Source organism: Neltuma alba, unplaced genomic scaffold, assembly GCF_004799145.2.
Source record: "Neltuma alba isolate B1F8T4 unplaced genomic scaffold, ASM479914v2 tig00006602_pilon, whole genome shotgun sequence".
NCBI classification, from domain to species: Eukaryota; Viridiplantae; Streptophyta; class Magnoliopsida; order Fabales; family Fabaceae; genus Neltuma; species Neltuma alba.
The window spans coordinates 1-56,591 of NW_021634509.1; the positions used below are offsets into that span (position 1 = coordinate 1).

General features: G+C 32.5%; 6 protein-coding genes and 1 pseudogene across 6 annotated transcripts; 1 reads left to right on the forward strand and 6 right to left on the reverse strand.

Annotated features, from left to right (window-relative positions):
• The first annotated feature begins 9,819 nt into the window (after positions 1 to 9,819).
• LOC114750648 (late embryogenesis abundant protein 2-like) lies at positions 9,820 to 10,497 on the forward strand. Its single transcript, XM_028939246.1, has 2 exons — positions 9,820 to 9,929; positions 10,075 to 10,497. Exons 1-2 carry the CDS (start codon positions 9,876 to 9,878, stop codon positions 10,393 to 10,395), a joined length of 375 nt encoding a protein of 124 aa, XP_028795079.1. The 5' UTR covers positions 9,820 to 9,875; the 3' UTR covers positions 10,396 to 10,497.
• Positions 10,498 to 11,409: 912 nt separating this feature from the next.
• LOC114750650 (acyl-protein thioesterase 2) lies at positions 11,410 to 14,739 on the reverse strand. Its single transcript, XM_028939247.1, has 9 exons — positions 14,421 to 14,739; positions 14,108 to 14,222; positions 13,084 to 13,120; positions 12,872 to 12,941; positions 12,652 to 12,756; positions 12,298 to 12,448; positions 12,135 to 12,217; positions 11,922 to 12,015; positions 11,410 to 11,831 (listed from the first exon to the last, which is right to left on the reverse strand). The coding sequence occupies exons 1-9, from the start codon at positions 14,449 to 14,451 to the stop codon at positions 11,747 to 11,749; spliced, it is 771 nt and encodes a 256-aa protein (XP_028795080.1). The 5' UTR covers positions 14,452 to 14,739; the 3' UTR covers positions 11,410 to 11,746.
• A 9,682-nt stretch (positions 14,740 to 24,421) lies between these two features.
• On the reverse strand, positions 24,422 to 28,934 carry LOC114750654 (cytochrome c oxidase subunit 5b-1, mitochondrial-like). The gene is made up of 6 exons (XM_028939250.1): positions 28,627 to 28,934; positions 28,450 to 28,535; positions 28,175 to 28,225; positions 26,413 to 26,479; positions 26,239 to 26,318; positions 24,422 to 24,887 (listed from the first exon to the last, which is right to left on the reverse strand). Exons 1-6 carry the CDS (start codon positions 28,781 to 28,783, stop codon positions 24,819 to 24,821), a joined length of 510 nt encoding a protein of 169 aa, XP_028795083.1. The 5' UTR covers positions 28,784 to 28,934; the 3' UTR covers positions 24,422 to 24,818.
• A 1,797-nt stretch (positions 28,935 to 30,731) lies between these two features.
• LOC114750651 (uncharacterized) lies at positions 30,732 to 32,834 on the reverse strand. Its single transcript, XM_028939248.1, has 3 exons — positions 32,715 to 32,834; positions 32,077 to 32,589; positions 30,732 to 31,365 (listed from the first exon to the last, which is right to left on the reverse strand). Exons 1-3 carry the CDS (start codon positions 32,782 to 32,784, stop codon positions 30,836 to 30,838), a joined length of 1,113 nt encoding a protein of 370 aa, XP_028795081.1. The 5' UTR covers positions 32,785 to 32,834; the 3' UTR covers positions 30,732 to 30,835.
• Positions 32,835 to 38,983: 6,149 nt separating this feature from the next.
• Positions 38,984 to 40,430, reverse strand: LOC114750652 (uncharacterized). Its single transcript, XM_028939249.1, has 3 exons — positions 40,361 to 40,430; positions 39,704 to 40,216; positions 38,984 to 39,538 (listed from the first exon to the last, which is right to left on the reverse strand). Exons 1-3 carry the CDS (start codon positions 40,428 to 40,430, stop codon positions 39,009 to 39,011), a joined length of 1,113 nt encoding a protein of 370 aa, XP_028795082.1. The 3' UTR covers positions 38,984 to 39,008.
• Positions 40,431 to 44,829: 4,399 nt separating this feature from the next.
• Positions 44,830 to 45,970, reverse strand: LOC114750653 (uncharacterized; annotated as a pseudogene).
• Positions 45,971 to 48,723: 2,753 nt separating this feature from the next.
• On the reverse strand, positions 48,724 to 50,034 carry LOC114750655 (uncharacterized). The gene is made up of 2 exons (XM_028939251.1): positions 49,530 to 50,034; positions 48,724 to 49,353 (listed from the first exon to the last, which is right to left on the reverse strand). Exons 1-2 carry the CDS (start codon positions 49,993 to 49,995, stop codon positions 48,824 to 48,826), a joined length of 996 nt encoding a protein of 331 aa, XP_028795084.1. The 5' UTR covers positions 49,996 to 50,034; the 3' UTR covers positions 48,724 to 48,823.
• Between the last annotated feature and the right edge of the window lie 6,557 nt (positions 50,035 to 56,591).

The following is a 56,591-nucleotide window of genomic DNA, read 5'->3' on the forward strand; positions in this document are numbered from 1 at the left end:
AATCCCACATATAATGAGCATTACTATAGGAGTTTGAATATTAAATTCAAGTGAACAACCGAATACATGCCAAGTGCAGAGAATCCCAGCACCCCCAACTAGAAATACCCAAACCCCACCAAAAAGCATCAAGAAATTGATGCATAGATCAATGCCCATTGAGCACAAAATGATTACCGATAAAAGAAAATAGTGGAAATTGAAATATGAATGACCTCTATATCGCCAGGGAGAAGACCCATGATCTCTTCAGTCTCAGTAGACAATGCATGATTGACACAAGTAAACCAAACGTCTTCCGACATTTCACGCCAGTCAGAGACATTTTCGATACCTCTCCTTTCCTTCCTCCCAAGAAGCGACACGAAGACTGAACCTTGGTAACGTCGGAGAAACCCCAGAGTCCGTCAACAGGCAATTACAGCTCTCTTTCCGGGCGATGATGCTTCTATTCTATTTTCCAGCTATTCTTTGTTGGGGCGGAGGGCGGGTGGAATCGAGAAAAATTACCCGTTTGGTACTCATGCAATGGTCCAGCACTGTAACAGTACAACCTCTCACTTGCTTAGGGGAAAAAAATAGTTAAAATGATAATTGGTAATAAATAGTCAACTTTTTTTCTTCAACAAAAAATTAGTTAAATTAATTATTTATTATAAATATAAATAGATTTTTTAAAATACTCTTTTTAATCATGAAATATCAATTGATGGAAATATTTTTAACATAAAAACTCTTGACATATTTGAGAAAATAAACTACAAATTTGAAAGATAAAATACATCAAGATCTTATATTTATTATCAAATAAAATTCTCAACTAGCTCTTGTATTAAAAATAAAAATATATTAACTAAAAAAAGTAAGAAATATATATTAAGTATGTCCTTATTTGTAAAGAGGTTAATAAAAGAAACAAATCAACAATAAATGAGAAAGAGTGTGGTAAAATAGAGAGATAAATAACTAAGAATAAAAAATTTAAAAAACACACACATCAAATATGAAAACAAACTTAAATTAAAACTTATAAATAAAATTAATTAGGATATTTAATATATTCAAATCTCAATAAGATGTTTAAATCTCATTAACTGAATATATCGGATCCTATAATGTTAAATCCAAACCTTTTTTAAATGAATCAGGTATCACAAGATTTCAAAAATATAACTAGAAAACGCATGAGCTATGAATTATGAATAATTTTGTCATAACAATGCACACAAAATTTGAGCATAGATATTTTGACAATAAATTAATGAAATAGTTTTTTAAAACATAAAAAAAGACATATAAGAGTAACCTGAAAGTACCAACAAAATTAACAAAAAAGAACAACAAAAAAATTTTTACCTTATAAAGTAATACATTTGAAGATGTAAAGAAACATTTAATCACCAATAAGCTTCACATGATGTTTTGAAATATTTCTCTGTAGACACATTAGTCGTCTTGTTTGTTGGGTTTTTGTCCGAATCAAGAATTAAAATCTGATGCCATCCATAGACTTAACCCTTGACAGTGCAATATATAATTGACTGTGTGTGAAGACAGGTCTATGTAGGTATAAGCTAACATTAGTCATTGATTGTCCCTGACTTTTGTTAATCGTCATAGCAAATGATAATATGATAGGAAACCGCCTTCTTGTCATTGTGAATGGTAGTCTAGATTCTGATGGATTCATATCCATTGATGGATCAAAACTTCTTGACCTGTGCTTGTACCATTAAGAGCTATTGCTTTAATAAAGTGTTTACCAAGAAATGTGATCTTTAGTCTTGTGCCATTACAGAGTCCTACAACTTGATCTGTGTTTCTCACCAGCATTATGGGAACTCCAACTTGACTGAAAGTCTATGTGGAGGCAAGCCAGAGCATTTTATTGTGTTCAAGAATTCGTAGTATACAACTCTTGAAATGATGCACAACCTTGATCAGCTGTACTCATAGAATCAGAGCTAAAATATTCAATAGGCTCGCCAAGCAGTAAGGAGCACATATAGTCATTAATTTGGTCAACCAATTCAACTGTCGGTGTCAAAATAGCCCTATTAGTGAGATACTTGGAATCAGCTAATGATGTAAGAAATCAGGATATGTGGCTTCAACAATCGACTACAGAGGATCATGACAGTCCATAGTTAAAAAAGCATCAGGGACTTCTATCTTTGCCATTCCATCATGAGGTAAGCCAATGCAACCATCACCAATATCCAAAAGCCAATCTGAAAATAATTTCAATTTTGAATTATCTGTGGATGAACTCGAAGATAATCGCATATTCTTGGTAAGTTGGAATAACTTGCAATGACTCCATAGATAAGAAGAGTTGGTGCTTGAGTTGACAACATCTGCACGACTACCTTTTGGGATGACAGCAATATTTGTCTAAAATCTCCTTCCATGACAATACATTTGCCTGCAAAGGACGATTACACTTCATTATATCTCTGAATGTCCTATCAACAGCTTCTGCACAAAAACGTTTCACCACTGGGGCTTCATCCCAAATAATCAATTTTTCTATTTGAGTCTCTAATTGAATTTTCATTTAATTATGATGCAACACATTTAATTTAATATGTTCAAATACCATATGACTGAATATTTTTGGATCCCATAATGGATATTGAAATCATCTTTTGATTATGTATGGAATCAATTTTATGCGGAATCCAAAATGAATGATCTTTAACCCTATATTGATTAATTATTTTAGTAATGTTAATTTTAGGAATGTTAATGGAAGGAAATCCTAACAAAACTATATTAATTAATGAAATTGTGCAGAAGATCATGTGAAAATCATAAGACAATTTGCAAGGTTTCCTTGATTTTTTCTGTCATTAATTAACGTATACCATTTGAAATGGGGATGCAAATTCTTGATTTTCTTTGTCATTCAATTAACCTATACAATTTCAAATGGAGATGCGAATTTTAATTAAAAAAATTCCTCTGTTTGAACCTCCAATTGAATTCTCATTTAATTATAATGCACCGCATTTAGTTTAATTTAATTTAATAATTTAATATGTACAAATCCCATATAACTGAATATTTTTGGATACCATAATAGACATTGAATTGAAATCATCTTTTAATTCTATATGTAATAAATTTTACGTTTTTAGATGCCCTAATTCGGTGAGTGAAGAATCCAGAATATGTTGCTTAGTTTTTGTAGTAATGTAAATGGAAGAAAATCTCAACAAAACTGTATTAATTAATAAAAGTGTACGCTATTAATTAATAAAAGTGTACGCTGACATTTTAATATTTAGGGACCATGATTCAAATCAACATAAATCCATATATCAGATAGAAAGTAAATAATATCACAAGATTCTTTTGTTGAGTATTAAAAAAATAATTGAATTTAAATCTAATTGATTTTATGGAAAGGATATTAAATAAAAAATGTAAAATAAGAAGCTATCAAAGTGCACCATATCATCAATGTCAATATAAAACAAAAGAAGTGGTGATTCTACATATTTATTGGGTTTTAAATTTTAAAAATGTTTTTTAAAGTATTTAAATGTAATTTAAATTTTAAATTTTTACATATGTCATTATAATTTATAACCATAATTTTGTCAAAAACATGATATGTCCATAAAATATAGTAGGTTAAAACTAATAATTTAATATAAAATAGTTAAATATGCCTTTATTAAAAAACTACATTGAGCCAAACTATTTTGAGTTTGCCCAGTTAGTTGATTCGTAATGATATGTTGATCATTCGTGCAAATAATACACAACATGATATATAATACACAAAGAAGTTAAGATGACAATGAAGGTTTGAGTATATTTTGAAAAACAGCACCTTACACTACAACTATGACAGTCATAAAAAGCAGTTCACGTCCAACCTAGCAAAATAAGTAAAATAACAAAAAATAATAGAAACAATGATCTTCATAGGGAATTCCTAAATGATAACCGCTTATTTTTCTTTCTTGATCTTCTTAACTGGTTTTCTGGTGCTAAAGCTTGGTGTTGATAGTTCTGATATGCCAATGATCTTGATGCAGATGACTCCAATGGTGAACTCTATGAAATATAATCAAAGAACATTAAGGTTAACAGACTAAAAATTTTAATGTCACTATATACAATGAGATAGGATAATATCATGTGTAAATCAGACAGAGTTGGTATGTTGCTTACCTTCTCATGGGTATTTGCGCCAGAATATGTGAACTTTTCAAGGATATCTTTCTCTGTAGAGAAAAGGGAGACACTCATACTACTCATAGGGTATTTCAAGTTGTGTTCCTTGACTTTAAGCATAACAATGATTTCCATTCCAACAACTTGATTTAAATCTTTCAGGAAAGAATGAGGTGCTCCTTTCTGAAATTACAAGACATTTTGAAACAAATATAACAACAAACAACGGCCTAAAAGAAGTATATCCTATTATATATATAACTGCAAACCTTGACTACTGCCTTCCTAAGATCAACTGCTGAACAATGTATGAGTTCGGATGCATGACGGTTGAAGAATAGTATGGAACACTTTGCAGTAGAATCAAAAACTGTGTAATGAAGCTTGAATCTTTTCAAAACAAAGGTTCAACTGTTAACATGAAGTGTTATGAAAGCCCATAGTTAAAGAATGTTGACATTAGTTAAAACTTACTTGGGTTTGGTCATTAGCACTTCCCTATGACAAGAATTACATTTCAACTTATGACCCTCCTATGCTGGTTTTTTATCGCATGGACATCCATCATAGTACCAACCATGAGATGTCTCAACTTTTTGGATGGTTACTTTGGTAACAACTTCTGATGCCTACTAAATTACATATGGAAATAAAGTTAGTAATTTAAACATTCAAACATTTAAAAAGTAATTACCACAACAAAAAGTTGATGAAATGAAAATACTGGCCTCCGTTAATCTGGAAATTTCACCCAATGGAATTCTAGTAGGGAAAGTTAAGAGACGGTCACTAGTAATCTCGAGCAATATAGTAGAGGAGATCTGTGAGAAAGCCTAACTTGCTCCAGGCATAACATTGAGGCTGTGAAGGGAAGTTGAGATTTAAGTTTGGGAACACAATGATACACACACACACACTTACAATACAAATGCTTGATTAATATAAAACAACGATAAGTTTTTACCTGTCAGTGAAACTCCTGACCTCTGAAAAATCTAGATTGAAATAAACTCTTGTGACATAAAAGGCATTAGATATGTGTCCATAACCTTGAACCAAAATTGAAATTGAAGCGTAAGTCTCATAAAAAAAAACATGAATCAGTGAGATACTGCTAACAATATACAAATACTTTTTTTTCTTTGCAATCTTAGCAAACCGTATGACAACTATGGTGGGGACTTCTAAATCATCTGTCCTGGCATCAAATGCTTTTTTTGCGACCTTCCCAAAAAGAGATACATTTACCCAGATTTCACTGCAAATAAACGAGAATAAGATAAAAATATGTCAAATTGACGTCCAATCATCTATTTTTATCCTTACTTGTTGGAGGTCCTAGATGAGAAAAAAAGTATGTTACTTTTGATCAGCAATGGTGAGAGCTAATTTCTTTGTTATTCCAGAATCATTTTTATGATCAACCAAGTTCCCAAATGCTTGTAGAAATCCAATAATATCTGCGTGAACTTGTTGAATCGGTAAGAAGAAGCTAAAATAGATATAATGTCACTCAAAACATAAACATGCATTAGATACAATCAACAAAAACAATATAGGAAAGGAATGCTAACCAACTAATTCATTGTTTTTGGCATTGTTGTTGGCAATGTCCTTGATTGGAACAAAGTTAAATGCATACAGGGGGATTGTCAAATCATGCTCTTAAAAAAATGTCATTGCATGGAACATAATTTTGCAAGGATGGTCATAAGTTTTGTAATTGTCGTTATCATTGTTCACAACTTCGAAGTTCTCAAATTGATAAACCCCACCCTCTACAAAATCTTTGACATATCTTTGTATATGTCCTTTATGAGCAACCGAAGCTTCAATCCTATCATCACTCTAGTTGCATAGAATACAATGAAATGAGTTCATTGCAGATATTTTTTTTCAATGAACAAAACAATATTATTACTTACAAACATCGGACAAAATCATACTAACTTTCTAGACATCAAAGGGTGGGGACTTCTTAGCTACTCTCCACTTCCTTAGCACTCTAACAATAATGCACCACGTTTCTTTGCTACAATCTACATCCTTGATCAGATCATGAGGGAAGTTCACCATTTGCTTTGACATCGAATTATGAAGCTGTGTGAGAGTGGGTTAATTAAGAGAAATGTAGACAAATAACGTGAAAAGAATGAGTTAATTATGGGGAGCGTTGTAAATAACGTGAAAAGAATGAGTTAATTATGGGGAGCATTGTAAATAACGTGAAAGAAATGGTGGGGAGCATTGCTCTTTTTATCATGTTATAGTCTTCACAATGGAAATTAATTAGTCAAAAAGATGATGTAATTAATATCGTGCACGCCAAAGGAATCAATGGGTTAATTAGAGAAATTTTTATTTGAAAATCATATGAGAATCAATTTACTTCATTACCTTGATTTTAATTTAAAATTTTCCTTAATGTTCTCTAATCCATATGATTTGAATGGAAATGGGGATTCTAATTTCTCTATTTGATTGTCCAATTGAATTCTCATTTAATTATAATTATAATTATAATGCACCTTATTTAATTTAATATGTACAAATCTCATATAATTAAATATTTTTGGATGGACGTTGAAATCATCATTTAATTTAAGTCAATCATTAGGACGGGTGCCATCATTCCTTATTGAATTAATTTATAATCAAACTGTCCTTATTATTGACAAAATATAATTTTTTTGAAGGAACGTGTTATTTTTCAAATGTTATTTTGAATGTTATTATTACAACTAATATAATTTTCAAAATCCATTTTCAATCTAATATAATTAATATATGCCATAAAAGATATTATTGTATTAATATCCCAATCAATAAATTTGGAAATCCATTTGAAACATAATCATTTTATTAACTTGAATTTGATTGGTTAATTCTCTAATAATAATTTCTCATTAATACATTTAAATAACACGTTCTTTCAAAATAATATATTTTGAATTGTAATATGATTTTATTAATAATACACCAAGCAAAATACATTGATTGTGAAATTCGATCCGACCTGACTGAATATCTGGGTATTACAAGATTTCTAGTATATAGTTGATAGTTGATAGTTGATGATTGATGATTGATAGTTAATAGTTGATAATAGTTGATGATTGATGATATTAAATTTGTTACAAAATTTAAATAATTTTTCATACTATTCTTATTAAATATACTAAAATCTAACATTATACGAATTTTTGTCCTCTTTGACTATCCTTATTAAATATGAACCTGTATGATAAAAAAATATTTAACAGTTCTCAAAACTACCAAACCAAATACCCTATATAAGAAGAACCAATAGCACACTTTTTAGAATGTGATTTATAATAGGAACAAGATGGATTATATTGCATTCAATTGTTGCCATAAAACTGTGAAATGGCTCTTTTACAACTAGCTTGAAAAAGAATCTCCCTTTCCTCATTGTTTATTGTTTTAATTACCATGATAGGATGATCAATACACAAAGCACTGTTAGCAGCACCATGAGCAACAACACAAGACCTCCTCCACAACCATCTTCTTGTTTCCATCCAAGTCTTTCCGTCTGGCCCTAAAGCCCCGGAATTTAAGTCCTCACATTTGATCCTGTATATGTTACTACTTCTCTCAATTTTGTCCTGTTTGATCTTATTTACTAGCTACCTAATTATATTAGACTTAATTAAACCTTAACCCAAATTCATTCTCAAGTTATATGTCCCAATTCCAAGCTATAGGAACGATAATTTGGATGTTATAGTTTGTGGAGGGCGCAAGTGGAGACTTGGGCCATGGAAGGATATCTACATATTATTATGGAGATTTGAGTCTTAGAAGACAAATAAAAGTTTGAAGAGGCCGAAGCTAGTCATGCTCCGATTGACACAGTATGGGAAGAAGGAAGATGATGAAGAAGAAGGAAGCATCAAATTTATGTGAGGAAGGAAGAGGCGTCGTAGAGAGAAAGAGAGAGTGATTTTAGGGCCAATGGAGATTCATAGGGAGATGATATTTTGTGGTCATTAGTGAAGGGTTGACAGTTACTGTCTTTGTGGGTTATTATGGCATTTTTAACTGACAAACACATCCAAATATGCTACTTCTAGCTCTTAATCTAAAAGCTACATGAGGATTAAAATTGATCATAAATATAATATCTCAATATATTTTGTTTTTTAAATATTTGATTTTTCTCAAAAAAAATATTCCTATTGATAGTATAGGTTCTTATTAAGAATATAATTCCAATTTACGTGATTAAACAGGATAGTTTAGGTCATTTCAATCTTCTAGCCATTGGCAAATACACTCTCTGATGATCCTATTAAGTTTAACGAGGCATCTACCAAAGAGAAAACAATAGAGAATCATTTGGACAGAGAAAGAGAGAAGAAGGATAGATCAAATGGTATAAAACTCTCCTAAAAGGGGATAGAGCGACCAAATAAAAAAAAAAAAAACACCCAATGAAATCATCGAACAATGTCTTTTCATTAGCAATATACTCCCTCCGTTCCTTATTATAAGAGACAAATAACCGAAGTACGTTGATCAAAAAAACAGTTAAAATTAGTTAAGAACAATTAATGTGTAAAAAGTATAACTTTTTTCCAAAAATGCCCTCATTAATAAGGAGAGAGAGCATGAGAGAGAATAATTAAATTATTAAAAGAAAGAGAAGTGGGAGGGAGAGAGTGTGAGTTGAAGATAATAAATATGGGTAAAATAGTAAATCAACACAAAAAGTAGAGACAACTTGTAAGTGTCTCTTATATATAGGAACATGCCATAAGCATCAAATGTCTCTTATAATAAGGAACGGAGGGAGTATCATCAAAGATTAATACAGCGAGGTCTTGCAGTTCAGGGAATCGAGAAGAAGTTGTTGTTGTTGCCAATAAATTTTGCCCCGATTATTTTTTCTGAGCCATATATAATATTGCTCCAGTCATAAATATAATACGCCTCCGGTTTTTAATATAGGACTCAATTATTGAGTTAGTTTTGGTTCTAAATATAAGATCTATTTTTCAGATTTATCAAGTTTCTCTAAATTATCCCTATAAATACTTCTTCAACTATAATTAAGTAGAAAAAGAAGATGGGGTATTAAGAAAGATGATTATGATATTTTAGAAAAAAACATGTCACATTTCTTCTATTTAACTAACTTACCTAACTCCCTTAATTTAATCAAATTAGTTAAATGAATCTTATATTAAAGACTGGAAGAGTATCTATTTTGTAACGTAAATTACACTACAAAATGGGTCTTATATTTAGAATTAAAGGGAGAATATGCAATTGAGCTAAACCAATTAGGTTGCTCCGACTGAAACTTGGGGGAATAATAATGCGCACACAATGAGATTGCTGGATCACAAAGTTTTCATTCATTAGTGTCCGCCATTGAACGTGTCTATATATGCAGAAGGCTCCTTCCTCAATCAAATCCTTTCGAAGTCCTAAGTCGGATATCACTTCCCCTGATCCTGACACGTGTCCTCAAACGTGTCATGAAGCTGCACACGTGTCTGTCACACATCAACCATGAAATACTATAAATACACCCCGCAACACACCTTAACCCTCCCCACAGACACAGCCAATCCTTCTTGATCTTGATCACTCAGGACAGAGACTTCCCAACCTCAGACAGACACAAAGGTATTCCAACCTCTCAAGCGCACACAAAAATGTCGTCCCATGAACAGAGCTTCAGAGCTGGTGAAACCAAAGGCCGAACTCAGGTAATGAATCCATCTACCTCTGCTTCTCTAATTAAGTTTTGGGGAAAAGTTATAAAATTTTGAAGACAAAAATTAGCTTCACTGGTTTTTATGTTTAAGATCACAGCAAGACAGCAAGACTCACTTGTGTGTGTTGGTGGCACAGGAAAAGGCAAACCAGGCGATGGGCACCATTGGGGAGAAAGCCCAGGAGGTGAAGGAGAAGGCCCAGAACGCGGCCCAAGGTGTTAGGGAGAGGGCCCGAGAGAAGGGTGGGGCAACAAATGACAGGGCATGGGAGATGGGCCAGTCCACGAGGGAGTCGGCCCAGTCAGGAAAGGACAATAGCGAAGGGTTCATGCAGCAGGCAGGGGAGAGGGTGAAGGGCATGGCACAGAGTGCCACTGACTCTGTGAAGAATACATTCGGTATGGCCCGCCATGATGAAGATGACGACTACCCTCCCCACCCTCCCACAACTTACTAGAAGACTCTCTTCTTCTTAATGTTGTGAATGTGAAGTCATTTCCTCATATGTAATGTCGTGATGTTTTCTCAAATTTCAGTCTCAACTATGTTGTGATGTCGTGTCTCATGATCAGTGTGTAGTGTCAGTTTGTGTTTCCTTGGGCATTATTTTGTCCTCAATAATATCAGAGATGTGATAATATATATAGACTTGCGTGCAGAAGGATAAACAAACAAGCAAAAAATGACAAGACCAAGTGACAGTGAAACTGATTTTCTACTTTATTCATAGTGCAGAACGTGTCAGATTTGCAGGACTGATATGGTGGGTGTATAAGCCAGATCAACGTTACTTTTCTATTCTCTCAATCAAACAATCCAAACATACCAAAAATCCTAAACTCAGATAAACAAATTTACCAAAAGTCCACGGATACAATTCTGCAGAGAAGGGAAAAAAAATTCTGCAGAGAAGGGGAAATTGCCTTGGCAGAAATCCTGCGAAGTTGTTTTAACTTCTAATTTAAGCAATGATAACATAGAATGCTAAGCCTAGCGAATTCTTCAATGTGTGTGATCCAATCTAGTCATAATAGTCTGAATTGCAAACTGAAGTTCTCGTGGTAACGCTATTTTAGAGAGTGTTTAGCATTCTCAAAACCGTGGTTTTAGAAGTACTTTTCCGCAAAACGAGATAACCTCTTCCAAATATTTATTTCGTAAAAACACTTTTGAAATCATGGTTTAACTAAGATGGAAAAGTGCTCTAATCTTTAACTAAGATCTGGGAGGATAATTTAGTTAATTGGGCTAAACTCAAGGCCACTTTAACTCTATGCTCACCAGATAGAGACAAAAATAAAAGGTCCGCATTAACATAGCATGTATTACAACGTGTTTATTAATTTTACAGTGTCCTGATAATCAATACATATTATGCTATACCTCATCATGTATTGTCAATGCCAAAGAATTCCCAAAGCCAATATATAAATTTAGTTAAAGACTGAAAAAAGTAAGTAAAAGAAGGACAGTTTGATAAGCCAGAAACTTTATTTACTCCCACCATTCAGAGTAAACCTCATAGATAAGCAGGCCAAGCCTCTGTATTGTTACAATAATCAAAACTTAAAAGGCAAAAAAAAAAAAAAGAACGCTCTAATAGTACAACTAGCTGAGTCTCTAGGGGTAATTCAATAAAATATGATATAATAGAGTAATACGCCAAAAAGCACATTCAGAAAATTAAATCTCCTATACCCTATTTACCCATGAACCCTTCACTGACGAATCTACCTACTCGCTTATCATGTGCCTCTGTCTCTCCTCCTTTTCTTCCTCCATACCCCCATTGATACTGATCATCCCATTTATGGGGTTCCATCAAGCCCAAGCCTTGAGCTAAGCAAATTACAGACCTCATCCATCTCTCTGGGAACTGTGTAATGACCAATACTGCACAGAAGCCAAACCAAAAGGTGAGACCATGGTTTTTAATTGATCAGTTTAAATTCTGATGACTCCTGCTAAAAGAAAACAAGTTACCCATCATAGCACTTGAATGTAATGTACTGAAATCCGGCTGAAATTAGGGTTTGAGCTGATTTCTCTCCATGTTTGTACAGGACTACGTCGTCATCTACAAAAGTTAATTCAAGTCAGGCTTAGTGAATTAACAATTTTACTGCTGCTGTAATAAACATGACTCTGATGGAAAACAAAGGGTGACTTCTGCACAATAGTCATGCAGATACATACTGTTTCCATGGCACAGCAAAATGGGTAATGAAGCAGCTCGCCTTCTGGCTTCATGTGACACTTCAATCCTGTTCCTTAGGCTCCTACATAATAACTCACCGTTTAGAAAATGATGGTTGCAAAAATGAACCCAAAAGAGCATACAATTTAAATGCTATCATACCTTGATCCTGGAAGCCAGCCGCTTAGTCCAACAACTGCTCTGATGTTAACAGGATATGGGATGCCATTTGAATACCTACCCATAGCAAAACAAGTAGCAGAATATATGGCTGTTGCTGCACCCATGCTGAAGCCTCCAATCCCAACTTTCACTGACACAAAAAACTGATGTCAATACTGAAGCTAGAAGAGGAAGACTGAAAGGTTATATAACTTAATCTGTATAGTTTGATCATTTTTTTTCCCACTCCTATTTCTTTACCCAGAAATATGGTCATAGATAAAGTAATATATATTTGAAAATGTAAAACTATTGAAGTAGGTGATACTGATAAGTAATGATCCCAGAAAGTACCATCAGCTGGCTCCGTTGACAACAAGTTGGCAATATGTGCAGCTGAGGCATCTAATCCTTCCCAATCATCTGGACTTTCCTCTGAGAGTTCTCCAACATCAAACCCTGATTGATTAATATTAAATTTACAGATTTGATCATTTCACCATTGGTAAAGTACTAGTTACATAGTTCTGATTTAATCAACATGAGCAGGGAGATAAGAAGGGTTTGGTGTTACATGCAGTGCAAGGAAAACCCCCAAGTACTGCCACAGGACGTGTTGGAGCGGTAGGGCAAATCCATTTTACCTGCATAATATCAGATCATAAGGAAGAAAATATGATAGCATCTCAGATTTATCAAAAGTATTATTTGGCAGGAGATGAGAATACGTGTGGAGAACAGCACGTTAGATAAGCTCAAACTAGGATAAGGCATAGGAGTTCTTACATTTGGGAGTCGAAGGGATTCCACGAGTTGAGATGAGCTGCAAAGAAACAAAGCAGAAAATCAGAACCTCTGGGTAGTTGCAAAACTTGAGTCGTCTAATAAGGCACCCAACAAAATCATCATTATTCGCAGCAGGAGAAGAGGCAATTTTAGCTCTTCTGGATGTCTCATATGGCATGCTAAAAGAATATATTTCTAAAGAAGACAGCCAGCGTCGAACCACAAGTTTGCTAGTTAAAGTTGTCCAGCATAACTAAACCATGCATTAAAATGTTCAAATTCAAGCTGTTATTTTTTATCACAGTAGATTAAGAGAATAATTCTGGAATGTAATAGGGTGCTGAGGTTCTTCGGTAAAAAGTCATGCCCAGTTGCTCAATGGGGTGGGGAAGCATATGAGCATGTGGTCCCCAACTGAGAACTTAGCATATACTCTCAGAAGTCGAACACCAGCAATTAAAACTAGATTATATATACCAGTTCGCAATATATACCACAACTTTCTCATACAGAATTTGTTCCATCTAGAATCCGAGCAGGAAGAGACAAAACATTCAACATAAGAAAACCCAAATTTGGAACCTGTCAAAATTTTTCACGTTCTTCTCACAAAAGTTTTATCATTCATGTACGAGTCACGTACTTGATGCAAAGGGGCAGTACACAACAAGAACGGGAATATAATCAACCTTTTTTATTGGAAGAGAAGAAGTGAGTGCTAGATACAGAGTATAAAATTATTTTCATCTCTAACCGAATATTACTAATTGAATTTACTTAGCTCAAAGCTGTTAACTTCCTGATCCCTCATACTGTGGTGAACATAAATAGAAAGGATGACATGTTAAAGAATACAACAAAAAAAGGAACTAAAGATTGAAAAACAAAGATGGTGGGAGAAGTTAATGAAGAGATCCTCAGGAGTACAAATAGGGCAATAAACAACGTTAAAGAAGATGAATGGCTGGTAGTTATGACAATGTGAGGAAGACATATAACAAAAGTGAGCACGCATAATCCATACCTCAAACCATTATCACCAAGACCATGCAGCCAAACAATAGTAGCTTGGTGTTTTCCTCTGGGCCTCACCACATGGGTCTTCCCAAACTCAAAACTTCTTCTAGCAGTTCTACTACCTGCAATTTTGAAGGCAGAAAAACTAAGACCCAGCGACTTATGTGAACTTTGAAGATAGCTCGTAGAGTTTGAAAGGGAAACTATAAAGATGATCCTGTATACGGCTCACAGAAACAGAGGAAAAACTTTAAAAAAATGACTTATCTAATACAGTACATGGCACAAACAGTTAGAAGACAAGAAAGTAAAGAACAAACCGGAGCCCATTTGAGAATGTGCATAGCTCATTTTGCCTCTTGCAAAGAGTTGGAAGCACCCCGGCTAGCTAATGCAATGTTGCAGTGAAGAAGATGCAGAATGGCGATGTCCCTTTATACAGAACGTGTGAATATGGAAGCTGTGTGTATAGATACTGCACCTAAAACCGCCTAGAAGAGCATCTGTGAAAAGGAGAGGTAAAGATAGAGACAAAAGCAGAAAGCCTTTATAAGAGAATCCTAGCAGAGAGAGCACATTCATCCGCCCATGAGCTTCCCAACTAGGAGAGAGGTCTCTCCCTCCCTCTCTCTCTCTCTCTCTATATCTATCTATCTATCTATCTATCTCTGAGTACTCGCACAAAGAGAGGAATCTATGCCGAGGGCAGTGGCCAGAACATAAAGCAAATCCCAGCAACAGCTACCGAGAATATTACTGAAAACAAGAAAGAAAAGCCTCAGCTTGCAATAAAAGAAAAATAGTTATGCATATATTTTTCCTAGCTACAATCATTTTATACATTTCTGCATGATTGATGGATGCCCATTAACCTCAAACATTAAAAAAAAAAAAAGTTTTAAATTTTGAGGACAAAAGGAAATTCCAGAACAAAATAAATAAAACTTGTGACTGTTGGAAAGCGAAAGTAAGCTTCTTCTAGGAATTTCCTCCTGATTTCCGTAGTTTGATAAATGGTATAACAATTAAGCTCTCTCATTAAACTGGATTTCCATTTTAGAATTGACAAGAAGAAAGCGTATAAGCTTTTCACACTAACTTTACTCTCTCTTGCTTTCTTGCTTGCCACTTAACTCATTGTTCAAACCCCACTATGAGAAAAGTTTTGTTTGTTCATACTGGAGACTCAAGAGAAACTACATATAAGTACAAATGCTAGACCTCCTCCTAAACGTAGTGACAAAATAAAAAAAGAAAACTTCAAACCCAATACTTGAAAAACATAACGGCTAAATATTATTACTTTTTCATATAGATAATTTTATTTTGGAATCTTAAGAAGCATAAAAAGAGTTCATTATTTATCAAATCAGTATTATAATTTATTAGCAGATAGCTGCACGCCTTTTCTCATGTCTGCTCTAGATATGGCTTTAGTGGACTCCAACTAGAATATATCCCACTACTGCCCATCTTTTCTCTTTGATTTTGATTTATATAAATTTCCCTATTTTAGCGTCCCCAAGTTGTGCAGATATTTGCTGCTTTGATTCTCGCAGTAACGGCCATTCTCTAATTTCTATGACAAAAGTGAAAAAGGCCTACATATCCCACGTAGCCTAAAGAAGATAAAATTTTAAAGAATCTACAGAATTTTTTTTTTTTATTGTAAAAGCTTATAAATTCAGAAGAGATAATAATATAAAAAAGTGAAAGCATATCATTTCCTCTCTTTACTTATTTAATTGGGTTAAGCTACAAATTTTGTTCCGGAAGTTTTCACTTAAGAGTTTTGGATATCAAAAAGTTTCTTTTTAGAGCAAATTTGTGTTGAAAGTTTAAAATCATAACATTATTACCGTTGTTGTTAAAAATGTCAATGGTCAATATTAGTTTTTTTATAGTAGCGAGCAATATTGTTATAATTTTAAACTTTTGACAAAAATTAACTCTAAAAAAAACTTCTGGATATCCAAAATTTCTAAGTGAAAGCTCCCGAACAAATTTACCATTCTATTCCTTACTATAGGTCACTTGTACCCTAAAAGTTTGTTTCAAAATATAAGTCAGTTGTAGTATAATTAATAATTTTTCCAATTTTATCCCTATTAATTTAATAAACATTATTAATTTAAGTCTGAAGTAATGGCTCCTCGCAACATGTCCTTCTCCCTCTCCCTTTCTATCTCTTTCTTTTAACTTTTCATTTCCTATGCAGTCCATCCCCTCCCTCCCTCTCTCTCTTAACTTTTAATAAAGGTAAATGTGGAAAAAAAAAACTAGTTAATTTAATGTATTTCTTGATTTGCGGGTTTGAGATACACGTAACTTATAATAAGAAATAGAGTGGTACACCTTAATTCTATTAAATTACAAGTTACCCAAAAAAAAAAAAAAGAACAGCTTCAGATAATTCAAAATCACTAAAATAAAGGGAACGAGTCCATTCATTGTACGCCGCTATGCATCAGCTGAACTATTTATTGCAGATTGCTTGGAAACTTCAAAATGGTTTATATGCTTTGTCTTTTTCCCCCTTCTTATGGATGATAAATATATATATGTATATATACTTATATAAGCTTTTGGAAACATTGTTCACAAAGCCATGAATAATATACATAAACTTCATATATCTAGTTGCAAAAATTATTTCAGTTTCAGTTAGTTGAAGCTCTCATTAGCCAGTGCTTTTTTCTTAGTTTTGCAGCATTACTTCTGCAGTTGCATAGTTGCAATTTAGGGTTTCTCCCCCCTGTTAGGTGATTAAGGAATGATCAAACATAAGACTCTGACATGAGAAAGGTCCCATTTGAAGTAAAGTGAAAAACATTGATTCTCAAGTAATTTACTTTCTTCTGATTATTCTCTCAAATGACATGCTTTAATAATGCTGCGTTTGAAACCTAAAAGCAATGCCATGATTATTCTAAGAGGCCCTATTTGGAAACCAGAGAAAAGCATGATGTTTTGAAGCTTTTGATGATTAGATGAAATCTCAATAGTGCAAACTCTTTGATATCAAAACATAGATTAATGTGAGAATAGCATTAAAAAAATGGGAAAGCTGAAAAAGGATGGTTCTTTTAAGGGTGGAGATTTTTGGGAGATTTCAATATCTTAGGATGGAGATCTGCTTGCATAAAAAGATGAAAGAATTTAGGGTTTGGTTTGGTTTTATAATACGACAGTGCCAGGAAACAAAACAAAAGCAGCATGAACATTATTATTATACAGTTGACTTAAACTTGAGACATGCAGGTGACGTGGCAACTTTTGATTGGTTGACCAGTCAACTAGTGGTTAAGCATCTAATATGAGGTCAAAAATTTAGGGCAGTAAAGCAGAAGTTAAGGCAACTTTTTGGTTTTTGTCAACTGCTTTGATGCTTAACAATCAATATGTGTGGAGAAAGAGAGGGGGAAAAAAACATACATATACATACATGTATACATATACATATATACGTACATATATATATATATATAGGTCCAAGCCACACCATTGCATCGGGACAAATGGGTGCGTCTATTTATGAGCAGACAAGATATGCTTTTAGCACTATATATATTTCCCTCTTTTTGGAATAAAATGATAAATTTATAGTTAAGTGGATATTAGTTGAGAGAAATAAATTAAACAAGTGAATTATATGTCACATCGAGTGTTTTAAAATGTTTTAAGGTAAAGTAAGCAAATATATTTATGATTATAAGAAGAAGAATTACTATAAGGTTTTAAAAAAGAAAATAATTATTAAAAAATTTCAATAACTTAGAAGCTAAAATTTTTTGTTTTTTCCTGCTTTAGTATTTGTTATTACAAACTGTTAAATTGTTATCATATTTTTTTGTAAATATATTTTCTTATGGGATCTTGCTATAATTCTTCCTATATTAAGCAACTTTTCACATTAAAGTAAGGATTTGTGCCTAATTCATGAAAAGTTTGAAACTCTCAATATGGCTATCAAACTATTATTAATATATGGCTTAATATCATTTTCAGTGACTAAAATTCAATCTTGTTTTGTTTTTATCCCTAAAACTCAAAGTTACCAATTTTGATTTCTAGAATCTGACCTCATTTTGATCCGTCTAAAAAATTTTTATCGCTAAAATAATTTAGTTCCTGAATATGATATTAGTTAAAAGATCAAAACCAAAATGAGTTCAGATTTTAAAAACTAAAAATGATATTAACTCTTAATATATTAATATAACACATAAAAATAAAATAATTGTCACTGTTTATTTATCAGTTATTTATTATTCTTATCCCTTAAGTGTTTTTCCAACAGTTTGATCTTTATTTACTTAAATATGATAATGGCTTTTGTGGGAGATGAGTAAGGTGAGGTGCTCAAACTTTCAGTTTCTTGTTGTAACAAAAATTATTCATTTATATTTAAATAACCTCATACGGATGCAAATTTTTTATTGTAATCTTCAACTGTACATATATGTATAACATTAATGGAGAACCATGGAAGGCCAAAAGAAAACAAATATTTTACAACTGACGTTTGCATTAAGCTGTCATGCACACTAGAAATGATATTCTGTTCTCACTTTTCGTAATAAGAAAGGATTACAACTTCAACTTTCTTGGTAGGGAGTTTTTTTTTTTTTTTGGGTGAAACTTGGTAGGGAATTTAATTACTTTGCTTCTCACTCCCCAAACTTTTCTTGTCTTACACTAGTATATAATTAGACATTGTATTCTCGAATTATAGTCTTTTGATACTAAATACTACATCCGGTCTTAATTACAAAAGCTAGTTGTCTAATTTGAGGAGATTAATAAAATAAGTTAAGTTAGTCATTTATAATAAATATGTATTGTTTTTTCTAAAATATTCTTGCTAATCAAGTGTATTAGTTAGAACTATTATTATTAGAAGGACTACCTTGAGAAAAAATACATAAATATGAGAGACAAAGTGGATTAAAATTTTATATTTAGTATCAAAATAAAAATCAAATGAGATTTTATATTAGGAACCGAAAATAGTATATGAGTTAGTTAGAAAGTTGGTTATGATTTTGAATATAATGATTTAATTCAATTTTTATTCATATTTATTATTTTTTCAAACTAATTTATCTAACTTATATAACCTATTACGCAGTTAGGGTATTTTAAAAAAAAATCATGTTACATTTGTTAAAATTAAATAATTCATTTAGTTTTCTCAATTTATCAAGATTATCTAACTAACTCTTAGAGTTAACATGGCTATGGCTCCTAAAAAAAAAATACTTTTGTATTTTGTAAAACCAAATTTCTATAGCATGGTTACCATACACAACTTAAAATCACTTAGTTAAAATCACTTAATATATACTACCTCAAGTCCTTAATATAAGACTTTGTTTAACTTTTATTTTGGTTCTAAATATAAGACCCCAATGCACTTTATCTTTATATTTATGTATTTTTTTCTAACATAGGTTTTCTAACAATCATAGTTCTAGCCAATATACTTGATTAGTAAGGATATTTTAGAAAAGACAACACATATTTATTACAAATAACTAACTTAACTTCTTTTCTTAATCTCCTTAAATAGTCAACTAGCTCTTATAAATAGGATCGGAGGTAGTATTAAACTAAATAGTTTTAGGATATGAAATAAAACTCTTTTCTTATGTATAAAACAAGCAAAAGGAACAGAATTGGTTAATAGCTTTCGGATAGAAGAATCAGTTCCGTCCGCCTTCAGAAAACAAGTAATAACTTTAAAAATATTGAGATCATATTTGGATGGGACGCAGACCTACCCAAGTTTTAGTCACTTTGACAAGACAGATCTTAATAAGAGGGTAGAGTTATATTTTATTATATTTCCATCACCATATAAAATTCCCATGAGCTTCAAGTACAATGCTGAAATGAAGATCCCCACTTGAATGTGTAGAGCCTCTGGGGAGAAGAATCACACGATTCTAAAAATTCAAATTAATATTATTTACATTTTAAAATTTCTATTAAAGAAATAAGTTATAAATATGAGAACATCAGTTATAAATTAAACATTTAAATTTTATAATTTACTCATATTTATTTACAATTAAATTCTCATATTTATAATTTTTTTGAATAAATATATGAAATTTGTATTTAAATTTTTTTTTTTTGAAATATGACTATCATCAATTTACTAGTGATAGAAATCAAAGAAGAAAAACTGTGTCCCAATGATCACTTCCACAAGTTGTTGTTATTTCTACTTACTAAATATTAAAAAAAAAAAGAAAGAGAAATATTGTTAAGAAAGGTAATGTAACACTCCTATTTAATTTAACTTATTTGAAAAAAGTTATATTTTTTTATAACTTTAATTACATTTTGTGTTAATTAGTCTTGAAGTTGCACGTTGTATTACTAGACAACAATTATTGAACTTTATGAGCAACACAATAATTATCAAGACCTGCCTTCTTTTGAAGTAAAAGTAAGTAAAGAGAGGGGAAAAATAAATCATCCAATCATTATGCGTTGAGCCAGCCGCTATAAAAAGCAGAATTAACTTAATTATTGCTTAACAAAGTTTCAAAATTGCTTTGATGTTAGGTTTGATCTCTTTCTATCATTAAACATAACCTATTTAAACTCATCATTTAAAGTCAAACTCAAATGATGAACCACTTTGAACTCATATAGAGTGTACTTTACCACTCTCTAGGGGAAGTTTTTTTTATCATAAATATAATTATTTATAGGAAATTTAATGATTATTTTTTTAATTTTATTCTTATTTAATTTTTAATAGAAAGAGAGAAAAATGTGAAAATGATTTGTAAATGCAAAGAGAGTGAGAGAAAACATTAATAAGGATAAATTCCAAAATTTTTATCAATTTAATGTATTTTTTAATTTGCAAGAATATATTATAAGTGATTTGTGTTAAACATTGGATTGGTATGTTTCATATATCATCAAAATTCTAATAAAAAATTAATTTTTGCATTGTGGATGTTGCTTTTTTTTTTTTTTACATTAGTAAAGGGCTCAATATTTTACGAAGTGTCTGATATAAATTTCATTCTATGTATGATTTATAAATCATACAAATTTTTATAGTTTTTTAAAAGAAAAAATCTCATAAAAATACCTCTAAAATTTTAAAATCTCAAATCAGAGATGATTACAAAAATGTGTTCTTATTTACCTCTTAAATATTGTTAATTGTTATTAAAGTGTAGTGAACAAAACTGATTTAAAATTTTAAAATTTAAATATTTTTTTTGAGATTCTTTTTTTTTTTAAAACTGTTAGGGTGGATCTTTTATGGCAAAATAAAATAATGATATCATATAAAAACTAAGTTATTTCAAACTCTATGATTATTTTTTAAGAAGTGTTAAAAAGTTATAGCAACTCAAAACTCATATACATCAAAAAGCTATTATACAGAGATGCTTTTATTTATCTTCTTTTAAAAAAAATTAGTCCCTTACAATTTCTCTGGCAAATTCCGGTATTAACATGCGAGCTATCAATATTTCCAACTTAGAGCACTCACAGAGATAAATGATCCAGCGTTAAACATATTCTTAGTATCCACAGGGAGAAGGTTTTTTTATTCTATTTATAAATTAATTTATTAAATTTTTTATATGAATGTATCATTTTTTGTCTTAAATATAATATATGATTTGTAGTATAATTTATACTATAAAGTAAATTTTATATTTAGAACCGGATGTAGTATTACTTTATGTTTCATTTAATATTATATAGGTTACTACTTTTTGAAAAAATATATATATTAAATAAAGATAAAGTCAAAAAGTTATTAAATTTTAAATTAAAGTTAATAACATTTAAATTTTTTTAAAAAATTTCAGTTGGAAATGAGTTAGGAATTAATGGCGGATGGAAAACCAAGTGCTATATTCTCCTGTCCAATTTTTACAAAGATTTGATTTTATGTGACACTATTTATGACCACACCATTACATGTTGATAGTCTTCTTATTCTTAACCTTTAAAACTTAATAATAAACTTGGCCTTCTAAAGTTTTAGGTTTATGAAAATAATCCCAAACTATCCCAAGTTTTTGTTTGCATATAGCTCCTCAAATTTTGAATTATATGCAGATAAAAAATTTAAAACTTTAAGTCATTAGCATATGAATAATAAATAAAATTAATAATATAAGAATTATCTACATAAGTATGAAAACTCCAAGTATGACATAAAGTTCAAGAAATTTGGTACAACTTAGCTGAACTACTTAGGAGGATTCACACCAATATCATTAAAGTCTCTAGCTTTTTAGATTATTCTAATTAGATTTTAAAAATCTTTTAATCCCATTTTCCTCATCCGTACATTGAACTCAAAATTCAGTGAGTCAGTAATATTCTTCTCTTTTTTAATATTCTTTTCTTGGTGTGTAAACCTAAGCAAGAATATATATATATATAAGGAAAAGTAAACTAGTATTGAAGAAAATGATGGGATTGATGTAGAGGGAATATTGGTAGGTAAGGTGTTTCTATAGAAATTGGCGTAGTCTCTTTTCTAAATTTGCCTTTCTCTATTAATTCAATCTGAAAAGAGAGTGACAACTATCTTTTTTTCTCTTTGAATCTATTCTATTCTGATCCCATTTACTTGACTTAGATTTTATTAGAATCATATTGCATTTCTTGGGCTCAGAATATTTTATATATGTCATTTCAGCATATCTCAGTGCATTATTTTATTAACACTTCATTTTGTTCCTTTTTTGGAGAAAAGAATGTAGGGCGGTGAGGCTGGAGGCTTTTTTTTAATTCGTCCTTTGTATATGCTTTTTCTGGACACGAGGAGAAAATTAATGTCTTGCACTTGTATGCTTACCTTTTTTTTTAAAAAAAAATTCTATATATTTTCAAATGACATAAATTCCTTTTCGGTCCCATCAACTATTTAAGAAATTATTCAATTTATTTCCCCTCATTGAAATTAATTTTTTATACACATAAGATTGTAATTTTATGTTTTAAGATAGAACAAATCCATGTGAAATGATGCCAAAAAGAAGAAGTTAATATTCAATTATGTCTTTATTCTTGATATAATAAAATCTTTTGGAAAGAATGAAAATTTTGTTAAAGAATTATTTTAATAATTAAGACAATGTTTGCAAAAAGCCACCTGACTCTACCATCAAGCGCTTAGGTCGACTGTTATAGGGTCGTCATAACTTAACCAATGGGCCTTGAGTTCGAGCCTTGGGCCTGCAGCAGTGTTAAATACTTAGTGGTAGGCTAGTTGCCTTTGGGGTCCTACGACGGCCAAATCCAGATTAATCTAAACCCGTTGAGTTTTCTGTGACATAAAGGCTAACTTGGGATTATTATTTTTTTTTAAAAAAAAAAAGGGGCCACCCAGCTCTCACTGTGTTGGGCATCAAGGAAGAACAAGTGTCCTTTTTCCATAAAATAGCGTCTTCTCGATTCTCCTCCGCTGGTTTCCGATCGATTATACGGCCTCATATTGAGACCGGCCCAAAATATAGGACACTTGCTGAAAAAACATCGTTAGTCGATAATATAACGTACTTCGAAACTACCAACTAGGGTTGGTCCAAGTGATAAGCGGCTTGGTACCGTTTAAGCGAGGTCTCGAGTTCGAGCTTCAGCATATGCAGAAATCTCCGTTGGGAGACTCACCCACCACAGCCAGGTGCGCGATGCAGGTTGGATCCAGATGTAGTCGGAGCAAAGCTCCGGTGAGCTGGGTGGGCAACCAAAAAACTTACTTAGAGACTAGTTAATTATCAATATTTTAATTTTATTCTTATTTAATAGTGATACAGATTGGATGTTGAGAAAGGAGATATGTGTAACGGATTTGAATAGAAGAAAAATGAAAAAAAAAAATTAATTCAAACAAATTTAACGAGTTAACTTCCTTTTCTTAGCTCCAGTGAGATGTTTTGACTTGCTACCTTTTTATAAGATCTCATTAACAAAATTACACGGCTTAAAAAAAAACAGTTAAAATTAATTAAAACTAATAAATATGTAAAAATTAAACCTCTATTTATGTAGAATAAAAATAATCATGTGAGTTGCAACAAAATGCTTAAAACAAAATTTTCTGTAGACCAGCTCTTGGAACAGATAAGTAAAGCCCGCTCCGTCTTCAACCAGCCTTCGGTTCGTCCCAGTTCTACCGAAACAACTGCTCAGTGCTCACCACAAAATTATTTACTATCCATTCATTGAAAAAATGTAAAAACATTACAGGTCCTAATTATTAAAAAAAAAATCAATATCTAACTCTTCTTTTTTATACTGGAAAAAAAATTACGCATGAAAATTAGAAATAATCCATGCTAAGATTACTGCGCTAACGGCTTCACTTGAAAATGATTCTTCGACTAAACGATCCCTTTCGCCCCTTTCGTAATTTAGGTGACAAGAGGCTGAAGGTTCGAAAATTTGGAATGGAAATATGAGTTGCTATCAATTATTTGGCACCGCACAAATGATCATCTAACACTGACCTCATAACACCAGGAAATGACCAGCCTATGTCTGAATAATCACAGAAAAGTACCTCTCCCAAAAGTTGAAAGATCGAAGAGGGTATAGACCAATTAAAAAACCAACAAAAACACAAAAGCCTCATGATTTTTAAAAGGCTTCAAAGTATGCTAAACATTGTCTCTCCATCGTTCCAGAATTTATTCCAGACGGAAATTTCCACGATGATATCAATGGTGTTCATCTTCGTCGTCATCGCCATGCCCATCAGGTGGTCCTCCGGGTCCCACCACTTCCAGCTGTTTAAATACGAAGTAGAGTCATTAGTGCCATTATGCAGTAGAGAAGCAAAAGTTGGACCCATGTTAACAGGGCCAATGCCCTAATACCCACTGGCCGCATTTTTTCAGATAACATTTACTACCAATCTCTATGGAACCAAAATAATAAAAAGACATGCTATGAATTCATCTTGTAAAGGGAATCTGGTACCATTAACGCCTTATTATGCATGTACAATTGTCCTCCTTACATCTCTTAACATAGGTCCCAAATTTCAGCTTTCCCCACCAAATATTAGTTCCAATACAAAATTCTAGGTATAATTAATACTTATGTCCAAAAATACCCCTCATGTAGACTCATTTTGTACACCTCAATCTTCTTTGTCCCACTCATTTAATATTTTTCCCCATGTTACCCTCATAAATTTCACAGTTTTTCTCACCCATTTTGTCCTCCGCATCTAAATGCCCTCATTAAGAGAGGTATTTGAGGAAAAATGACACATTTTTTACACAATGATGGTAAATAACCAACTTAATCAATTTTCTTAATGTCCATAAAGTAGTTAACTATGTCTTGTACTTAGGACTGGAGGGGGTATCACATAGATTTTGGTATTTCCTCGGATTGTGAGTTTTACAAAATTCGGACCTCTATTAAGGGACAGGTAAAATATCTAATGTAGATATATATATATGTATATATATCATAGTATGCCTCAGAAAAAGACACCAAGTAATTCATAATTCAAGTCATTAATAACAGTTGCAGGGGGTGAAAAAACATATTTAGGTAGAACTTTAATCAATTAAGGAGGCCTAACTACTGAACATATGCTTCATGGGCCTGTTTCCCAGTTACTGACTTACTCCGTAAGTAGATATGGTCTGAGCTGGCCTTAAGCTAAATAGAAATTTCATTCAATTTCAAATCAGGCTGATTCTATCACTATATTGTACGACATAAGGTCAGAAAGTTGACTTAAGATAAGCAGCCTAAGTTTATTAACCGCAAAGATAAGCAGTGGCCCATGGAATTGATGCTCAGGGAGCCATTTTGTTATTGCAACTAATAAAGATTCCATTTTCCCTTGCACAAAAACTCAAAGAGTTGAGATATATAATGCCTGTCATACTCCTCTTATTATTACTTAACAGTAATTCTCTTTTTATCAATTTTTTATTAAGGGGCAAAAAAGGCATTTGCCATCTATAAATTCATTTTCTTTATCTTGTTCCATTCGGTGTACTGAATGTGGACAAGGGAAAGTTAGTTAGCAAACACAGGTGTCTTTAACCTATACTCAATTCCAAAATATTATCAAGGATAAGATTAAATGATACGTTAAACGTCAATCCAACTTACCACAAAATACTGTGAGCAAACTGGACATTCATGGGGCTTGCCTTTTTCCAGCCAAAACCAGACTACATCATGCTCATCCTCTGCAGACAAGACAAGTTGTTCACCTCAATGCAATCACCAGATTATACTACTTTTATCAACTAGTGAAGATGAAGAAACATAAGAAGCACCTACCGCCTTCACCTCCTGGGCATCCAACTATTCTTTTGTCATAGTAAGACTTGATGACAGCAGGTGCTTCCTACGAAACAAAGCTAATGATGAAAATAGATAATGTTGAAACATATTTTAAATCATCATATTTAATGAGTCAAATGTAAATCTGAAGCCAACATAAACCTGAAAGCAAAATTTCCACTTTTGGCAAAGAAGAAAGAAACAGGTATTTAACAGTTTCACAGTAGACATCTGTTTGTCAAATAAAAAATGAAAAAGAAAACAGCAAGAAGCTTAACAATGCCTGGATAAACTCAAAATTCAGAACCTATCCAATAGGCAATTAATAAGGGCTGGACAATCCCTCAGCAAGAGGTTTAAGAGTGCCATTACTTGTCCTCAGCAAAATGCGATGTTGATAATTTCTCCTAATGAAGACCAGAACGTCAGCTGTTAGCAACTAAATCTGAAAATATCCAGATGTCTATATATTCCTCCTGTCCTTAATATAAGACCCATTTAAGTAATTTGACTAGATTAAGAAAGTTAGGTACGTTAGTTAATTATAAGAAATGTGACACGTTTTTCCTAAAATACCATAATCATCTTTCTTAATACCTCCTCTTCCTCTTTTACTTGATTATGGTTGAAGAAGTATTTATAGGGGTAATTTAGAGAAAATTGATAAATATAAAAAGGGTCTCATATTTAGGACCAAAATCAACTCAACAATTAGTCCTATATTAAAGACCGGAGCAATATGTTGTTATCATTCTTAATTCCACTTCATCATCACTTATTCACTTTAAAAAAACCAAGAAAAGAGATGATTAGCATTTCCAATGATAAGGAATTAACCAAAGTTAGTTAACTGAATTTAAGAAGACCGGATAGGATAAAAAAGAATTTATATATAGATATATGCATCAATGGTTTTACACTACCTAGCTGCCATTTGTGCTCTTGGGCATATGTTGATATAAAATAAGAAGAATTTCCAATGACAGAGGAGTATTCAAAGATAGTTAATTGAATATGTTCAGAATGAACAGGGTCAAGAAAGATTTGTATCTAAAAGTACGCATCACTGGTTTCACAATACCTTGCTACCATTGTGTACATTAACCATACATTAATAAAAAGAAATTACTACAAACATAGATATAATAATTTTATGAATAGTCAGGCTCCTAAAATTCCGGTTAGGAGTGTATTAATAAAAAGAAATTACTACAAACATAGATATAATAATTTATAATAGTCAGGCTCCTAAAATTCCGGTTAGGAGTGTCTTAATTTGCATGGAAATAGAATATTAAAATGGCAAGGATAAGGATTCTCCTAACTGAAGAAGGTACAATACAGGCTTCAGAAACTAAAGTGCCACTATACATTTAGAATGAATCAACCAATGGATTATCACCTAACATCTGGGATAATTAACAGAGATGAGAACCATAGGCTTTTTACGTGAAAATTTAATGCCTCTTATTAGAAAGGTTCCGTGATACAAACATTAAATGCATTTTCCAAGACGAAATTACTAATTAAGATTAGTTGTGAGGAGATAATTGGAAGGAGAAAAGAAAAACAGATGTTTAAAACCAAAATCAATCATTCCTCCAAATATATAGGACATAACAAGGTCAATGATTCAACACACAGCGTTAAAAGAATCCATAGTATTATTTTCTTTTGCATAACTTATTTTGAGTACAAAGTCAGTGGCATGGTAACAAGCTACAAAAAAGCGGTTTACAATAAAATGCTGACTACTAACCTTTGTGCCAAAAGGACCTTCGGGATAGTCTATATCGAGAAGCTTCCTTCCCTACTCAAAACAGACAGATGAAAAGAGAGAATTATTGCTCATAAGTTTAAACACCAAAAGTTATTCTATAGAGAAACTAGCCATCGGATAAATTAATAAGACCCAACCGAACCGCCCCATCAATTAGAATCAATGTTTGAACCAATTTCTGAGTATCGAACTAGCAAGCCATAAATAAAGACGTCCTTTGAAACAGTGGGAAAGAGCCGGGAAGAGACGCTCACCTCAAGCTCGGCCTCAAGCTCCTCGCGCTCATGCCCAGTAGCTATAGGCATTACATCCTCGACCTTCTTTTTAACCACATTATCCCCTGTAAATCCAATAATATCAAAACACGTAAATAGGGAATTAAGAAACGGAGAAAATCCCAACCGAAAAAATTAAACGGCAAGAATGCCCACCAGACTCGGTGCTGAAGTGGCGGCTGAGAAAATAGGACGATGGAGAGAGACGAGAAGAAATTGTTGAAAGTGAATCCGGCGGCGATGGGGCAGATCGGGAAGGAGAAGCGGAGAGTGTAGCTAGGGATTTAAGGTGAGAAGAGACTCTCCGCCACATGTTCAGATGTAATGGTTGAAGAACCCTAAATTAGTGTTTTTTGATCTCCAGTCACGCCCTGCGGAGTGGCTGGAAGACGGAGATTGAAGACAGTTCAGTAATGGAGGCTGCGACTCAACTTTTTGGGGGAAAATGGTGGCGACGATGCTCCCTGGAAGCGAAGGGTACTAGTGCGCGGGTGACCGCTCGCCTCTCGGGTGGGGCTCGGCTGTAGCGTTGACTCACACGTGATAAGTTTGACTTACGTGTGAGAGTTTATTTTATTTTAAAAAATAAGTCAAAAGTAATTAAAAACCCTGATATAAAACAAAAAAAAAAAAACTAATAAACCCCAATAACAACTTAAGCTATTTGTAATAAAAGTTTCAAAGTAGTAAATGACAATGTCTTGAACTTATTTTATAATTATTTTACTGTCTTGAACTTATTTTATAATTATTTTACTTTATTAGAATCTTATTGTAATTCACTCTTTTTTCACTTGTTTGTAATATATTTTTAGTCATTTTATATATAACTAAAAACATTTTTACACATAAGCAAAGAAAAGTTGCACCTATTGAACATAAATTGCACTCAAGTTTTAAAAACAAATTGAAGGTACCTTTGAGCAATAAATTGTGCAATGTGAATTTTTCAGCAATTTTTTCCATAGTCAATTATATTATATAAAAAGATAAATTCAAAAGAAATAGTAACATGCAAGACACTATCACCCAATCGACACCAACTAATAAATTAGAAGTTTGTACATTTATATTATAATTGTCTCTAAATTGGAAAATTACTATCAGGTCCCAAACAAAGAATTTAATAACTCAAAATATTGTGAACAACCGAAGAGCAATTAAAACATGTAATGACAAGTTTTATTAGAGAAAACAAGATCAAATTTATGTTGCTTTCATTAGAACTTTCTGGTAACTATTGAATTCTTTTCTTGAGATCTTATAATAATTTTCTATAAATTTAATCAAGTGGTTTATATTAAGCACAAAAAAAAAACCTATCCATTTCTGCCTATAAATAAGATTAGAGAAGAATAAAGGACAAAAGATAAACAAGAGGATATGGAACTTTTTTTTATTATTAAATTTTCAGTATTGTTTCTCTTCTCGTAATTTAGTTTCTTTACACTCCTACTCTATCTTTTGCATCATCTGAAGAGCCATGAACCTTGCGAGACAATTGGATAGAGGCAGAGTAGATATCATTCAAAATGGCATAATGCACATAATATTTTTTAATCAATAACCATAGAAATACACTTTTGGCCAAAAGAATATATTCCTCCGATTCTAAATATAAGACCTTTATATACACTATATAAGGGTCTTATATTTAAGACCAGAGGAGTACAAACATTGTCACAGCTAATACTGAGAATTAGACTGACCCTTAAAAACTTATCACTACTACGACTATACTGGATAGCATTTAATCTCACTGACATCAAGAAAGTTGGAACAACCTATTGCTTTTGTTATTTACAAAAACAAAAACTCAATAATTTGCACACTGTTTTAATTTTAAGTACTCTATACTATTTATTGCACTCGTTTTAGTGCATGCATTAAATAATAGCGTGGATATATGTCTCTACAAAAAAAAAAAAAAATTGGCATGGGATTGTGAAGCTAGCAGGCAAAAATTCAATGACTACGAATTCATTATCTCCATACAAGGGACCAATGGTTTGAACAATTCTCAGTGGACACATCATCATATAGAAATTAATCAAGGAGAATCTAAGCTCATCAACTGATGAATGGGCGCACGATGCAGGGGGGAATAAGAAATGAAATAACAGAAATTTCAAAGAGAATGCAGAAAAACAGAACTTGAAGAACAAATTTGCTGATGAACATAATTCACGATCCTTAGTGCATTCATTACAAGAGTACATATAAAACATAAAAACTCATACAAATAGTCACACTTCTCCTGGCACAATTATCACAAGAATTTTGGAAGGCTATAACGAAGTATATATCATAGGCTAATTGGTGAGCTTTTGAAAGTGAAACACCTCAAGATTCACAGTTAATACAATTAAGGATGTCTAAGATAACGAACACTCAACAATTTGACATCATCAAGAACAGGTCCACAAAGCGAGCCATCAATCTTCATGCTATAAAATGAGCTAAAGAAGGTGATGCGAGTGCGAGAGGACACTGCCTTAAACCGAAGCCTCCCTCTTGTGAACCCTCCTTTGCCCTTCGAATCATAAGAAACCTTCACAGTTTCTGTGCCTACAAATGCCTCCACAGTCATGGAGCCTTCACAAGCGTTGTTTGCGTCGCCCACAGCAAATGACAGATCATAAATCTTGCCAGTCTGTGTTCTGACAATTTGTGCAATGGCACTCTCTTTTCCTGCAACAAACTCAATGGCTCTTTTGCCCTTAGGCACAGAGAAGTGATCAGAGTCTAGGTACTTCACAGACTTGAGAGACTCTACTATCCATCCTGGTAAAGGGCTGTGAGGATCATCCATGTTGGGTGGGATCAGGACCCCACAATTTGTGTTTGGGAACACATATGGACCGTCCTCAAAGTCCCCATTTTTCAGCAAATTCCCTGAAACACACAGTGCAAAACAAGCAGTGTTTAGTTAAATATTGTCATTAGAAGCCGGTGTTTAGTGAAAGAATCGGACTTGAAGTTATTTAAGCTGTCAAGTTTTTGTTACCAAATTGCATAAAGAAAATGAGGAAATCCCTGTGTAACTTCTAAACATTATTATCAAGTTCTCTTCTAGATTAAAACATTTTAGTGTGATTCATAGTAATGGACAGATTTATATGTAAAACCTGACAATAAACATAGTTTTACTGAATATTTTTCCCCCCTTACTGTTTGGGTGTTGTAAATAAAAAAAGTGATAATGTGTAAATTTCAACAACAGCGAGTTTTAACTTAAAAAATTCTTGAAGATAAAGTTATATAAATAAGGAAATGAGAAATAGAACACTTTGCCCCTTGCCACTCTCTTCTTCTTTGGATACTTTCCCTTCCCTCCCTCTAATTAGCCCCCAAATGCATCCCAATAATTAACTCTCTCTGAGTTTTTATCCTTCATAAAATATAACACACGCATAGACCCCTTTTTCCTTAAAGGAGAAATAAAATTTTCGGAGTAATGTCGGAAAGGAATCAATGGAATGCCTTGAAAATGCAACCCACGCACACACACATGTCATCATAACTCTAATTCAAACTTGTACTAGAGGTTTTAACAGCGAAGGCGCAAATACGATGGTTAAGTTTTTGGCCATTGAGGGAGTTTACCATTTGTTCTCTTAGAATGGTTCAAGACCGCCAAGGCAACAGAGTCAATAACAGGTCCACAAGCAGGATGTTCGTCCCCACCAGTATTGTGGATGACAATCTCCACTTCTGGGTGATCTGCTTTGAACCCACAAGCATAAAAATCCCATCCATGGCTACTATGCACTGTTTGAATGGGAAACACGCCCCAGTTCCTCTTTTCACTCGTGGGAGTGACAGATACGTTAATCTTCTCGTCTTGTGCACACGTACGACCTGCACTGAACGTTATGGAGTAGTACATTCCCTTCACAAGCTTCACTTTCTGCATAATGGAAGCTTCATTTCCAAGCCTCACAGCAGAGTCTCCCTCAGGCACAATCACCATCATGTCACCTTGTTTGTGGCCTGATCTTATGTATTCAACGAACCCAGAAATGGTCCATTCGGGTATGGCGTCGCGAGCTGTGACTACTTTGCCCTTCAGTTGTGATGGCTTAGGACCAAGCTCGAAGTTGCCATTGGGAAGCAGACCTGAAAATATCAGCAGGAAAATAAAGCAAAAATAGTGAGTAGTCTTCATTGGGTAATTTGTCAAACACATAAGAATCTTTGAGCTTTTCATTGATCACGAATAAAATGGATTCACAGGTAATTACCATCAGTGATGGAAAAAGTGATGGGGAAGGTTGCTAAGAATAGCAGCAATAGAAATTCAAGCTTCTGCATTCTGATACGCTCAAACTGAACAGTCGTGAATCAATGAAAGTCCACAAAGGGAGAAAGAGAATGCCGTGGGCTGATCAATGGGTGAGGGTGACAGAGGTTTATATTTGAGTTGGTTGATGAAAATGCCATTGAGATTGAGATGAAACTATGAGAATGCCACCGGAAGGATCCCAAGTTGTTATGGAACATGGAAAATTGGCAATTCCCATGAAGAAGTGGCGTTGTATGTGGAAGACATATTTGGATATTAATATGTCTTGGTGCTTCAACGAAAATAAGATAACAAGTGCGACTTGTTTTTTGGGTCTTCATAATCAATATTAAAATACCAACTCATGTGGGCATGAATGTGAGTCAACGCTCCCAGCAAGCTGCTTTTTTTTTTTTTTTGCGGTAAGCTGCTTGATGACACCAAAAGTTTTTTTTGGGGTTCAACTATTTAATGTTGTCCCAAAAATGTTAAAATAGAGCAATATTATATTTTACCATTAAATTAAAAATATTAACAAACATTAGTTTTTCAATGGTTAGTACAACATTGTTACATTTTGAAACTTTCGGAGTTACATTGAAGTCAAAAATATTTTTAGGACAATATTTATTCTGAACGGAAACTTTCAAAGTAAATTTATATTTTTACCCATATTTGTTATAGCATCTAATAAAATTGGACTTCTATTGAAAGGAGAAAAAAAAATTAGCATGGCCCCATTCAAGGATGATATGCATAAATGGAGAAAATTAGTTTTCTGATAAAATAAGGGCCATATGCAGTCATGAAAGGATGTGATTTTGTATTTTTTTTAATAAAATTTTCAAATAAAAATGCAGTAAAATTTTGCGTCATTTTTTTAAAAGTCACAAAAAAGACAACAGTATCAAAACGTGCTTATTTTGTTTAAGAGCTAATAATCACCCCCCCCCCCCAAAAAAAAGATGAACGGAAAAGGGAGACAATAGTTAGAGCGTCTGGCCCAATCCCAACTAATACTACTAGCTCCTGGCCTCTTGTTTGTCTTTCTCAATCTTTTTCTTCTAGCATTTGATTTCTAGCATCTATATATGTGAAGTAAACTTAAGGGAAATTTCATATGGTTTTCACTTACTTAAAATTAGTTCATAAACCATGACTCCGCATAATTCAATTAAGACCCAATCTCTAAATTTTAACTTAGTACAATATAATTCTGTCCATATAATTCTAAGGGGAAATTGCAAAAAAAGACCTTGAAATTGTAAAACGCAGATAGGGACCCTTGACAACTTCACTTTGGGTTTGACAAGAATAATATGCCCTGAAGTTGTCAAAACCCAAAGTGAAGTTGTCAAGGGTCCCTATCTGCGTTTTGTAATTCCAAGGTCTTTTTTTGCAATTTCCCTAATTCTAATTGTTTAAAGCATTAGTCCCTAGAAAATAATTTTAGTCTTTATAGTTTTATTTTGGTTTTAAAATGTGAATTTACTCATGGAGTATTTGTGAATGTGCATCAGGCGTTATAAATTTTTTTTGGATACAAAAATACATACAAAAATTTCAAAATGATGCCAAAAAATATCACATCCCCTAAGGGCTGTTTGGTTTGAGGTGAGGGGAGGGGAGGGGAGGGGAGGGAAGGGAGGGAGGGATAGGGGAGGGGAAAGGAGGTTTCATCCTCACCTTGTTTGGTTTGATTAAAAAAGAGGGAGGAGAGGGTATTTAATGATCCCTTATTTGGTTCAAGGAGAAGAGGGAAGTGATAGTAACGATCAATTTACCATTTTATCCAGACATATTAGTTTATATTTTTTATTGATATATTATATAAATTAATTTACATCTTAATTTAAATCATATAATTTAATAAAAATTAAGTCTTATCATGTTAATATGTGTATTAAAAAATTGGTACAGTAATTTTTTATTTTAATTAATATAATAATATATTTAAAATAATCAAATTAACAAATTTTATATACTCTAAGAAAAATGAAATTTTATTCTCTTTAGGCTATCTTTTTTTCCAGATTTAAAATATATTTAATAAATAATATATTTATAAAAAACAATTAATTTTATAATATTATAATTTTTTATTTAAATAATTTTTATAATATATTTTTAATTATAATAATGTATATTTTTTTTATTTTTTTTACTTAGGATAATATATTTTTTATTTGAAATAAATATTATAATAATATATTTTATGGGTAGAAATGGAATATTAAAAAAACTATAAAGGGCATAATGGTCCAAAATTTTAGCTCCCCTCCAAAAACCCCCAATTTGGAGGGGAGCCAAAATGGGGGCAGGGAGGGGAGGGGAGGGCCCTCCAAAATTTTTAACCAAATGAGGTGAGGGGCTCATTTTCCCTCCCCTCCCCTCCCCTCCCCTCCCCTCCCCTCCAACCAAACGCACCCTAAGGTCCATCAATTTTTGTGGGCCCACATTATTGTACAAGTGTGAGGGGAAAAAAAAACCTACTGTATGTCAAGTCATATTAACGGTTATATGACATTTTCATATTATTTTGAAACTAATAAAATTTTATAGTTCTTGGTGTACATTTGAAAATATTTTATAAGTAGATTTGTAGTTGAACTATTTTATTTTTTAACATATAGATATTAATATTTTTACTTGTTAAAATTGCAAGGATAATCTGCACCGAATCAGAAGTTAAGAATTAAATTTTAATAAATCAAAATTATAGGAACTAAATTTTAAATTTTAACCAAGTCAAAATTAGTAAGACTAAGCTCTAAGAGAAGCATTTACATGTCATCAAAAATAAAATAATACTAAATGAATCTATGATGAAGTTTATAGCCAACAGACAACGGACAGCGTAGTTCCTTCACTTTCCTTGTGTATGTATGATTATCTCACGGCAAGGAGAACTACCTGTTGAAATATACATAAGACAATTATATTATATTACACACACACACACACACGCATATATTTATACACATAAACATGTATAGAAAAATAATACTGATATCTAGGACTGGAGGAGTAAATCATTTCACCAAGAGAAAATACTACTTCCGGTGCTTGGTATAAGAGTTAGTTGACTAATTTAGTAGATTAAAAAGTTTTTTAAGTTAGTTATTTGTAATAAATAGATATTATTTTTCTCAGAATACATTTACTAATCAAGTATATTAATTATAACTACCATTACTACAAAACTATCTTTAAAAAAGTGGATAAATATGAGAAACAAAGTGAATTTGAATCTTATATTTAAAATCAAAATAAAATCAAACGAATTCTTATACTAAAGATAGAAGGTAATAATAAACAATATCAGTATTAATAACAATTATCAATTTTATACATGATTGTACATTTTATGTCAGCTGGTCAACTCTGCACGTTCTAGAGTAATCAACTTCTATGCGCCCATGTCAAAAGCAAAAAAAATACATACATAGATATATATATATATATATATATATAATAACGTAAATATTGGTTTAGTAACAGCCTCTGTGTCCTAAATATAAAACTCATTTTATAATATAATTTACACTACAAAATTAGTTTTATATTTAAAACCGGAAGAGTACCAAATAAAATTATGATTTCATTGGAGCACATAAACATAAAGGATTTAATTAGAGTCCTCCACTAATAATCAAGTGAAATCACTATTTTATCCTTGAAGCTTCATCATGAAATACAAATAGAGCCTGAAGCCCGAGATTGGTTTGTCTAAAATATGAGGATGTAAATTTCAATAAATATAATAAGACATTAACAAATAAAAATCCGTATATTTTAATGACATATTGGATGAGAAGCAACAAGGTCTCGTTATCTCATATACAACTGGGATATAAAATTTTTGCCCCCAATAAGAGTTATTTATATATAGCCCATGTGTCTTCCTGAAGTTGCTGAATTGTAATTTTATTTAATTTATTTTTTGCTAATTAATAATAATGTCGGCAATAAATATAAATTTTTATGACATTGGTATCAAGAATACGACATTAAATTAGACGTAATATGAACGATAGTTTCAGTTTTTGTATGAACATTAGGAAGCAATTATGAACACAATCACATGCGATATATTTGTGTATGTCGCTTTAGATTCAAACAATGGGCATGAATTAATATTTCGTTTTAAATAAGTAAGTAAAATTCCATTTGATTTTTTGTCCCTCTCGTTTAATTAAAGTAAGTTATTGATTATGTTGATAGAATTCTACAAATTAAGTTACATTATTTTTATGCTTAAGCGAAATATCATTATTGATTACATTGATTATGTGTTTTTTTGGCCAAAATCATAATCTTATGTTTTCACTATAATATGATAATAGAAAATATGTGGGCTTTGAATTCTACTAAAGATATGGTGATTTTTTTTTGGCCATAAGTTGAATGTGTTTTTCCCCCCATAAAAAATGCACATTTAAAGTGAAGCCTACTGTAATTTTGATGACCTTTAGATAGCAATACAGTGTTAAAAAAAATCCTTAATTTTATATTTTATTGGAAAAATTATAAAAAAAGACTTTGGAATTGTAAAAACGCAGATAGAGACCCTTGACAACTTCACTTTGGGTTTTAACAATAATAATATGTCATAAAGTTGTCAAAACATAAAGTAAAGTTGTCAAGAGTTCCTATCTGCGTTTTTACAATTCCAAGGTCTTTTTTTTTTTTTTTGCAATTTCTCCTATTTTATTTATGAAAATGTCATCGTTTTTACTTTCTGATTAACCAGTATAACAACTACGTGGTGGAAATACTACTTTTGTTTTGTTTTAGTTAAAAAATGCATCAAGGATTTATTTTTCTTTTCTTAAATAAATCCCTTTTTTATGAATCTTTTTGCTCATCACCAATTAAGGGCTTGTTTGCATTTGCCATTTAGAACTACTCATAAGCATTTTTATGGCGACCAAGGTAAAACCCATCTAACATTTCAAACAAGCCCTAAATTAGGCATTATTATCTTCTTCTTTTTTTTTGCTACAAAAATTTTAGATAGGAGTTCAAATTCAACCCAAACCAAGGACAAGGCGTTTAAATGGCTCCTCTTAAGTGATATTAATGTTGAGCAGGGTGAACCTATATTATACTCTCAAGTGTAAACCTAGGCACTCTCATTCTAGAATGTCTCCTCAAACACCATGGGGAATTGAGCCCCCTCCTTTTTGGATGAGAGGATATTGTTCCTACTGCTGAATCACAGACGATGGGTAAATTAGGCATTATCATCCTCCAACGTTGTTTTAATTTTTTAGCGTGAGACTATTGATTTTTTAAAGGATTATATGTCCATCAAATGGGCCAAAACATGGGCCTTTTACCTAAGAAGTTGGTAGGGAACAAGTGCTTTATTACATCCCTGATCCAAGGATCCGCCCTGAGGACCTTATTTAAAATAAATTGCAATGAACTTAATTGGAACACAACTCGTGAACATAAAAAGTGATTATATCATAGTTACACGCAAAAAAAAAAAAGTCATTATATCATAGAGAAGCAAAAGAAATTAATGCTGTACTATTTTCCCCCTTATATCCAAGAGTTTGGCTAACTAAATTCTTTATGATAAAGTTTTTCATAAGACAAATTGAATAATTATAGCATACTATTCTTTCTTACTAAATTTTTATGGTATTGAATTTTTTTAGTAAAATTTAGGTGTTGTAGTTGTTATTCCTTTGTCTTCTGTTTCTTCAAATCTTTCATTTTACTGCTCTCCTTTTAGTCATGTACTAAATATAATGTTATTTTTTTCTTAATATCATTTAATCTTTTTATTAAAAAAATAGGCATCAAAAGATTTTTTTTCCCTAGAATTCTGTAAAGTGTGAATATGAAATGGAGAAATTGATATGGTTATCTTTAAAAGTACACATAGCATCCTAGAGGACCTAAATCGATTTAGTTTAGCAATTCGACATCATCTAAAATACATACAAAACTTAAAAACTCAATTTTTTTTCATTAAGCATAAGTATTCCCCTAATGAAAGTTTATATAAGGCATTCTTGAAAACTAAATATGAGTACTTCTCCAGAGGAGATTTAAACTCTAGTTTGCTACACTGTGAAAAACTAGCTTCTTTCACTAAATCCAAATCTCAGCGGTGATCCTATAATGCTTTTAGTTTTATTATTATAAAAGTTCTGTAAGACTATAACAAGTATATATATCATAGGGTAATTGGTGAACATCTGAAAGTGAAACAGCTTAAAATTCACAGTGAATCCAATCAAGGGTGTCTAAGATAACGAACACTCAGCAATTTGACATCATCAAGAACAGGTCCACAGAGTGTGCCATCGGTCTTCATGCTGTAAAACGTGCTAAAGAAGGTGATGCGAGTGCGAGACGATACAGCCTTGAATCGAAGCTTCCCTGTTATGAACCCTCCTTTGCCCTTAGATACATAAGAAACCTTCACAGTTTCTTTGCCTGCAAATGCCTCCACAGTCATGGAACCTTCACAAGCGTTATTTGCATCTCCCACAGCAAATGACAGATCATAAGTCTTTCCAATTTGAGTTCTGACAATTTGTGCAATGGCACCCTCTCTGCCTGCAACAAGTTCAATGGCTCTTTTGCCTTTAGGCACGAAGAAATGATCAGAGTCTATGTACTTCACAGACTTGAGAGACTCTATCATCCATCCCGGTAATGGACTGTGAGCATCCTCAATGTTGGGAGGAAGCAGAACCCCACCATCCGTCTTTGGCAACACATATGGTCCTTCTTCAAAGTCTCCATTTTTCAGCATATTTACTGAAACATACAATGAAAAACAAGCAATTCAGTTAACCATCGTTTGCTAGATATAAATCAATGCATTAGTAGAGGCTTAAAACTCTCTATCCCAAATTTGAGCTATGGATGTCCATATGAGAGAGTTTAGCTGTTTAATTAAACTTCATCAGACTCAGAATTTACCATTTGTTCTTCTAGGTGGGTACAAGGACTTGATGGCAACGGAGTCAATGATGGGTCCACAGGCAGGATGTTCTTCCAAACCAGGATTATGGATCACAATCTCCACTTCTGGGTAATCTGCTCTGAACCCACAAGCGTAAGAATCCCATCCCTTGCTGCTATAAACTGTCTGGATGGGAAACACGCCCCAATCATTCTTGTCATTTGTGGGAGTCACAGACACATTGATCTTCTCGTCTTGTGCACATGTCCGACCTGCACTGAACGTTATGGAGTAGTACATTCCCTTCACAAGCTTCAACTTCTGTTTAATGGAAGCTTCATTCCCTAGCCTCACAGCCGTGGCTCCCTCAGGCACAAGAAGCATCATGTCGCCTTGTTTCTGTCCTGCTTTTATGTATTCAACGAACCCAGAAATTGTCCATTTGGGTATGGCGTTGCTTGCTATAACTTCTGTTCCCTTCATTTGTGATGGTTCAGGGCCGAGCTCAAAGTTGCCATTGGGAAGCAAACCTGAAAAGTTCAACCATGTAATATAATAAAATAGTGAGCACTCCTCACTGGGGTAATTTATCAAACACATTGGAATCCTGAGTTCTTCACTAATCACAAATATATATATATGTATATTGATTCAGAAAGGTTATTAGTAATTACCATCACGTAAAGAAAAAGTGGCATGGCATGTTGCTAAAAATAGCAGCAACACAAGTTCAAGCTTCTGCATTGTGAAGAAAGAATTGAACAGAGAATGAAAGGTCCACACAGAGAGAGGAGAAGGAGAAAGAGAAGGAGGTGTTGTAGAGATCAATGGATGAGGGTGACGATGGTTTATATTTACGCTGGTTTATGAAAATACCACTGAGATTGAGATGAAACTATGAGAATGCCACTGGAAAGATCCTAAACTTTTATGTATAACATGGAACTCTGGCAAGGGATTCTTTTAGAAAAGGTGGCGTTGTGTGGAAGAGACGATGTTAATATAATAATAATGCTGATCCCAAACAGATCACAGCCAATTGTATCACCAATGAACAGTGCCAAATGTTGTTTCTTGTATTCAAATTAAATGGAAACGGATCAGGATCTTTCTGAGAAGGTTGGGATGGGTCCAACTTTGTTGGGTCAAAATGACAACACCACCCTTCCCTACATTGAATTTGAAGAGTATAATAATCAGATAACAACTTCAAATCCCTGTAATTTAATGAATTATGGGATGAGAAGCAGCCAAATCTCATAATTGGGACATAAAAAAATGTGTCCATAAGATTTTTTTTTAATAACCCACGTGTAATTCTGAGATTCAGATCAAGTGTGTCTTCCTTCTGCCTACCAAATAGCAGCTAATATGTAATTTTATATATATGCTGATGATATTTTAGTATTAACTAACTATAAACTAAAAATCATGTTGTTGCATGGAAAGACATATTTATGAAAAAAATTATATAGTAAAACCCACTATTTTTGACATAAAATATAGGGAAAATTCCAGAAAAGGTCCCTCGAATATATGAAATCCCAGATTGGATCCTGGAATTTCCAAAATGACAGAAAGTGTCAGTGACCCAATCTGTCATTTGTAAAATTAAGACCAATTGACAATTTTGCCCCTGACTAAGTGAATAGTTATTCTCTACACAAATATAGGTAACGCTTACACTGTTCTAGTGATTACAATATTAGTTGTAGTTAATAATTACAAGATTAGTTGTAGTTAATAATAAGGTACCTGATTATGAAAAAATGAGTAGTTATTCTCTACACGAATCTAGGTAATACTTACATTATTCTAGTGATTACAAAATTAGTTGTAGTTAATAACAAGACACCTGAATATGAAAAAGCGAGTAGTTATTTGCTACATGAATCTAGGTAATGCTTAAACCCTTATAGTGATTCCTTAAATCATTGTAGTGAATGAATACAAATAAGGGCAAAATTGTCAATTCCTCTTGATTTGCCAAATGACAGATTGGGCCACTGACCCTTTCTGTCATTTTGGAAATTCCATGACCCAATTTGGGATTTCATATATTCAAGGGACCTTTTCTGGAATTTTCCCTAAAATATACTCCCTCCGTTCCTTATTATAAGAGACAAATAACCAAATTACGTTGATAAAAAGAAACAGTTAAAATTAGTTGAGAACAATTAATATGTAAAAAGTATAATATTTTTTCCAACAATGCCCTCATTAATAAGGAGAGAGAGTATGAAAGAGAACAATTAAATTATTAAAAGAAAGAGAAGTGGGAGGGATAGAGAGTATGAGTTGGAGACAAAATAAATAGGGGTAAAATAGGAAATCAATATAAAAAAAATAGAGACAACTTTTAAGGGTCTCTTATATATGGGAACATACCATAAGCATCAAATGTCTCTTATAATAAGGAATGAAGGGAGTATAATTTTATCATCATCATCATCATCATTGTTATTATGCCACAGAACAATATTCATGCCAAATATCTGAAATTATATTACTATATTCAAAAGCCAAACACATCATATCAATTTCATATTCAATTTATAGATTAACACATTACATAGAATGATGGGGCACAATGATATTAACAAAATAATACTCCCTTCGGTCTTGAATATAAGACCTATTTTGTAGTATAAATAGACCCATTTTATAGTGTAATTTACACTACAAAATGGGTCTTATATTTAGGACCCGATGAGTATAATTTCATTAATTGTAAGATTGTTAGGAAGCAACTAGAAACACAATCACATGTGGTGTTTGCTTTTATATATATATATATATATATATATATATATATGTGGCCTTAGATTCAAGCAGTGAGTTTGAATGTAATATTTCAATATTAATTAATTAGCCAAATTTCATTTTATTTTTTAATTTCTATTTTTAGTTAATTTGAAAAATCTTGGTGTTTTTGTATGGGAGAATTACTACGAAGTCTTAAGTAAAAAATCATAATACTAAAAAGTTTTAGTGACAACAAAACAATTAGTAATAATAAGTTTTAAGGTAATAAATGATAATTGCTTACTTGTTACTAGGACTTACTGATAATTATTTTTCTCTCTTGAAATCTCATTATAATTTTCTTTTTATTGTAGGTGTTGATGTGGACCAAGTTTGCGTTGCCTATTGCTGTATGTTAACGTAAAGTCCTCCTTTGGCAGGGATGGAACCATAGAAGGTCCTCTCAAGAAATGCCAGACATTTTTCTAATTAATTATATTAATTATTTAAGAATGTAAATCACAATTAAAATAAAAATAAACATAAATTATGTGAACCAATTTATCCCTCATTATGTTTCGGAAGATTTTTCAGCGAATATATTTATTTATGTTGTAAAAATTACTAAACAAATAAGTTGACATAAATATGTTACAAAAATTTTAAAATATGACTAAAAAGTTCTAAAAGATATTGCGTAAAAGTGATTTTTTTCATGTCTAATTTTTTTATAATATTTATGTTTAAGAAAAAGGTATTTTAGTTCAAAACATATTATTTAAGGGTCATCAATTCATGGTTGAATGTTGAAGTAGCTTTTGAAGATGAAAATAGAGTTTATAATGAAGGCAAACTAGAGGAGAGGTGAGTGTGTAGTTATTCTATACACATTAACACAATTATAAATACAATATACTTCAACACAAATATTTGTGATGTTTTTAACGTATGTGAAAATATATAAGCCATTGGATAAGTAGCAATAGTTGTAGACACACAATCCAGCTACCAATTATATGTTGTTCCATTATACTCTTTTGATCTTATTTATAAGTCACTTTCAATATGTTTTATACAAATCAATAAAAATTTTAAACTTCATTAATGCTCATTTAAAATTTAAGAACTTTTTAACTTTATCCCTATTTAGTATACAATATATACCTCATAAGAACAAAGTAACAAAATAATGAATAAAGGATAAAGTTGTATATTTATATAAAAATTTTCTCTCTCTATCCTATAAATAGGACCAAAAATTTTCTTTTCTTTGCTCTATAAACAGGTCTGGAGAGTATATGAAAACTAGAGCCTGCCTCAAGATTAAACCCTGAAGAACAGAGGCAGTTAGTTTGATAAATTAAACTACCATTCTCTCTGGAGTACATCCTGCCAAGGGACGTACTCCAACAACCATGCCACCTCTGAGTTGAAAAAAGGAATAGGTTTTGTTTTAGATGAAACTTTATTGATTTCTCTATGGGTGGTATTCTATATATTTTCTGATTTTTATGTTTTGTATTTAGGCTGTGTTAGAATGTTTCTTTTTCTGTTCTTTTTTCCTTCACAGGAAATTATTACTTTTGATAATTAATAAAACGAACTCTTTTTGCTAACCAAAAAAAATCACTAGTTACTTTTTTTAACAGAACCCCGCACATATGTATACTGTTGTAGTTTATGGGTGCATGTCAAAAGGAAGAGTTTCATATTGCTCAAAGTGAGGGAGTCCATATAATATATATATATATATATATATGTGTGTAATATATATGTGTGTGTGTGTGTAATCTTAGGCTAATAAATGAATCAAAAGAATGAGTAAACTCATGTCCATGACGATCAAGAGAATGAGTTGCTCAAAGTGATGGATACTGTTGTAGTTCGGTTTGACAAATGTCCGTTCTGCAAACTGTAAACTAAACATAATCTAACAAAACCATTCAGCTGGTTTCGGACTGGTAGACTGAAATTAAAAAACGAAATTTCAAGGGATTATCTATACATCAAATGGGTTCAAACATATGCCTCCGCACTCAGGGGTTGATGACAACCAATAACGTAGGATATTTATGATTGAATAAACGAATCAACTTTTGGAGTTACACATGGCTTCCAGATTCGAATTTAAAGATGCCTAAGATAACGAACACTCAGCAATTTGACATCATCTAGAACAGGTCCACAAAGCGAGCCATCAGTCTTCATACTGTAAAATGTGCTCAAGAATGTGATGCGAGTGCGAAACGATACAGCCTTGAATCGAAGCTTCCCCCTTGTGAATCCTCCTTTGCCCTTTGAAACATAAGAAACCTTCACAGTTTCTTTGCCTGCAAATGCCTCCACAGTCATGGAACCTTCACAAGCATTGTTTGCATCACCCACAGCAAATGACAGGTCATAAGTCTTGCCAGTTTGAGTTCTCACAATTTGTGCAATGGCACTCTCTCTGCCTGCAACAAGTTCAACGGCTCTTTTGCCTTTAGGCACAAAGAAATGATCAGAGTCTATGTACTTCACAGACTTGAGAGACTCTATAATCCATCCTGGTAAGGGGCTGTGAGCATCCTCCATGTTGGGTGGAAGCAGAACCCCACCATCAGTCTTTGGCAACACATATGGTCCTTCCTCAAAGTCTCCATTTTTCAGCAGATTCACTGAAATACACAATGCAAGACAAGAAATTCAGTTAACTATCGTTTATTAATTCAAAACAGATGTGTTTAATTAAACTCTGCAGCCCAAATTTGAGAGATGGATGTCCATATTAGAGTTTAGTTGTTTAATTAAACTTCATCGGACTCAAGAATTTACCATTTGTTCTTCTAGGAGGGTACAAGGCCTTGATGGCAACAGAGTCAATGATGGGTCCACAGGCAGGATGTTCTTCCAAACCAGGATTATGGATCACAATCTCCACTTCTGGGTAATCTGCTCTGAACCCACAAGCGTAAGAATCCCATCCCTTGCTGCTATAAACTGTCTGGATGGGAAACACGCCCCAATCATTCTTTTCATTTGTGGGAGTCACAGACACGTTGATCTTCTCGTCTTGTGCGCAAGTACGACCTGCACTGAACGTTATGGAGTAGTACATTCCCTTCACAAGCTTCAACTTCTGTTTAATGGAAGCTTCATTCCCTAGCCTCACAGCTGTGGCTCCCTCAGGCACAAGAAGCATCATGTCTCCTTGTTTCTGTCCTGCTTTTATGTATTCAACGAACCCAGAAATTGTCCATTTGGGTATGGCGTTGCGTGCTATAACTTCTGTTCCTTTCATTTGTGATGGTTCAGGACCGAGCTCAAAGTCGCCATTGGGAAGCAAACCTGAAAAATTCAACCATGTAATAACACAAAATAGTGAGTACTCCTCATTGGGGTAATTTATCAAACACATTGGAATCTTGAGTTCTTCATGCACCACAAATATATCTAAATACAATATTGATTCAGAGACGTTATTAATTACCATCACGTAAAGAAAAAGCGGCGTGGCATGTTGCCAGAAATAGCAGCAATACAAATTGATGCTTCTGCATTGTGAAGAAAGAATTGAACAGAGAATGAAAATTAAAGGTTCACACTGCAGAGAGAAGTTGTTGTGGAGATGAATGGATGAGGGTGACAATGGTTTATATTTGAGTTGCTTTATGAAAATGCCACTGAGATTGAGATGAAACTATGAGAATGCCACTGGAAAGATCCTAAACTCTTATGTATAACATGGAAGTCTGGCAATTGATTCTCTAGAAAAGGTGGCGTTTTGTGGAAGAGATTAGAGATGTTAATATTATAATCCCAAACAGATCATCACAGCCAAGTATGTCACCAATAGACAATGCCAAACGTTGTTTCTTGTATTTAAATGTTTGTGTTACAATACTGATTAAATGACTGTATCAAGATCTTTCTGAGAAGGTTGGGACGGGTCCAACTTTGTTGGGTCAAAATGACAAGACCACCCCTCCCTACATTGAATTTGATGAATATAATAATAAGATAACAAATTCAAATCCCTATAGTTTAGTGAATTATGGGGTGAGAAGCAGCCAAATCTTATAATTGGGCCATAAATAATGTGTTCGTGGGATTATTTCTCAAATAAGCCATGTGTATTCTGGGATTAGGATTGAGTGTGTCTTCCTTCTGCCTACCAAATAGCCGCTAATTTTTGATTTCATATTTATTATTTTATGCTGATGATATTTTTGGCATTAATTAATTAATAAACTAAAAATCATGTTGCTACATGGAAAGGCATATTTGTGACAAAATTATATAGTAAAACCCACTACCTTTGACAATAAATGTTTTATTATTATTATTATGCCAAAAAAACAATATACTTAACACCCAAATACATGCCAAATAACTTAAACTGTACTATATTCACAGGCGAAACACATCAAATCAATTTCACGTTAAGTTTGTAGGTTATATATATTGATATAATGGTATTGGTATCAACACAGTATATTGAATGATGAGGCGCAATATTGGCAATATAATTTCATTTTTGTAAGATTATTAGGAAGCAATCAGAAACACGATCACATGTGGGGTTTGCGTGTGTATGTGCCTCTTAGATTCAAACAGTGCGTTTGAATGGATGATCAATTACATACAATTACTATTTCGGTTTTAATTAATAAGCAAAATTACATTTCATTTTTTTTCTTTTTTAGTATTGGTCTCGTTCATAATGTAAGAGTTAATTAACTAGTTTAGGAAGATTGAAAAGAAAAAACTAAATAATTACTTAATCCTAACAAATGGAGAGATAGGTCTTTATAATAAGGTAAAATATAGGGAGGGAAGGCAAGTGTATTTTATTCCATGCACACAAGGTTAATACAATTTTTTGTCCTTAAAATTTGAGTCTATTTTGGTTTTAATCTCTCAAATTTCAAACACATGGTTTTAGTCATTAAAATTTAACCTATCTTAAAACGCTAGTCCTTGGAGGTGTAATGATATTAAAATATGTTGAATTGTTATAAACAACACTAAATAGTGATACGGACTCAACAAATAGCACCTAGTTGGATCTTATATAGATAATGGAAAAAAAAAATCCTCAAAACGTAGCATAGAGAATGATTATAAAAAAGGGAATTGATGCATTGGTTTAGAAGTTGTTCACTGCGTTATATTTTAAAAACTCATCCTTTTTGTATAATTCTGTTATACGTTTTGAGGACCTAATCTTGTTTTCCCTTGCGATCTATATAAGATTCAATTAGGTGCCCTCTAGTGAGTTTGGATCACACTTCCAATGCCATTTATGGCACTTTAGTAGATTTTAATATTGCTACATCTTTAAGAACTAACATTTTTGGACGGATTAAATTTTCAGAGCTAAAACCATGGGTTTGAAATTTCAAAGACTAAAACCAAAATAGATCAAAATTCCAAATACTATTTTCATCCATGTAATACAAATATATCTGTTATGTCTTTAGTGGATGTAAAATTGCATTACCTTCTATCCCCAATAGAAAAGTTAGATAACTAATCTTTTGATTTTAAGAAAATTACAAGTTAGTTATTTGTAATCAATGGGTAATATCTTTCCTAAAATATCTTTAATAATCATAAGTATTCAAACTATTCTTTAATAGAAACCTCTTAATATGTACAATAATCATAGGGACTATTTTGAGAAGAAAATTATAAACTTGAGAAACATAATGAGTTGAAATGTTATATTTATATTTAGTATCGAGATCCTTTTGTCTGGCTCTCTGCAGGTAGTATATGCTATTGAATGAGTAGCAGTTTTAGACTCACGAACTAGCTAGCAACTTTAATTTACGTGCTCCCAGCAATTATATGTTTAGCCTTTACTTCCTGTTGTAGTAGAGTAGTGTCTTAGCTTTCCTTTCTTACAATATATATATATATATAGACTCTAACAAAGCCGTTCCACTTGTCTCAGATTGGTAGGCTCGCCATATTGATTCTCCTAGTCTGTTAATAACTGTTCACGTAGATGCTCCATATTGAAGCTTCAGAGAGATCCAAACCAATGATATCACATGCCCAAGTACCGGATATGATGCATTGTCTCTTGGACCATGTGTCACATAATTGACAATAAGAGTTAAACGATGCATGAAGAAATATATTTTTGTTCCTTTTTACTAACTCCATTATTTTAATGAAACCGACAGTGGTATTTTAAGGGCAAAAAAATTCAAGGGATTATCTGTACACCAAATGGGTTAAAACATGTGCCTCTAACACGGGCTGATGACAACTAATATGTAGGAGATTTATAATTGAATAAACGAATCAACTTTTGAAGTTACAAATGGCTTACAAATTTGAATTTGGTGATGTGATGGATCTGTCTTCGCAATGCACAAACTCGTAATTTACAATCAAACCAATCAAGGATGCTTAAAATAACGAACACCAACTAATCTAGCATCATCTAAAACAGGTCCACAGAGGGAGCCATCAGTCTTCATGCTGTAAAACGTGCTAAAGAAGGTAATGCGAGTGCGAGAGGACACTGCCTTGAATCGAAGCTTCCCTCTTGTGAACCCTCCTTTGCCTTTAGAAGCATAAGAAACCTTCACAGTTTCTTTGCCTGCAAATGCCTCCACAGACATGGAACCTTCACAAGAGTTGTTTGCATCACCCACAGCAAATGACAGATCATAAGTCTTGCCAATTTGAGTTCTGACAGTTTGTGAAATGGCGCTCTCTCTGCCTGCAACAAGTTCAATGGCTCTTTTGCCCTTGGGCACAGAGAAGTGATCAGAGTCAATGTACTTCACAGCTTTGAGAGACTCTATCATCCATCCTGGTAATGGACTGTGAGCATCCTCGATGTTAGGTGGAAGCAGAACCCCACCATCTGTCTTTGGGAACACATATGGTCCTTCCTCAAAGTTTCCATTTTTCAGCAAATTATCTGAAACATACAATGCAACATAAGTAATCCAATTAACCAGAGTCTATATGAGAGTTCAGTTGTTTCAAATACATCAGATTAAAAAGTTACTGATAAGTTCTTCAAACGTCTGTTATCAAATTGTTTTAATGCAAAGAAGTAAGCATGATGGTTGAGTTTTTGGTGAGAGAATTCACCTTTTGTTCTTCTAGAGGGGTACAAGGCCTTGATGGCAACAGAGTCAATGATGGGTCCACAAGCAGGATCTTCCTCCAAACCAGGATTATGGATCACAATCTCCGCTTCTGGATAATCTGCTCTGAACCCACATGAATAAGCATCCCAGCCCTTGCTGCTATAAACTGTCTGGATGGGAAACACACCCCAGTCGCTCTTCTCACTTGTGGGTATCACTGTCACATTGATCTTCTCCTCTTGTGCACATGTCCGACCTGCACTAAAAGTTATGGCATAGAACATTCCCTTCACAAGCTTCACTTTCTGCTTGATGGAAGCTTCATTCCCAAGCCTAACCGCAGTATATCCCTCAGGCACAAGGAGAAGCATGTCGCCTTGTTTCTGGCCTGCTTTTATGTATTCAACGAACCCAGAAATGGACCATTTGGGTATGGCATTGCGAGCTATGACTTCTGTGCCCTTCATTTGTGATGGTTCAGGGCCAAGCTCAAAATCACCATTGGGAAGTAAACCTGAAAAATTTTAGATCATACAACATAAATGAATGAGTATTCTTCCTTGGGGTAATTTGTCAAACACATAGGAATCTTTTGATCACAGCTATACGTAATATGGATATAGAGGTTATTACCATCTCGGATTGAAAAAGTGGTGTGGCAGATAGCTAGGAATAGCAGCAATAGAAATTCAAGCTTCTGCATTCTGAAGCACAAATTGAACAGAGAAGGAAGTTCCACTGAGTTTGAGAGAGAGAGGAAGTGTTGTGATGATCAATGAGCGAGGGTGAGAATGGTTTATATTTGGGTTGGTTGATGAAAGTGCCACTGAGATTGAGATGAAACTATGAGAATGCCACTGGAAGGATCCTAAATAGTTAAGTAACATGGAAGTATGGCAAATTGATTCCCGGGAAGAGGTGTCGTTGGGTGGAAGAGATGTTAATACTCGTATAATAACAAAACAACGCCAAACAGATCTCCGCGAATAGCGAAATTCACATGATGAACGACCAGTGCGAAATGCTGTCTCCTACACATGGCTTCCATTTGATGATGATTCATAGAAGGATCTTTCTAAGAAGGCTGGCACGGGTCCCACTTTGTTGGATCAAATTATCTAAATGACAACACTACCCGTCGCTGCACATTGAATTTGAGGAATACTACTACATAGTACAGAAATTAACAGCTCCTTAACTTATTTTGATGGACTAAATAAGCTAAATAAATTATTTAATTTCAATTAATGTAACATAATCTGTCTAAAATATCTCTTTGTAATATTAGACCATACTCCCCCCGGCCTTTATTATAAGCTTCCAATAACTAATTTGCGGATAACGGACAATTAGTTAAAATTAGTTAAAAACAATAAATAGGTTAGAAATATACTTTTATTTCCAAATATGTCCTTATAATAAATGAGAAAAAAAGATGAAAGAGAATGTGTAGAAAAATGTGATAAGAGATATTATAGCCACGAGAGAAAATAAATAATTAAGGGTAAAATTAGAAAAAAAAAAGTATTAAATGTTAAGATAAACAACAAATTGAAGCTTATAAATAGGACCGGAGGGAGTACTTTCTTTGGTCATTTTCATCATATACAAGTAACCGATGGAAGTTGATTAAAATACGTTAAAGACAATAAATTGGTGGAAAAAAATGCAGCCTGCTTTTATAAAGCACTCTTACTTATAGAGGGGATGAGTGAGAAAATAAATAATAAAAGACATATAATTAATTGAGGATAAAAATTAAAAAAAATGTATTAAATATTTAGCCATTTTCAAAGTACAACTTATAGAAAAGATCGGAGGTTTTAAAAAAAGACTGCCTATGATTCAAAATAAAAGCTAACCTTTATTAGAAGGGTTTAGTTTTTTTTATGAGATAACATTTATTTTCGTCTAAGTATTTAATGAATTTTTCCTAATGTTACCTTATATATTCTCTTTTCTTTTTGATTTATTTATTGCATCTTTTATTTATTCTCTTAATCAGTAAGAGCATATTTGAAAAAAAAAATGCATACCTTACATATAAATTGATAAAGTTTAACTTATATTTTAAATCAGGAGGAGTAATAAATATAAAAAATAAAATAGATTAAAATATTATATTTAGAACTAAAATTAATTTCCCAACTAACTTATAGTATAATATTCTTCCGGTTCTTAATATAAGACATATTTAACTAATTTGATTAGATTAAAGAAGTTAGGTAAGTTAGTTAATTATAAGAAATATGACATGTTTTTCTTAAAACATCGTAATCATCTTCCTCAATATCCCCTCTCCCTCTTCTACTTGATTATAGTTAAGAGAGTATATATAAAGGTAATTTAGAAAAAATTAATAAATATGAGAAATAGGTCTTATATTGAAGAATAAAATTAACTCAATAATTAGGTCCTATATTAAATACCGAATAACTCAATAATTAGGTTCTATATTAAATACCGAAGGAGTAATAAGTTAATGAACCCAAATCCGAATAGTTTAATGAAGTATGTGGGATGATAAGAAACCAAACCTCATAATTGGGACATTAAAAAATGTGTCCATAAAATTCTTTCTCAAATAACCCAGATGTAACGGGGTCTCGATAGTGTGTGTCTTCCTTCTGTCTGCTGTATAGCGGCGAATTTATAATTTTATATCTATTTTTTTGTGCTACTGATATCTTTGCTAATAATTATGAACTATAAATTTACGTTCTGTCTTGCATGAAAAAACACATTTGTGACAAAATCATTTAGTGAGACTCACTTATTCCAAAATTATTTGAAAAGAGTGCATTATATCTTCATGTACACTGTATAATTACTTTAACTAATTCATCAATATTAAAAAAATGGTGGTTAATTCATTAAATTTGTTCTAAATTGAATTTTTTTTTCAACTTTACCCATATTAAACGAGGTTCTGAAGGAAATTAAAAAAAAATACAATGAGTTACATTTAAATATTAATTATAGAAATAAAATTGACAAATAAATATTAATTACTCTCCAAGTAACTTGTATTTTTTACTAAAGTTTTTATAAGTGACTTGTATTGCGGAGTGAGAGGGAGTGGTATTCATCTTTTAATAAGGATAGTTTCAAAAAATATTAAATTTTCTTACATATTTAATGAGCAAAATTGTATTTAACTATCTTCTTTAATCTGTACCTATGTAAGTAAACGGTGTGGATGTTATAGACCAGTGAAGTATAGGTGCAATTTACTAATTTTGATGGATGTAAATATGTAATTTGACAAGTATGAAGAACGTAACATTGAACGAGCCACAATATGACCCATATAATTTCATTTTTACGAGATTATTTGGAAGCAATCACGAACACACAATTACATGTGCCGCTTTGGTGATTGAGCATGTGACTTTAGATTCAAGCAAATGAATGGTCATTTACTCATTTATCATACATTTATTATTTTGTTTTTATATTAAATTATTTAAGGATTTGTCCATACGTGGACCAAGTTGGAGTTAACCTGAAAGGTCTTATCTTCTCGGGAATTGCCATACGTTTGTTGGTTTTCATGAACGAATAAATGGAAATTTGTATTTAATTAGTACGAGGGAAGGGAAGGAATTTAAACATGTAAAGAGCTGGATAAGATACCATAGATACAAGTAAGGCAAATATGAAAGGTATGCAACCAACAGGACAAGTTGAGTGAAGGGTCAACCTATAACCTACCCGTTTATTTATAAATGGGCATGAGCTAGTTCATACACGTTTAGAACCCGTACTAAACCGGTTAGACTAATTCATGTGGGTTTAAATGAATTTTAGGTAGCCTGTTTAACCAAATCAAATTTAAAAGAAAGAAGCAAGAGATAGAGATAGATGGAAAAGCCGATGAAGTTTTTCATCTCTTGAGGTTGGATTGGAAACTTAAGTTCTGAAGTCTAATGAGGTTTAAGCACGTATGCGTATGCAAAGAAATGGGAACGGGTAGCTCAAGGGTATGCTCATGACACATCCTGTATAAATGTCAAATCAATCTGTTTATTCATATTTTTAAACGGCGAGTTTAAATATGATCGGTTGAGGGCAAGCACACCAAATTATGGGTTATTTACTCCCCAAAATTTTGAGGCTATGATTTCATGCATCATTTTATCTTTATACTTGCTATTAAGTACTACTCTATTTGATATGAGATTGCTTTGGCATTGGATCGCTTTCCCTTCTTTCTGTTCTAGAGATGGAGATCCCGCTCCTCCGAGTGATCTATCTAGATTTCGGAATAGAAATGGGCAAAGAAGATCAGTCAAGCTAAGGGGCAAAGCGGTCCAATTCAATGTGTTTCTTACCTCCATTATTGCTATGCATTGAGAAGTTAGTATGTGGGAACAAGTGTTTCAGCAAGGGGTTAATGAAACTGCTAATATAACTGAATTCATGTTTTTTTTTAGCTGAACCTAATTTTTTTAGTTCCGTATCAGTATCTTCTTATTAGAGACAATTTTGTTCGAGAAATTATTGGATACTAAATGTAACCAAAATTGATTTTTTTTTAATTACCCAGAGTATCCTTGTACCCGAACAATAAGAAACTAATCTCTCAGAGTACTGTCAGATGTTGTAACAGGGATCTCTCCTAACAGTATTTTTTTCATACACACCGTTTCAAGGATCAAACCTAAGACATGATGTTTAAGGTGTCCAGATCCCTTCTACTTGGAATAACACTTGTTGATTGACCAAAACTGATATTGCAACTTGCAAGGGTTAACTAGTTGTCAAATGGGCTGGGTTACAACATGGGCCCCTCCAATTCCTTGAGTTGATGATGACCAATTTGCTCTGTTGATCCATCAAGACTCGAGGATCTATTATGGTTGGGCCTGTTTGGGTGCTCCCAAAACCATGGTTTGGGAAGTAAAACCATGATTTGGGTGAAATGTCACCCAAACAATATCAATTTTGAAAAAATAATGCAAAACTATGATTTAGGCTAAAACCATGATTTTGGAGTCTAAAACCATGGTTTCAGGAGAAGTAAATCCATTATACTTCCGTCTCAAAATGAAGAGTATAATTGTGCCTATCAGAGTAAATCTCAACAATAATATGACTTTAACATCCCTCAATTATTTTTTTATAAACATATTTAATCTTATATCTTATAAATATATATACAAATATTAATTATTTATTAATTATATTATCTTATGTATTATTAATTATATTGGTAAAAAAAATATTATTAATAATTTTATTCCTTCAAATTAAAATATATCATAAAATCTATCTTTTATGTAATTATCATATTAATTTATACCTTTTTTAGTAATTTGTATATATAAAAAGTATTTCTAACAACAACTATCCAAACACTCTCACTTCTCAGAATCACTTTTTTACAAAATCTATTCTCCCCATAATCTATTATCCAGAAACTATTCTCCTAACCATGGTTTAGTTTCATCCAAACACTTTTTTTACTTTGGGTGCGTATGAAAAATGAAAAATTGACCCTATATCTTTTTTTTTCTGTTTTAACGTTCAATTGACCCTATACCAAAAACAAAAAACAAAAATGAATTTTTTTAAGTGAAAACTGAATACTAATAATATTAAGAAACGTATTATAGAAAAGCAAAGAAAGTGGAATTATCTTTTATCACTTACAATTAATTTGTCCATACATAGAAGTTATTGAGACATTCCAAGTTATTAAGACCTCTTGTGGTGAGAAGATTAATTGCTTCTAAGCAATAATTGAAGCCCCCCCACATTTTTCAACCCGTTAAAGAAGCATAGCTGCCCAACTTATCCGCTTGGCCAATTCTCATGTTCATCTTTAACAACGCCTCCACAAGTGATTGTATAGCTTTGTAGAAAGAGAAGAGAGATTTGAAATAGATATGCACAAAATATAGTTTTAAAACATGATAAATTTTCTTCCAAAAAGGAAAAATAAAAAAATAAAATAAAGTTTGACCGATTCGCTGGTTTTGCTAGGCATATATGTTGATGTTGTGTTGTGTTAATGAGGAGAGGAATGAGGTGATGTTCAACAAATGAAGCTTACCCTAAAAGAGAGATCTCATCTACTTCAACAAACTGGTTTTAAAAAAGTTTTATGAAAGGGTAAAAGTTAGGACAGGGAGCAGGTGAGTATATTATAGGAGTATTTAAGGTTTTGGTTTGGTTTTGATTCAAATTGAAGCAAACCACTTGATTTGTGAAATTGTGCATTACAATTCACAATTGAGGGGAAAAAAAAACTGCGGCTCTATTTGATTTGGGTTAACAAGCAATTTGGTAAGTTTTTTTATTAGTTTGATTCATGCTGAAGATTATTTCAGACAGATTAAATAAATTAATTATTTATTAAAACATATATCATTTTTTTTAAAAAAAATCTTCTTAAATCATTCATACTACAATTACAAGAGTATTTTAGGAAAAAATAATAATAAAAATATGAGACAAAATGAATTAAAACTACGTGAGACCAAAACCACTTTCCAGTTTTTATATATTAAGAATGAGAGGTGGTATAGTTTTTGTACAAAAATTATTGACAATAACCACTAAGTACTAAATCTGTACCTATTGGCTACTTGTTATTATTGTTGCAGTAAAATTAAAATTAATAAAGTTTAAAACTTTTTTGTTTTACCAGCAAGTTTAAAACTTATATCTATGTAAAATAAAATTAATTATAAAATGAATATCACAGTATCCCTCCACACCACCAAATTTGCATCTAGTTTCATACTTTCATCCCACCTGAAACAGAAAATCCAACCAGTTACGTTCATTTAAACATCCTCCATCATCTTTACTAAACCTTAGACCACCAGAAATTACCGAGAATTGAAAAAAATTGATAATTAACAGAACACAAAGATTCATATTCATAGGCATAATATGATCCATACAACAGTAGCACCAGTGTCCCAAATCAAACACACAAGATCCCATTGTCTTCACATAACACAAATCAATTTGTTCTTTTCTTTTTTTTAATTTTACCATATTTCATATCGACAGATGGGAAATGGGAATCGGAGCCAAGTCCGATCTACAT

What these genes read in the sequence shown, in the direction of transcription:
- LOC114750648 (XM_028939246.1), top strand. Translation starts at nt 9,876, where the DNA reads ATGTCGTCCCATGAACAGAGCTTCAGAGCTGGTGAAACCAAAGGCCGA. An exon ending in AAACCAAAGGCCGAACTCAG is followed by an intron (nt 9,930 to 10,074) that starts GTAATGAATCCA and finishes TTGGTGGCACAG; the next exon opens with GAAAAGGCAAACCAGGCGAT.
- LOC114750650 (XM_028939247.1), bottom strand. Translation starts at nt 14,451, where the DNA reads ATGAGCTATGCACATTCTCAAATGGGCTCCG. An exon ending in ACATTCTCAAATGGGCTCCG is followed by an intron (nt 14,223 to 14,420) that starts GTTTGTTCTTTA and finishes TCAAAATTGCAG; the next exon opens with GTAGTAGAACTGCTAGAAGA. An exon ending in GTCAACGGAGCCAGCTGATG is followed by an intron (nt 12,449 to 12,651) that starts GTACTTTCTGGG and finishes TTTTTGTGTCAG; the next exon opens with TGAAAGTTGGGATTGGAGGC.
- LOC114750654 (XM_028939250.1), bottom strand. Translation starts at nt 28,783, where the DNA reads ATGTGGCGGAGAGTCTCTTCTCACCTTAAATCCCTAGCTACACTCTCC. An exon ending in AAGGTCCTTTTGGCACAAAG is followed by an intron (nt 26,480 to 28,174) that starts GTTAGTAGTCAG and finishes TTTGTTTCGTAG; the next exon opens with GAAGCACCTGCTGTCATCAA. An exon ending in TTTGCTCACAGTATTTTGTG is followed by an intron (nt 24,888 to 26,238) that starts GTAAGTTGGATT and finishes GTATTTAAACAG; the next exon opens with CTGGAAGTGGTGGGACCCGG.
- LOC114750651 (XM_028939248.1), bottom strand. Translation starts at nt 32,784, where the DNA reads ATGCAGAAGCTTGAATTTCTATTGCTGCTATTCTTAGCAACCTTCCCC. An exon ending in CACTTTTTCCATCACTGATG is followed by an intron (nt 32,590 to 32,714) that starts GTAATTACCTGT and finishes TGATATTTTCAG; the next exon opens with GTCTGCTTCCCAATGGCAAC. An exon ending in CCATTCTAAGAGAACAAATG is followed by an intron (nt 31,366 to 32,076) that starts GTAAACTCCCTC and finishes TGTGTGTTTCAG; the next exon opens with GGAATTTGCTGAAAAATGGG.
- LOC114750652 (XM_028939249.1), bottom strand. Translation starts at nt 40,430, where the DNA reads ATGCAGAAGCTTGAACTTGTGTTGCTGCTATTTTTAGCAACATGCCAT. An exon ending in CACTTTTTCTTTACGTGATG is followed by an intron (nt 40,217 to 40,360) that starts GTAATTACTAAT and finishes TGAACTTTTCAG; the next exon opens with GTTTGCTTCCCAATGGCAAC. An exon ending in CCCACCTAGAAGAACAAATG is followed by an intron (nt 39,539 to 39,703) that starts GTAAATTCTGAG and finishes TGTATGTTTCAG; the next exon opens with TAAATATGCTGAAAAATGGA.
- LOC114750655 (XM_028939251.1), bottom strand. Translation starts at nt 49,995, where the DNA reads ATGAAGGGCACAGAAGTCATAGCTCGCAATGCCATACCCAAATGGTCC. An exon ending in CCCCTCTAGAAGAACAAAAG is followed by an intron (nt 49,354 to 49,529) that starts GTGAATTCTCTC and finishes TGTATGTTTCAG; the next exon opens with ATAATTTGCTGAAAAATGGA.